The following is a 72,089-nucleotide window of genomic DNA, read 5'->3' as shown; positions in this document are numbered from 1 at the left end:
TTTTTGTAAAGAAAAAGATACGTACACAAGATTAAAGACATGTTAAGTTTATAAGACGGGCCTTTTATGCCGTATGTAAAAAATATCTTAGGACATGTAAAGTAAGGGAATAAACTAAAGTTACGTAATAGTATGAAAATAGAAACATAAATTATATTTTATGGCTATTTACGTTGCTCAACCAGCAAACTCTACCTCGGACTTTTAAGAAACATCAAGTAATGCCTCCTCATTATAATGCCTCTCACTATCTAGCACTCGTATGAAACTTGATTCCATGGTGTTTCACTCAAATATGATTCCAGCTTTTAATATATTTAAAAGGTGTATTGATACAGTGGTACTGCTAACGAGACTATGAGTATTGAGACTATGTCTATTGTATTATGAAAGTAAAACATCATCAACTTTGTTTACAATAAAAGTTTTGCTTTAGAAATTTGATTATTTAAAATAATTTATAAATGAAAGATGCATGTTCTCGTATACCACCTTATTATTTGTTAAAATTTGGTTATTAACAACATAGGGTTTGAAAGGATAATTAGATATCGAAGATATCCTATCAGTACATATTACAAACTGTATAACACGACATTTTTAATATTGAAATCCATCATCTTCAAATCAGGTAGGAAGAGGATTATTTAATACGTAAAGTATAGAACGTGAAATACTGGACTGTCATTAAAAATAGAAATAAGACACATGGGAATATACGCGAATCAGATTGGAGTACAGATATGTGAAAATGAACAAAGACGTTTTAAATTCACATCATGTAAGTAATGAGCACGAGAACTCTAGAGTACGAACATTCGCCACACCAGCGGGACATTTGTGACACTCAAACAGGAAGGCGGTGGTCTTTTTGGGGAAGTTTAGGGGCAGTCACCTTCGGCCATATGTGTGTTTTTTATTTTTTTAATTAAAGGAGAGGCAATCCCCTTTTAAGGCTTATTCTGTCCGCCCTCATAGGCCATTGGCCTGTGCGAGGATCTTATCAAACAGAATAAAGGGGAGAGTCGATGCAGTACAAGGTCAATGGTACTGATAAAAAGTGCAATGGTCACTGACAGGATTTGAACTTGCGTTATCTCTAACTCAGACCCAAAGTCCAACAACTTAGACCGCTCGGCCATCAGCACTCCCAGTGTTGGTACTAACAGGAATTTCAGTAACGTCTAACGAAATATTATACGTAGCTGTGGAAAGCAAAAACTTTGAAATGTTTTTAAGCACAGAAATATTAGTTTCTACAATACGATTTATAACAATATCATTTGAAAAGAATTTACTGAAAAAGTCAAGAAGCTATTACAATTACATAAATTACATTAAAAGTTTATTTAAATCCCATATACTTATTTCAAATAATTATAATTGAAGACAATCGAGACATTTGCATATTATAAAATGGTAACTATTAAATATGATCAAAGTATTAATTACAAAGGTTTTAGCGTTTCTTATTATTCTTCTCGGGCCAGAGGTTGAAGGGTGGAACACTTTATGTCGACAGCGATTGCAGTGTACAATATATAACATACTCTCACCCACTATGTTATGATTACCTTTGTTGGTAAAAAATTAATTTTATACTGTTGCATAAACGTTTTGTGTTAAATAAACAAGAATAAAGTAACAGGATTCACGGTTATAAACGATAATTTATACCTTAAGATATGTTAAACTTTTACAAATGTCTTCGATCCATAATAAAATGCCTCAGTTTTACTGATAGATTTAAATAACGCAATAATGGATTTTAATGCTTCAAGTAATACCAAAAGCTACCCTCTACTCTTAGGATATTAAGAGCAAACCGGCGTTGAGGTGTTTCAGTACTCGGTAGCACTTAAATATTGCTATGTACTTTACAGGATTAGAAATGTGTCACTTTAAAATTTGACTTAGATATACATATATTTATTTACTTTAATTATAATAAAACTATATTTAATATTATTATATTTCTTATAATTTTACAATACTAAAAGTTGTCCATTTGACTGAGGGAATTAAAAAAGTTTATTTTTAATGCAAATTTTAGATACCATAATTTATTAAGTCACATCTTAAGAAGTTGTTGCTCACATTCAACTTGTAACATTTACATGATCTGCATGAATGCATCACAAAAAGCTGTAACCAATGCGAATCATAACGTTATTATTAAAAGATATTTATTCGGAAAATATATTTATATAGCATTTTACAAATATTTCAGAAGATTTGTATTTAAATAAAAAAAACGTTTTAAATTTAATACTTGGTTAAAAGATTATTTTGTGGTTCGGAAAATAAATGTTACAATTTTACTCTCTTGATTAGTCATTTCCATTCAACTATTAAGTCGTAAATATATGAAAAAACTAATCCGGTTTATTATTAAAATTGATGTTATTTTGATATTCCGTGTGCTTATTAGAGCAACCATTGGTAATAAAAACTATTTGTGGATAATAATATTATACTGATACAGGTAAGATTGATTTTTTACGTAAAGCAGTGCTGTTTCCATAACCGCGTATGCTTCCGACAGACGTTTTTCAAATATGTTAATATTAAATTGGCAACGTATAATTGTGTGTGATCTTCTCATATTGAAATAAATAAATTATATAGCATTCTATATGTTTGATTTGTACACATAATCATATTTTTTACTATTTAAGTTACGTATTGGGTAATTGTACTTATATCCGCTATGCATATCTTTTTTGAAGTTCAAATTAAGTAAATTAAGTACTTCTGTACTAACTTTATTTGTAGCCAATTTCTGCCTATGTACAAAACCCATTATGCACCATTGATCTGAAGCGTGGCCACGTATACCTTGTACTATCTAAAACTTGTACCAAATGTAAGCCCCGTTTCCTAAAGCATGGACATGTATGTTAAGCTGCAATATGCGTGCCATAATCATGAATCTGTTGAGATAAAGCATGAACATAAGTGTAAAGCACTGTCAGTAGCATATGCACGAAGCTCCGTTAGCCTGTAGCATAGATAAAAAATATAGCTTTGTGGTTAAAAATTTTGCAAACATTTCTTAGTAATAATTTAATAAAGAAATTAAATCGGTAATTGAAAAAACTGATCATGTGCTCACCAGGTTGTAAACGGAAAGTAAAACAAAATTGCATTATTAGGACGAGAATGTTTGTAAATACTTTTATCTAAATATATTTTTTATTACTCAAAACATTACAAATGTAAATTACTATGTATTCAACTATTTTATAACCTTAAACTCTATCATTGTCAGACAAGATGTGGAGGTATTATTTTTAGTAGGCCTACCATTTACGAAGATCAATTTAATATAAAAAATTCTACAGGTTTTATACACGATAGTAGAATATCGCCAGAGACACAACAAGACATTGAACAATTCCGGGAATTTAATTTAAAGCTTACAGGATGTGAAGTGTGGCGAGAAGAGCTACCTGGGCTGGTGCGAGATATCTGCAATGTTGAGGTAATTGAGTGGTCTCTTATTCTTCATTAAAACTTTCCTGATATTATGCGATACACATTATTACATTACATTCTTAGAGCTATTTAACCTTAGGTTAATAAGTTTGAAAAATGTTTATATGAACCGATTATGGCAAGTTATTTATTAATATTTCTCTTAATGCAATCACGATTTAAACTGTGAGAACTGTGAGTAATTGAATTTGTTTGTAGATTTATATTCTACCTTTATTTACAAAATAAAAGTTTAGTAAACATTTAAAACGTGTTAATAATCGTCATCCTGTTAATTAACGTAACACTGAAGTATAATGAACTGTAAATGCCAAATATAATTAAACAAAAGTAATTGAATATTAACGAAAATCTTATTATAATTTAAACCATTAGATTGAGAAGAGGTCTTGACTTCTGATAGAATATATATTTATATATAAATTTTATAGTACATACAATAATATTTGAGGGTCATAGTTTATTGTAAGGGATATCTTGTTGCTCTGAGATCTTGTTGCTATTCATACGATCAAACTTTGTGTGATCGTATGAATAGGAAAGTATTTAAAACACAAATTTTAAAATCAGATATCAATAACATTATGGTTATAATTAGTATAAAAATAGTATTTCAAAGTATTTTGTAAATGAAATTATCAAGTATAATAAAGAAGGAAAACTTTCCCATCAAACGTTTTGTGTGTGTGTGTGTGTGTGTGTGTGTGTGTGTGTTTTAACATATATATTATACTCTCTCTCTCTCTCTCTCTCTCTCTCTCTATATATATATATATATATATATATATATATATATATATATATATATATATAGTATAATTTAGTGTATATATATATATATATATAGTATAATTTTAGTGTGTATATATATATATATATATATATATATATATATATATACACTAAATTACATATGAAAATATGTCATATGTAGTTTTTTTCAAGCCACACAGACTTATGGTCTAAAAAACTAAGTAAGATAACTTTTGCACTTTCCAAAATATACGCAAATTAAATCCTGGAAAATGCCGAATGTCAGGTTCTATTCGGCTTTTATTTCAGCGACTAGGTGTAGTGAAACGGGTAAAATTGTAAGAGTCAATACTAAAATTAGTTTGCTTTACGCTGTGGAAGCTGCTACTAACTTGTTTCCCTGCCAGCAGAGCCTCTGAAGAGGGAATAGGGCCAACTGATGTCACATTATTCTACGATATTTCTGCACGTATTTCTTCAATTATTAATTCTTGTTAAGGAAAAATGTTATGTTCCTTGATAGGTGAACAATACGTGAACATTAATGGAGGTTTATTTGTTACTAGATGCCTATTGATTACATATTCTTTTTAAACCAATGATGTATTTCAAATTATAGTAAAAAATAATATAGAATTAAGGTAAACATTTTTAAAAATGGTTTGGATCATAAGGGATAGGTAATCGTCAAGATCATTCAATGGAAGTTTCCACTGTGATCTTCATTATCATATTATTCATGGAATTTTACAAAAGAAATCTAATTAGGAACACCTTCAAATTATTCTTGGGTATTCAACCATACTGAGTGGGTTTAATAAACCAAAAGGGTTTAAGCCAAAAGGCTTTAATAAATATCACGTCATCATTGCTAATTAGAATTATGAGTTGCTAAATACAATGAATAGTGGCTTATAATATCCAAACTAAATGCTATTATTGTTTGAGTATATGTTCGGCATGTGCTTTAAAACTGTGAAAATCTAAGAGTTTCAATAATCAAGCAAGCGGGGAATGAGGGAAAAGGAGGTTGATGGTTAAGTTTCATATTAATATGCTACTGGTTACTATAATAAACCAGAAGATTCTATGAATAAACATTTGTAAGGAATGGGAGTTTTCAATTTACTGAAATGTTACTAGGGGTATTAATACCTGGAAAGTATAAAAGATAAAGGTCTGGTAACTCTATTTTAACTGAAGCTTGTACCCAGAAAGACACAGTATCTCCATACTTAACGGAGAAAATTGAACTCCATAATTCTCTGTTTCAACATTTCTTATAGTTATTGTAAGCTTCTATTTTACGTAACGTATTCGTACTTCAATAAATTTACCCGCTAAAATGTAAATACTGACCAAGAGTGTTTATGGTTTTATATTATATTCCATTATCATTTATTAATACGGTACCAAACATATTAAATTATAATTAATTGTTAAAGTTATATTTCTAATAATAAGTAGTAAATAATTGATGTATTAAGTGTAAATAATATTAATTAAGAATTTTTAAAATAGTTTTTACAAAGCATGGAAATTGCCCTGACATCTTCTTGTAATATCCAGAGCTAGATTTAACGTCATTATAAAACAATACTAAGCGGTTTCTTAGCAACAGTTAAAATATCAGTGTCATTTTTTATTTGTTCCTCGAATAGATAACATACAAAATGTGTGAATTTATTAAAAATATTACCTTACCTAAAATCATTGGTGGTTTAGTGGCAACGGGACTACTAGTTGGAGGTGGATTATATCTCTACAAAAAGTATGAAATAATTACTATATACTTCAAGAACTAATTAGTATATTTAGGTGCTTTTGAAGCACGAATTTAAATTGGTTAGTTTTATAGAATATTCAAATATTTTTAGTTTTGCACTGTTGATAAAACAATCATAACTTTTTGCGATACATTTAAAATATTAACATTTTGATGTATGATTGTCAGATATAGACGACGACCCGGTCCTGATCCAAGAACTGTCACGGTTACAGACTCTTTCGAAATTTTGTGGACCAATGCAAACTGGAATAGTGAACAATCAAAATCGGATACAAGTGTTGAACCATTGATTGAAAACCAAAATCACATGTTGTGTTTAGAACGGGACTTTGAAACAGCTTCTACAGTAGCAGTAGCTGGAAGCTTGGAGCGGCTGAACAATTGAGTACAGGTATGATTTAATCATTTATCCCATTCAAAGTTAGGAAAATCTCATACTTTACATTTACTCTTACTAGATTAAATAAATTTAATCCCAGGCTAAATACATTGAATTTAATATTCGTGGCAACTTTCCTTAAATTTTAGGATTTGATTTAAATAAGAGACAGAGGATTGTTGGGTTTGTTACTTATTGTATCGTTTTCCAAAACATTTATGTTTAGAAATAATGTTTATCTTTTGAACTGATAACTTAAATTAACATATAAGAGACTAATACTTATTTTTTATTTTCAGAAAAACATACCGGACTGACTTTAATAACCCTCAATACGACAAATCAAACCTAAAATGACTTAACACAACGGATTGTGACGAAAAACTCCTGGAATTGAGATTTTGTTAACCGATAAAGACCTCACCACCTGATATGAACTGATAAAATAATAAACGAAACATATAAAAGATGAAATTCGTATTTACTAACATACTTTCATTTTACCCAGGCATAACTTAAAATAATGATCAAAATTACTTTTCAGTTTCCATGTTAAAGTTCCCTCACTGAGAATTGTGTTATTATACTCTGCAAGAAGGGAAAGTCTACTGTTTGAATAATATATTCGTAATTACTACACACTTCTACTATCTGCCTACGGTGAGTCATAACAGGTACCATACTAGAAACAAATATTAATTTTTATTTTTGAATGTATTAAAATATTAATGGAAATATGTTCTCATGAAAATATTCGATCGGTAAGTGCATGATATTTAAGAAACGTTAAATCATTTAAATAAGATTCTATTGTTGCCCTTTATTTTATTTTAATTTGAGCATCACTATGTTAAAGTATATTATAGAAGATATTTTTTAATTTTTAGGAAGCTAAAATATGGGCAGTGGGCGTGCGAGAGGAAATAATATGTTGTTACATGATATCAGGTGCAGCGTAGATGGTCCCAGGCTAGACGCAACCTTTGTAGTAGCCACTGTTTAAGCTTACATTTTATTGTAGAACAAATTGGGATTCTAAAGCCTTAAAAATCAGATACGAGTATACTCCCCTTGACTTAAAAAACAAATTAAATTTTGGCCTTAACGCCCAATTTCAATGCAGCATCAGCAGTGGCCATGGCAAGCAGTGTGGAGCACCTTAACCAATAAAGACAAGTTTAATGTGATTTTTACCCTATTGAAAGTTACACCTAGGAAAATCTCCTACTTTTACAATTCATTTATTTTATAATATATAATTCACTCCTTGTCTGAATAGCGAATTTCCTAGTCAAGGCTGCTTTCCTGAACCTTTAGGATATGGTTAATAAGAAACAGCGATTTGTTTGTTTGTTGGGTTTTCTTATTTATTTTATCATTCTCTAATAGGTACTTATTCATTTATAACTTTAAAACTGACAACTTAAATTCACATATAATTGAGACTAATACTTATTTTTTATCTTTAGAAACACTTACTGGACTGATGTTTATTACCTTAGACAAGACAATATATACTTTAAATTACAAAAAAACCAGATTGAAAACAAATAACTCACGAGTTTGCCATATAAAAACTGATAAGGAAAGCTCACACTAGATTATGAGATGATAGTGTTTTTATCTTTTATTATCTCATGAAAAACTTCATGGAGTAAGTGCATGATATTTGAGACATGTTACAGTATTCGAATAAGATTATATTATAGCCCTGTACTTTATTAGTGTTTGAGTATTAAAAAATTCAAGTATATCATGTAAGATACATTTTATTTTTTTAAGAAGCCAGCGTATGTGGTAAAAGTTACTGCGTGTAATTAAAGGTTTTTAAACTTATTTACTCACATTGGGAACACTTTCAATGGCTGAAAGGACAGTGTGTGTTTGTTTGATACAAAGGTCAGCAATCCTTCAAGGGCCTTATCCGGAGAGAGTACAGGAATTAACGATTAGTAAAAATTACATTGGACTAAAATTTATAAAACCACTAGTTATTGTGTCCAGAAACCAATTACGGTTTCATACAAGACAATGTATTGTAATATAGAGCGTGAAGTGGATCTTCCATCGGGAAATTTTCTACAGAGATACATCTACATGAAACGTGTTAAAAACCTAACATGTAAAAGACTTTGTATGTTCTATCATACTAATCTTTAATTTACAACATATTTATGGAAATTCAATTATAAACATTAAAATCAATAATATTTGAGGAGATTGATTATCATGTTACACAATGCTATACAAAGTTGCTCCTTGTATTTATGTTAAGTTATACTACATTTAATAGGGGTTAAAGTTTCATAGCTAATACATTGAGAGTGATAGTAGGCTGATGAATCCGTAATGCATGGAATGCGTTAGATATTTACCAGATCAGATTGGATTCCTTGAACTGTTCGGTCAGGAATATTCTAAACACTAAACTAACTGAAGGTAATTTTTATTTTATCCGTTCATGATAATTTGTTTACCTCAACCGAATTTTAACAGTAATGTATTGATAAAAGTGAAAGTATCGAAGATTAAAGGCAATTCTGAAAGGAAATGTTTCTTTAACACAAAGAAACTGATTTTATACAGTTCTACAAACATTTACGTGGCTCTTAAATGACGAGTTATAGGCACGGTATTTATGAAGATTGATGCAAAGCTTTGCTTCCTCAGAAGAAAGAGATCTCCAAAAAACGCCCTCGTTTCAATCTTCATTAATTTAAAGGGGACGTCTTTTTAAACAAGTACTTTTGTGGGCCAGCATTGGATCCTTCTTACACAGACTCTTTAAATTTTCATAAATGCAAACGCTTTCCTTATACTTAAAATTAATATGGATATGTTTTTCTTTAGCCACATTTTAAAATTAACAATTTAAATTGCACAGAATTTTATTCATATATATTATGGAATTTCTAATCAAATAATCAATCAATCAACAAGCAATCAAATAAGCAATATTGATGTATAAATAAAATTTATTAAGGAACTACCGCCACACAACATAACTAAAAAAAGAAATTTTCTACTAACACGTTTGGTTTTCTTATTACAAAATCCTATAATCTTTTCCTCTCCACCAAGTACAAGAGAGTTATGTACTTCTTGAATATTTCAGTAACCTGAAACCATTCCAATATACACTTGCCGTAGTTGTGGCAATCCTAATTCCCAACCAGGTAATTTAATTACAATATAAATGAAAAATATACATTTCATCCCATTTTTTTTCATTACAAAATAAGGTGCCGTTGTTTATATCGAATCAAAATTAATGGTAACTTTTTATTATTATGTATAGTAAAAGGTAATTAAATTGTTTAATAATTGATGATATTTTACTTTTATGTCCCGCAGCACATCATAGAGATAAAACAGATGTTATTAAATTCAAGAATAAATCTATACATAAACATAAAGGTTAATAACCAAACATACTGTATAAGCCTAAAACTATTAATTCATATTTGTATTTCAATATTGATAAGTATTTAAATACAAAAGAAACACTTTTTAAACAAACAAAACTTTTTTGATAATACTTTTTATTTATTGCTAAAAATGGCTTCAAATTCAAATTCCAAATTACTTATTAAAATATTTTAGTTAATCTGGATAGAATACGTTGCAAGAAAGTTTGGCTCGAGGTCAATATATTGAAGTAAATTACAGTTGTAGTTATAAAACGAATATTGTATATATATATATATATATATATATATATATATATATATATACAAAATTGTATAATGTACCAAGTCAGAGATAACGATACGTCCTTTTACATGCATCACCTGATGTGACCTGAGACTTTGACATGCAAAGTGTGACAGTCTCCTCTAACTAGACTCACCTTTGCAGATGACTGTTCATTAGCTGAAGAAATATATTAAGAATATTGAAATTAAATTCCTAGTAAAGTTATCATAAAAACTGAAAATCATTTTATATAAAGTATAATTTTTGATTAATACTTATAATGATCAACAGTAGTTTCATTATTAAAAACAATACTCTAAAATGATTTAAAACTAATTAATATCTATTAATCATAATAAAATATATAGAACTAGTTATTACATTAAATTATGTGTTACTGCAAAGAATACATTTCTTATGTAATAAGAAAAGTATACGGAACTTACTATTCTCGAAGTTATCCTGCTAGGTTTTTTTATTCTTTGCAGTAAATAAATTTTTTTAGTACTCTAAGGATTCAGAATAAAATATATTGCAAGAATGTATTAGCCGTAGGAAAATACACGTAAATAAAATCCGTTTTCAATCATTAATCAGTAATCTTAAAAAAATAAAAAAGGGGGTCAGTGTATCTAAAAATTTAAAGTTTTTTCCAAAATTGGTTTATCTTCCAAATTTAAAGTTTTGAATCTCCTGTTTCCAACTATATATAACAATTGAACCTAATTTAACTGTAAAGATACAAAAAGTTCAATTTTATGAGAGTATGTCAGCTGTTTCCAGCTTTAGCTCGAGCAAAACCGTCCTCAAATGCCACGGATGTTGTGCTGCTTATTATATAATGATATAGTGCTATGTCTTTGTGGGTGTACTATTCCTCTTTGTCGTGTTGGCTAACCTGACCAATCCTGGTCTGCTTCTACCAGCTGTTGTCTATTAATTGGTTAGCAGTAAAAACAAAAAAAACTTCCGAACGAAAAGATTTGTAGGAGGTAAAGGGCGATTGACAGATGCTGCGGTGCTCAAGATCCAAAATTATTATGGACTAGCCATCTGGAGGAACTGCTTAAAAAACAGTTGATGATATGTATAATGCTGTGTGTGGGGAGAATATTACCATATAAAATCTTCAAATGAAGATCCACAGCATGGTCTGTGTCCTGATGATGATGAGACGTAGTAACGCAAGGCAGAGAAAATGAAGGAAAATGATGGTTTATTAAACCAATATTTGAAGACTTGTCAGACAAGAGTTTACTGGCTAGATGATTAAGGGGAAAAGACTCAATATACAAATGAGTCCTTCAACAATATTATTTGGCGCTACATCCCAAAAAGAGTTTTTGTGCGGCTAAGGACACTAAAACTAGGAGTAAACTTGGCAGTGTGCAGTTTTAATGATGGAGGAGTTGGGAACTGCAAAATATTGACGGGCTGTGGCCTAAAACCAGGGAATCATCTGATTCAGACCATGGAAACACTGGACAGACAGCGCATCCGGAAGGCTGAGAAGGCGGAGGATGACCTGGAAAAGAAAATAAGGCAAGGCAAAAATTTACTCAAAAAAAGTTACAAGACAAATTTGAAGAGGAAGAGAGGGATGAACCATTATATGCACCAGGAAAATACTAATGTAAATATTTACCTTTCAATGTAATAAAATGTGTATTTTATTTCATATTTTGTGATTTTCCGAAAGCTATATTTTTTAACACTAGGCTAATATTCCTTTTTCTCAATAACCAATGATGGTACGACCTTGAATTTTTTTTGTTTCTAGATATAACTTAGATATGTCACTGGAATTAAAAATTGATCATAATTAATTGAAAAAAAATGTTGTTTTAATTAGTTTAATTTTTATAAAAAAATTTAAATGCTTTATTTTATTAAATTATAAAAAAATCAGGACATGCCCGAATTTTATTTAAAAACATTCCATATATGTTAGAAGGTCTGATCCTTCAAGTTTAAAAATAAAAAACAGAAGTCAACTACTGTATCTTTAGTATGTTTCTAGAAAAAGGAACATAAGTTAAAAAGTACCGGGATATGATGCACTGACCCCCGGGGGGTCTCCTAATCTCCTGAGCCTAAACCAAATTAGACAAGAAAGAATCTAAAATGTGCAAGAGCCCACATTATTTCTGAACAATCAAACCTTTGAAAATCCACGGTTAAGCATAAATATTTGGATTACAAATTATTTCTAAAACTTCTGCTTTTAGTTCTTTTTATATATTCACGAATACTCGCATCATATATTAATATTTTATTTCTGGGAATACCGGCTAGAAACGAAGATATCTTATTTAAATGGTATATTTATACAATTTGCACTGCTATTTCGAGGTTTGAATAGAAATAAATTGAATAGAAAAACGCCAGTCAGGTGCCGGCTCCACATCAAATGATCCTATTTTATAAAGGTATAAAATTTAAACTGAGGATAAACTTAGATTTTAGTGTCCCAATACTAATGAAATGTTAAATAGACATACATCACAATTATTGCTTTTATAAATTTGAATTAATATACAGTGTTTTCTTTGAAAATAAGAACTATCCTGTGTTATTACTATGTGAAAATCAGGTTTACCGTGGCAACGAGAGATTTAGATCTGTTTTAATTCAGTTTCATATATTAGTTTTGATAATACAATTCTACAAACCGTCACTATAAAGTGATGTCTGCTATTGGATCGTTAATTTTTGTTAATATGTGACAGTTTTTAATCTCATAACGTATGTTGTGTTTGTTAACAAATTACATATAATGTTGTTTGCTCGTTGCGATAATGATTACCTTTAGTATTAATGTTAAAACATTCGCTTATGCTGAGCCAAATTCCATACATTAATACTCACCATGAACGAACTCAGTGTTTGTCATAAATATGATAAAATATTTATGAACAATATACAGTCGATAGGTCAGTTCGTTTTTGAGATGTCATGCAAACAGATAGCAAACAGATAGCTAACAGGCAGGTAAACCAACCAACATACAAACAGATAGCTAACACGCAGGTAAACCAACCAACATACAAACAGAAATCATATTTTTACATTTCCAAAAGTAATGGGCTTTGCTAAAGCTCAGCCAGTTCCATTTATTAATACTGATGATAAAGTAAATAAGAGATAAAAAGCAGTTAGTATACTTATAGAACTCTTTGTTAACATGTATTTGTTCATTAAATTATTTATAAGTCTGGTAAAATGTTGAAATAGTTTTACGTAGTACAGTTTTTTGCATCTTTTATAATTTTATAAAACACAGGCATCAAGTTAAACACAAAACCGGTGAGTGTATCTTGAAACGGTCTTGGGTTACTAAAATATTTACGAAACACGTAACTCACACGTAGTTGCGGAGAGCGATGGATGATACGTTCTTAGCCACGAAATTGTGCACATGTGTGTCACTGTTGGTATTGCATGGTTTTGTTTTGATAGAATTTGTATTTTGTTTATCTTTATTATTTGAACTTTTTACGTACAAATATGGCAGTATAAACCAGTAAAAACACTGCAATATAGACACGATTATTAACTTTACCATACCATATATATGTTCGTAACATATGTATTAAGTATTATTATTCATTTTACGTTTTAGGCATCCATAATTAAAGCCCTAATCGATCATAAATCAGTTAGATGCTCATTATTAATATAGAGAAACATTGTAGAACATAATTTACATAAGTTTTAAAATAATATTTTTGTGATCATACTTCACCTATATCTAGTGTAATATTATGATTCTAAATAGTGCGTGGAGTATATTTAAATAAATAATTTCAACATGTGGATATATTTATTGTAAAGTAAATGAGACCTGTTTAGAAAATGAGGCAGTGTTTTTTACATATTTAAGGGTACAATAAAAACTAAATATATAAATATTGAAATTTACCAAGTGCCAAGTCAATATGAACGGTTACAGAGAGAGAGACGTCCTTTTATATGCATCACTTGATGTGACCCGTGACTCTAACATGTTAAGTGTGACAGTCACTTGTAACTTGAGTACCGCTTTCTGCAGACTGTTCTAGAGTGCTAGAGAAATATTGATAGGATGTATCAATATTTTATATATTTATATATATATATATAATAGTAAAATATATTGAAACAGTTATTATATGTAATTATGTTTTACTTAACAAAGTACACTTCTTATGTAATAATGTAGGGTTTATACAGTATCTTAACGTATTACTCTCAAAGCTATACTGATAATTGTATTAATTCGTGCAATAAATAAATGCTTTTTTTTTAATTTAGGGATTCAGGAAAGAATATTTTGCAAGAATGTTTCAATACATTGATTTAAATTCCATTATTTCACCAATTAAGACCTGAAAGAATTTAAAATTTACAGGAGCCCACAATCTGATCAACGAAACCTTTGAAAATTGTAATTATAAAAACTCTTGACTTGTAGATTCTAAAACTTTATATCGAACTTTAGAGTAGGTACAGTAATTTTTAAGTACATCAGGGAAACAGAATATCTTCTAGCGGCAATCCCTTATTTACAGGAGAGCCTACTGAGCCGTCAAAAAGGACATCGATATGACGTGCATATTGTTTAATAGGAAAGCAATTGTGATGCCGCGATTGACTGCTAGTTTCTTATTCTTTTTATTATCAATATTTGTATATGTGTCCCTTTTCGTTCAAGGAAGAAGATTGTGTGCCATTCTTAATGCCAAAGGCCATTCAGTCCATTGTGTCTTTTAGTCTTTATGTTTTTCTATGTGATAACCCCTAATATAATGGTCCTAGTGACATGAAACATGATATTGGTTCCTTTATACTGTGGTAAGTATTCAGGCAAATGATACTATGTTGAAAAATCAGTGCATTTTTAAGGCTCTAAGTTTTTGTTACGTTATTCGACAGCCCGATGTATTCGTTTATTTCAGTTAGGACTCCTTAGAAATACGTCAATTTCAAAAATCTTCTCTTCTTACTTTTTATGTAAGTATGTATTTACTTATATATATTATATATATATATATAAAAACATTTTGGACACATAAAGCCCTAAAATAGCCCGTCTTCTGAATTTATTGTATTTATACCAAATAAATTTATCCTATTGTTTATAAAATTTCTATCATAATAATAATTTCTTCCCGTAAGTGTTTTGGTAAAAGTAATAAAAACAATTCATCACGGTACTAGTTTTGAATAAATCATAAATATTATTTATTTTATCAGAGCGCAATAGCTATGTACTTCCAATACTGTAATCTAGGAGGGCGTGCATACAAACAATAGCCTTCAGGTCATACGTGGGTTTGACAATGTAAACCTTTGATAATATCTTTGGCTTTGAGGCATGCCACTGAATATACTACTTCTTTACCACAATTTAATATAGTTGCAAAGCTATAATTTTAATAGAATTGAAACAATATTTAGAACAATATTATGATTGTGGTAGGTTTTATTTTTAGTAATTCTTTTTAAGCAACACATCAGTTCCAATGCTTTTCTGAATATCATAAAATTAGAATCATAAAATAATAATAATAATCAGTGGCTTTATCTGAATAAATAATCATTTATACCCCATAAATGAATTTATGCTTAATTAATCATAAATGAATAACTTCTTAAACTTCTGCGGCATTCCTTGATGGTATAAGAGAGCATTTTCCTCGTAATATTAACGCAAAATATATTTCTTTAATAATCTTGTCATTTTTAAGACAATTCTTTAATAAACGCCTATAGTTCATGACTAATTCGTAGATATTATATATCATATAGATAATTATATAATATCTTAAAAATTACATAAATCTTGAAAATTGAGCTTTTATTTCAAAGTGAAAAGTAATGTTCAATATCATATTGAAAGCACATTTGTCATACAAACTCTACATTTATGCTTAAAATACTACTATGATGGTTTTACAATAAATACATAGGGTATACAAAAAATTCACTAACCTCCAAGCCAAACGTGTCACAAACAGACACGTCCATTTATATGCATCACCTGGTGTGACCCACGACTGTTTGACATGTTAAATTTGACAGTCACTTGTAACTTGACTCAGCCATCCTGTTGACTGTTCAAGTGTTGGCAAAGTTTTAAAGGATATTTTAGAGAATTTCGTTCCATAATTATAATACAAAACTTTTAACATGATATAATTTATACAAAAAGCAGCATGATGTTTAGTAAAGTAATTTTTAATGATCCATATTTGACCATAGTCAGTGCAATAATTAAAATACATAAGTAATATTTGAATGGTGTAGTACATCTTTTGATACCAAGATGGGATTTTTGTGACTTGTGACTTTTTATATCATTTTAGGTAGTTTTAGGGCGTTGTCTATTTCGAAATTTGAATTAACCTGTATGTTAATAAGGGACCTTAGTGTTCTCCATATAAATCTTAATAAAAACGACCATTAGTTTTATTCGGGATTTCGTCACACACACCCGAACATATGTACGGTCACTATTCCATTTGCATATACTATTAGAGAATATTATAAATCTTAAAACTAATATAAATTCTTTATTCTGTGTAGTAAAGTAGTTTTTTTTTAATTCTAAGTATATTAGAAACAAAATTTAGAAAATGTTCTCAGGTTAAATAATTAAAAACACTTGTTGTACATTTATTAAAACATTTGAGTCTGAACCACTTAAGACCTAATGACTCTGAAGTGTTTAAGTGGATTTAATACTTCTGAATCAATAAAACATCTATTACCCGCGGTTGTTTATGTTATGATCACTATTTATTGCAAAATGTTCACAATATACATTTTTAGCTATTAGTGATTCTGATCCATTAATCAATACTCACATAAGAAATATACTGGATTAGTATATTTGCGTGAACCATTCTAAGAATTTAAAGACCTCATTGAACTGTGTGTTTCATACTATTACAACTTAAGATGGACCATGATCAGCTACCGGCCGTGAATGTGAAGTTCGGATATTAGTATGGGAATAAAGATTTAACCTGCTTAATAATGTATAAGTACAGATTAACCATTTAGAAAATGTTTATTAAGAATCTAATGGAATTGAACGATTTATTATACCATAAAACCTAAGTTAAAAAAAACCTTCATACATTTTTGAGTCAAGTTCACATTTATAAGGTTTTTTAAACGTTAGTTCATGTTAGAGCAGAGCTTCAGATGCGTGGATAGTAATTAACAAGCTTTCTTCTTAGAGAGCTTGAGAGCTCATAATTTCAAGACGTCTAGTGCTGAGAAAGATTTCTGTCTCTTGAAGCTGTCACCCCTTCCGTTTGTAGCTCAGAGCACTCTAACCTTCTAGTAGTTTCAGCCCGGTGATAGCTCCCCATCTCTAGACGTTACCCGCTTCTTTTAATTCGTTTCACAGTCAAAAGAATTTTTAGACAATCATGGCTTATTTAACCTCCTAACCATATATGGATTCTACATTATAATTTTAAGTGCGATCAAACATCTAAAATATTAAAGACATATATTATTACACATGAATTATTTATTAAATACATCTCCTTAATATATTGTATTGTAGTAATATAGGTATTAAAGAATTTCAAATTCAATTAGGAACTATTTTTGTCTTAAGAAAACTAAAAATTAGATGTGACTTTCTTACAACAGTAAATTGATGTTTGATTACTTACAACAGTAAGTATTATTGGTATCAAGTCAGAACAAAGAAAGTTCATAATAATTATGAGAGTTTAGCCAAACATTTTTTATTGTTCTCTGTCTTCGAAAGTTATGAAAACAGTTTGTCCTTATTTATTACCTTTATCAAGATAGATTTTATAAACCAAAAGTTTCCGACGCTGTGATAAAAGCAATATCATGTTACGCCATTTCCAATAAGGCAGATGATTTTCCACTTGTGAAGGCAGAACTGATAGAAGATTTACTTAAAATTTGAAACATTTTTAGGGAAACTTAATAGTGTCAAATATTTTATGGATATTTTGTATATATATGTTAAACCAATAATAATTTTAATCACCAAGAACTTGTGATGGGCATGCAAAAAATCAAACTTATTAAAACATTTATCTTTTCAGGACGTCGATTAAATTTGTTTGCTAACTTAGTACACGATTTACTTTCATTATAGCGAATGTTTTAACCTTTAAATATTCTTAAGTCTGTTATTGGTTAAAAGAAAAAATATAAATTTTTCAGGAATGCCTAAGCTTTTTTATATAAAACAATTTTTGTGTCTCAAAAGGCTTACACATACTGAGTAAATTTAATCTTCCAACTGAACCGAAAGTTATATTTTAATTATTAATAATTTTACCTTCAAAATTAAGCAAGTATGTCCATTTGATAGGTTAATGTACACAGTAGTTTACAGATCAAACAGACAAATTTTCTGTTACAGACTATCAGATATTGTAGATAGGTAGCTTAAGCCACTTGCATTCAGCACACTTAGACCGAAAGTTGATTGTGATCGGCACCATCACTTCCAAATATATATCTACAACATATTAAGATGAATTGTGATTACTATTAGATATACTACGTTGTATAATTTCGGAATCTTTGATGTGATGTATATTTTAGGATTTGTAGTAATATATTTCAACTCCGATGTAGTTTTGTGTGTTGGATGGTTCGATGATTAAGTTTTTATTATTATTATGATTATAATTATTAATAAAACAAAATATTATCCTAATACTAATTAAAAAGTAAACAAAACTTGCAAACCGGTAACCAATCGTTATAAATCAATGTGATCGTCATAATACTGTAATGAGATGAGTGAAATTCATAATAAGATCAATATAATAATACACAATACTGTATCTGCTATTGTAAATAATTTTATAAATACAGGAAATAAGTTTACTACAACAACAGTGTATGTTGAAATGCTCCTGGGTTGCTCAAATGTGTACGAAGTACGTAATTAATTTGTGGCCGGAAGACACGGAAACTTTTAGTTTTCTTTTTAACCCTAGAATGGTAACGCGTAGTCTCTCAGACGACGCAAGCTACAAAAACCGTTCCAGGTGGCATGTGCATGACGTGACCAACCCCCCATCACCAATACCTTCCCCCTGCCAGCCAAGGTTAATGCTGGATAGGGTTCCATTTTGTTTCATTCACTCAGTTCATTTCAGTGAGCCCATAGTCGTCTGGTAGACTACGCGTTACCGTTTATGTTACTTTTTTGTTCCTGAGTAAATATATGAAAAGTTATTTTGTGCGAATGTAGTGTTAGTTTTTCTGATAATTTTTACCGTGGATGGTCAAGTAACCATGGCTGATCCACTGAACACTAGTTTTGAAATAAGAGAAATACTATCTGAACTTGAACGAAGTGATTGTGATGAACAAGAAAGTGATCATGATGAAACGGGTTTTTGATCAACTCATTTGTTATTTATGTCCATCCGGCATTGTCAACAAAAATTAAACCTATGACAAGAAGGGCATTTGCTTAAGAAATATGTGTTGAACTAACAACTCCGCACATTCAGGGAAGACAAAAAACTGCCAAATTTATCAAGGAATCTCAAACGAAACATTGAAGATGTCGTTGGCACATCAACATCTGAGGCTCAAAATGTTATTGAAGAAGCAGGAACAAGGAAGATTTGTGCAGTTTGCCCAGCGATAAAAAGGAGAATGACTCGATTCCAGTGCACAAAATGTCATAAGCATATTTGCTTGGAGCACCGAGGAATGCTGTGTGTAAAGTGTTCTAATAAAGACTGAAATCAATAAAAATCAGGAAACATGACCTCTAAGATGTAAATAACGTCATTTGTAAATAAATTTAATTTAATTTATATTTTTATAAATTTTTATTCATTTTTCCCTAAAGTAGTCTGAGAGACTACGCGTTACCATTTATGTGTGGCAAATAGGCGTTACCATTCTAGGGTTAAAATGTATTTTATGTATTAGATAAAAACGATTTTATTGCGTTGTTGTGGCAAGACCGCTTGTATTAAAAATCTTTACATTATGCTAATTAAAACCTATGAACAACTTGTATATGAAACTGTAACAACTAATAAGAGATCTGTAAAAGTTAAAACAAAAAAAAAAACTGTTTGTTTTCAGCATAGTGATTAAAGTACACAGCCAATAGTTAACTGTATCGTATTAATTTGTCGGTCTTTTTATTTCACACAACTTTTTACATTTAATATTAACTGTGGAAGCTGTCGGGGATTTGTGCCCCCACCAGTACGGCTTCAGGAACGGGCGGTCAAACCATTGACGCAATTGAAGAGGTCCGGAGAGCAGTTTTAGATGGCTGAGAGTCACAGTCGGTACTCTCGTCGAGTTGTGCTTCTTGTTACGCTTGATGTCAAGAATGCTTTCAATTCGGCGAGATGGGCTGATATGTTAGATGCATTGTGGAACACCTTTCGCATCCCAGCGTTACCTGCTCAGGCTCATCGAAGACTACCTTCGGGCCCGACTCCTTATATACGACACTAAAGAAGGGAGGCGGACAATGAATGTGACCTCCGGCGCCGCGTAGGGCTCAATCTTGGGTCCGGATCTCTGGAATGTCTCCTATGACAGCCTTCTGAGGTCCGAGATGCCGGATGAGGCAGTTTTAGTTGGGTACGCCGATGACAAGCAGCTCTCAGAGTCGCATCAGCATATCGTACAGTTTCTGAGCCTGCCATCCTCGTGATTGCTGGAGTCATCCCGGTCAAACTTCTTGGATAGGCTGAGGATAGGAAAGCAATATACCAGGGAAAAGGCGAGATCGGCAAGGAACGTGCCACATTAGAAGAGCGCACCCGCACCTACCGGCAATGGCAGGAGTTGTGGGATCAAGAGACCCGAGGACGTTGGACAGCACGGCTGATACCGATGGTCCAGCTTTGGGTGAAACGGCGACATAGTGAGGTGGACTATTACCTCACCCCGTTTCTTACCGGTCATGGATATTTTCAGTCCTACCTTTTCTTGATGTGAAAGACCGGTTCACCGGACTGTACTTATTGCCCGGCTGTTCCCGATGATGCGGAGTACACATTCTTCCGCTGCCCACATTGGGAAAGGCCCCGCCTTGAGGCAACACGCACTCTGGGTGTTTTTTCGGTGGACTCTGTCTGCCAAGTGATGCTGGAGGGTGAGGACAACTGGAACTGTGTGTCTCATTTTGTCCAGGGTATTCTCCGCGCTAAAAAGATTGATCTAGACCTAAATGTGGTTTAGACCTTTGACTTTTTGATGGCTGGATAGGCGCGAGCTCTGAGGGCTTAGGTTAAATTCAGACCTAACCTTAAGTAATGTGACAAACAGTTTCCGGGTTGGGATCCTGAAGTATAGAGGAGGTTTTTAGTGGGTAGTTTACCACCTTGTGAGAGTCCCCACACTACAGGCTGGCCACCTGTGTGCATAAATGCATTTTCCTTCCTCTCCCTAAAAAAAAAAATATTTGCTGTGTAAGTTATAGTTTCCATGATCCCTTCGGTGTGAAGTCACTGAATATCAAATCAGTATTACAATGTTTTAGTGCAAGTTTAAAAATCTATTAAATCTAAATAGAAATGTGATAGTATTCTCAAAGATTTTTAAGTCCAATGTTGTATTAATATTCAAACAATAGACAATGCTGCAGTGATAAGTAAAATGTTTGGAACATTATTAACCAATCAATATTTACGATTCAAGTTAATAATATGTTTAAGGATTTAATTTAAGTTCAATATGGTCTGACACACCGCATCTTACAAAAATGTAAGTTATATAAACAATAACAGCAACAATATTATAAACATCATTATCGCATCAAAATTCCCGTTGCAAGACATATATCCTGTAAAGTTCCTTATACAAATATAAATTTTCATGTATAATTTTTAAGTCCACCAATTTGTTTTAGAGATACCCTACGGGCAATCAGGATCCTCTAACTCTCAGCTACATTCAATGGTTGGACAAATTTTGGACTTTTTATGATTTTAGAAACCTAAAGTCCTTGTAATATTTGAAGTATTTCACTCAATTAGGTCTTAATATATTCAAACAGAACACAGACAGACATGCAGAAGCAAATTTAGCAGAGACTTCTGAGTGAACTCGTTGTTGCCTTATTAAAACTTAACGACATGTGGAGAGACACAAATTTAAAATTTACTTGGCAAACACGTTTTTACTAATCTTCAGTTATATCAATTATAAAATAAAGGTGTGTTAGACGTTGGTTTGTTTTATTTAAGTCAAAAGATGGTACAATATATGTACTTTTAATTAAATGGAACATGTAATAGTTACAATAAAAAACATTAAAGACTATGTAGCTAATGAAAATTACCAACAAAGCTTACCACTAACATTAAAGTATCGCGGTGCGGTAACACTTGAAAAACACTGACAAAGAATGATGTACCAGTGATACTTAAACATCAAAGGTTACATCTTTCGGTTGATAATTCATTATGAGTAAAACAAGAGCTACAAGTATTATAGGATACATGAACAAGCCATATATTTTTTTCCGTCTACATCAAAGTTAATAATTTTCATACAGAATTCCTTGAAATAATACCCTTTAATATCTTACAAATAAAGTATCCCCAATTTTTATGTTAGTTATTAGTTACGTTTTACTGGAAAATTATGTAGGTAAAGTTTATATACGCGTTACTAAAAGAATTGTTTTGTAAAATTTGTTATTTAGGTATTCCAGAGTATTTTACAGGGGGTACCTGCTTTTGGTAATTAACGAATTTGCCCTTATATTATTGTACAGTTTATAAATATATATATTTTATAATTCTGTATGTGAAATTAATAAATTACCAACAATTGTTAGAACAATGTTTCAGTTCTATATGAAAAAACTGAGAAAAGAAACTAAACTAAATAAGAAAGTAAAACTCATTTAATTTTAAATGAGATTGCAAAACTCATTCATGTCAGATGTACGGTCTGCTAACAGGAGGAAGTAGACATCTGGGTTACAAGTGTAATTTTACATCTGCCCGAGACGAGGAAAAACGTATAGCCGCAATTATCATATATCACGGAATCTAAATTTAGTTATACTTTTCTGTCACATTTAACACTACACTATATATATATATATATATATATATATATATATATATATATATATGTGTGTGTGTGTGTGTGTGTGTGTGTGCGCACGTGTGTGTGTGTGTGTGTATTCCAGATATTTTTATTGAGATATTCTCCTCTAACTTTTACTGAGAAACATAACTTCATAATTTTACTGAACATAAATGTTTTGTGTTATAAGTAGTTTGTTTATATCTGAAGCCATATAATTTTTACTAGCCTATCTATATTTAACCACTCGTAAAATTATATTAATAATATTTTACGTTTATTAATTGACTTTAAACTTTTTCATATTTTTATTAGTATTACAAACTAACCAATGGATTGTTCCAGAAGATAAATTCTTGAATCTGTGTTCTTTTCCTCCCGGCTGTGCGATAAAATTTTCAAAAAAGTCTCATTGTAACTAAATACGTCTGTTACATCTAGACCGTGGAAGACCTCTTTTGGTTTTCGGGGTCAAAAAGACAAAGGCCACTCTGTCTGTAAGTTTTCTGGTCTGACTGTCCGTCTGTGAGATGAATATTGTTATAAAGATGTTAGGATTAGATATTGGTAAATCTGTTCTATTTGATCCAAAGAAAACCCCAATTGATTATAATTTGCGGATATACGCCGTTCGTTGTGTAGTACGTACTGTGGAGTCAATTAAACATGGAACGTAACTATGAAACGTAAACTACAATAACAGTAACAAACCAATAACAGATATTTAACAAGATAAGCAAATGAACTAGTAGTAACGCTAAGATATGAATTAATTAAAAATAGAACGATTATTTTATATGTAAGGAATAAAATAATCATCATGAAATGATTGTCTGTTTAGGTTTTTAGTATAATTTAGTTGTGCGATACTCTTGATACAAGGCTGCACCAGTCTTGTAACTTGGTACATTGGTTCCTCTCAGTCCAATCAAGAACCAAAGGCCAACCAGGCAAAGGGCCAAAGATCACTAATCTGTCAATTAGACATACTGCTTTTTCGTCTTACATTAATCTTGATGCAAACGTTGCAGGGGACTTACAATTTACAGTTAGGTTCCTCTTGGTTAGAACTCTATCGATTTAAGAGTCCAAAGTAGAAACTCAGTTCGTCCATTTGTCTCTCCGAATAGGCGCTAAATCTGTTGTTACGATTAGTAATAATCCTTTGTATCGTTTTATTTTTGTATAGAATTTATACTCACACTGTTAGTATGTGCGAATAATGTCTTGCGTCTAGACAAACTCAAGACCACCGTCTCATGGAACATTGATATATGTATGAAATCACTTTATTCCATAGCTGTACCTTCTCTTGGTTCGTTAGATTTTTAATTCAGTATCCATTATGATAGGCTTGTGTCATAAAAATTATTAGCATTCAGCTTTCTAATTAAAAGAGCAATTCATTATATATAAGCAAACTAAATAAATAGGTCACGTATGCAAATAATTGCCTTCAGCAAAAGACGTGGGTTTGAGAGTTTTAACTGTGAAACGTTCCTCTAAATTATATTGACCTTAATAGAACTGCACTAAACCTCACCAAAAGTTAACGTAGTTAAATTAATTTAATTGTATTATAATATATTATTATTTACAACAGTTTATGCTGTCATTATTATTACATGTATAAAGAAATACTTTCCTAAATACAATAGCTTTAAACATCTTTATAACATCTGTTACTGAGAAACGGAAATACCCATCTTTGAATTTCTTTTTTTTAAACGTATTATTATAATATGAATCCTCCAAACAGATGTCATATGTGAAACCAAAACGTACGTATATGCTTATGAAAAATGAGAGCTATTCTTGATAATAGCTAAATCAATTCGGCTAATTCTTGTTGTATAATATTTAATAAAGTCCGAGGTAGGTTCATATGAAAGAAAATATTTTAAATGTGACCGGGAATTGAGAAAAAATAGTATTTCTGTTTCGTAATCTTAATTTAACCCATCCTTTCAACTAAACTTGACAAATTGGCTGAAATATTTGTTTTATTTAATTTCTATCAAATATTAAGTATACAGTTCATCATCGGTAGTGTAATGCAGATATCAAAGAAAATTTTAATACCTAAATTGTATTCCAGATTATGCGAGCGAGAAATACAAAACATCGAATACTTTTTGAATACTTTCTAAACACTGTCACAAAACCAACCTTGAACAAAACTGGTAATGTTTTTAAATAATTTACTCTAAACTACGGGTACCGTTATTATTTTTAAATGTTATATTATCAATGCCTTAAGGAAACACAGATAAATGATCTCTAACATGCTGCAATAATCCAAACAAAATAAGTGAATTAAACGGCTGAAATTAAGTTTCTCTGTCTTATAATTATATGCACAAATATGTTTTCTCCATCGGGAAAACAAAGTAAATACCACTGAGGTACTGATAATGTATTTCACCGGCCATATATAACATAAGCCTACAAATAGAAATTTTTGACAGAAATAGGTTTCCGAGACCTACGTAATTATATATTCTTGTTCAAGTTTCTTATTTATTATCAAGCGTGACTCACAATACCGTGATCGAGCCGAACACGTAACGATAAGTTAGATTGTCAAGCTGTTATTAAATAATATAGGATCTATACCAGGATTCCCAGAATCAGTTGAAATACAAATGGTGTAATTAAAAACTCTACTAAGTTTGAGTTCAGATAGCCTTATTAGTTAAAAAATAATTAATTAATTAATAAAAAAATCATATACCGAATTGAGGTTATTAATTGTATTTTATTGTTAGAAATATCATAATTTACACCACGGTATATCTCATTATTTGTATAAATTTATGAGTTTACAAAATACACTACACAGGTCTAAAATAATTTCGCTATTTCAATTAATCACTTAGTTGAATTTAAAACCATACCTTAATTTATTTTAGTGCGTTTGATAGAAAGTATAGTCTAGTGAATAAATTAATGTTACTATAGTTTGGGTTATTAAACTAAGTAAAATTATGTAATGTTTTATAATAATTATTTATTTCAACTAGTTTAAGGTTATAACACGGATATTGGGCTGATTTGTATTCAGCTCTGATAATGCCTATATATTTGGATAGCAATGTTGATTTAAACCGAACACAGTGTTTTTATTTCCAGATCAAATGTCACTCTACGCTGATTAATAACCAAGGTATATGAGTATAAACAGTCTTGCATGACGTGTGTAAACTGTACTGTAGTCTTTGTTTAATGTCTACTATTGACTATGGATGATTTGGTACGATAACAAAACTTTGACATCTGCCATTGTTGTAAGCTACAGCAATATGACACTGCAACACGAGGATTGATATTAAAAGTTGTAAATCCATATTGATTTAAAAGAAATGTTTTAAAACTATTTACATTACAACAAAGGTATATGAGTATAAACAGTGTTGCATGACATGTGTAAACTGTACTGTAGTCTTTGTTTAAGGTCTACTATTGACTATGGATGATTTGGTAGGATAACAAAACTTTGACATCTGCCATTGTTGTAAGCTACAGCGATATGACACTGCAACTAGAGGATTGATATTAAAAGTTGTAAATCCATATTGATTTAAAAGAAATGTTTTAAACTATTTACATTACAACAAAGGTATATAAGTATAAACAGTCTTTGCATGACATGTGTAAACTGTACTGTAGTCTTTGTTTAATGTCTACTATTGACTATGGATGATTTGGTAGGATAACAAAACTTTGACATCTGCCATTGTTGAAAGCTACAGCAATATGACACTGCAACTCGAGGATTGATATTAAAAGTTGTAAATCCATATTGATTTAAAAGAAATGTTTTAAACTATTTACACTACAACAAAGGTATATGAGTATAAACAGTCTTGCATGACGTGTGTAAACTGTACTGTAGTCTTTGTTTAATGTCTACTATTGACTATTGATGATTTGGTACGATAACAAAAATTTTGACATCTGCCATTGTTGTAAGCTACAGCAATATGACACTGCAACTCGAGGATTGATATTAAAAGTTGTAAATCCATATTGATTTGAAAGAAATGTTTTAAACTATTTACATTACAACAAAGGTATATGAGTATAAACAGTATGGGTATATGAGTATGGTTGGATTTCTTCCAGGGCTCTTGGTTGTCCTTTAAGTGGAGGTGCTCCAGGGTGTTGACATGAGTGCATCAGTGCACGTGCTTGTTATTATTCTTATGTTGTTTTTCCTTAATTTATAGTTTGTTTTACGTCGTAATGTATAATTGTATATTATTTCCCTACATATTATAGTTCTGTTTTATATATATATATATATATATATATATATATATATATATATATATATTGTAAATAGTTTAAAACATTTCTTTTAAATCAATATGGATTTACAACTTTGAATATCAATCCTCGAGTTGCAGTGTCATATTGCTGTAGCTTACAACAATGGCAGATGTCAAAGTTTTGTTATCCTACCAAATCATCCATAGTCAATAGTAGACATTAAACAAAGACTACAGTACAGTTTACACATGTCATGCAAGACTGTTTATACTTATATACCTTTGTTGTAATGTAAATAGTTTAAAACATTTCTTTTAAATCAATATGGATTTACAACTTTTAATATCAATCCTCGAGTTGCAGTGTCATATCGCTGTAGCTTACAACAATGGCAGATGTCAAAGTTTTGTTATCGTACCAAATCATCCATAGTCAATAGTAGACCTTAAACAAAGACTACAGTACAGTTTACACATGTCATGCAAGACTGTTGTTTGTTTATTATTTATTATTTACTTCCAAAGGTACAACGCTATTTAACATATTTACAAAAATTACAGACTTCTAAGATGACTATATTAAATTAAAGCTAGAAAAATAGAACATCACATTGTATACACAACAACAACACAGCAATCAGCATAACAGATAATCATAAGGCAAAGCAGTAACATCAATAGTTTGACGCCAAAAATTATTCAACATTCATAGCAGGAATCAACATAAGTAACAAGTATCAATAATAAATAGGTCAAGAATAACAAAGATAACAATCAAATATAAGGTAACCATTGCAATAAAACTGTCAGACAAAACGAACCAATTGAAAATCAACATGATAATAGAATATAAAATAATAACATAATTATAATATGTAGAGGATAATATATATATATATAAAACAGAACTATAATATGTAGGGAAATAATATACAATTATACATTACGACGTAAAACAAACTATAAATTAAGGAAAAACAAACATAAGAATAATAACAAGCACGTGCACTGATGCACTCATGTCAACACCCTGGAGCACCTCCACTTAAAGGACAACCAAGAGCCCTGGAAGAAATCCAACCATACTCATATACCCATACTGTTTATACTCATATACCTTTGTTGTAATGTAAATAGTTTAAAACATTTCTTTTAAATCAATATGGATTTACAACTTTTAATATCAATCCTCGAGTTGCAGTGTCATATTGCTGTAGCTTACAACAATGGCAGATGTCAAAGTTTTGTTATCGTACCAAATCATCAATAGTCAATAGTAGACATTAAACAAAGACTACAGTACAGTTTACACACGTCATGCAAGACTGTTTATACTCATATACCTTTGTTGTAGTGTAAATAGTTTAAAAACATTTCTTTTAAATCAATATGGATTTACAACTTTTAATATCAATCCTCGAGTTGCAGTGTCATATCGCTGTAGCTTACAACAATGGCAGATGTCAAAGTTTTGTTATCCTACCAAATCATCCATAGTCAATAGTAGACTTTAAACAAAGACTACAGTACAGTTTACACACGTCATGCAAGACTGTTTATACTCATATACCTTTGTTGTAATGTAAATAGTTTAAAACATTTCTTTTAAATCAATATGGATTTACAACTTTTAATATCAATCCTCGAGTTACAGTGTCATATTGCTGTAGCTTACAACAATGGCAGATGTCAAAGTTTTGTTATCGTACCAAATCATCCATAGTCAATAGTAGACCTTAAACAAAGACTACAGTACAGTTTACACATGTCATGCAAGACTGTTGTTTGTTTATTATTTATTATTACTTCCAACGGTACAACGCTATTTAACATATTTACAAAAATTACAGACTTCTAAGATGACTATATTAAATTAAAGCTAGAAAAATAGAACATCACATTGTATACACAACAACAACACAGCAATCAGCATAACAGATAATCATAAGGCAAAGCAGTAACATCAATAGTTTGACGCCAAAAATTATTCAACATTCATAGCAGGAATCAACATAAGTAACAAGTATCAATAATAAATAGGTCAAGAATAACAAAGATAACAATCAAATATAAGGTAACCATTGCAATAAACTGTCAGACAAAAACGAACCAATTGAAAATCAACATGATAATAGAATATAAAATAATAACAGAATTATAATATGTAGAGGATAATATATATATATATAAAACAGAACTATAATATGTAGGGAAATAATATACAATTATACATTACGACGTAAAACAAACTATTAATTAAGGAAAAACAACATAAGAATAATAACAAGCACGTGCACTGATGCACTCATGTCAACACCCTGGAGCACCTCCACTTAAAGGACAACCAAGAGCCCTGGAAGAAATCCAACCATACTCATATACCCATACTGTTTATACTCATATACCTTTGTTGTAATGTAAATAGTTTAAAAACATTTCTTTCAAATCAATATGGATTTACAACTTTTAATATCAATCCTCGAGTTGCAGTGTCATATTGCTGTAGCTTACAACAATGGCAGATGTCAAAGTTTTGTTATCGTACCAAATCATCAATAGTCAATAGTAAGACATTAAACAAAGACTACAGTACAGTTTACACACGTCATGCAAGACTGTTTATACTCATATACCTTTGTTGTAGTGTAAATAGTTTAAAACATTTCTTTTAAATCAATATGGATTTACAACTTTTAATATCAATCCTCGAGTTGCAGTGTCATATTGCTGTAGCTTACAACAATGGCAGATGTCAAAGTTTTTTTATCCTACCAAATCATCCATAGTCAATAGTAGACATTAAACAAAGACTACAGTACAGTTTACACATGTCATGCAAGACTGTTTATACTTATATACCTTTGTTGTAATGTAAATAGTTTAAAACATTTCTTTTAAATCAATATGGATTTACAACTTTTAATATCAATCCTCGAGTTGCAGTGTCATATTGCTGTAGCTTACAACAATGGCAGATGTCAAAGTTTTGTTATCGTACCAAATCATCAATAGTCAATAGTAGACATTAAACAAAGACTACAGTACAGTTTACACACGTCATGCAAGACTGTTTATACTCATATACCTTTGTTGTAGTGTAAATAGTTTAAAACATTTCTTTTAAATCAATATGGATTTACAACTTTTAATATCAATCCTCGAGTTGCAGTGTCATATTGCTGTAGCTTACAAACAATGGCAGATGTCAAAGTTTTGTTATCCTACCAAATCATACATAGTCAATAGTAGACATTAAACAAAGACTACAGTACAGTTTACACACGTCATGCAAGACTGTTTATACTCATATACCTTTGTTGTAGTGTAAATAGTTTAAAACATTTCTTTTAAATCAATATGGATTTACAACTTTTAATATCAATCCTCGAGTTGCAGTGTCATATTGCTGTAGCTTACAACAATGGCAGATGTCAAAGTTTTGTTATCCTACCAAATCATCCATAGTCAATAGTAGACATTAAAACAAAGACTACAGTACAGTTTACACATGTCATGCAACACTGTTTATACTTATATACCTTTGTTGTAATGTAAATAGTTTAAAACATTTCTTTTAAATCAATATGGATTTACAACTTTTAATATCAATCCTCGAGTTTCAGTGTCATATTGCTGTAGCTTACAACAATGGCAGATGTCAAAGTTTTGTTATCCTACCAAATCATCCATAGTCAATAGTAGACATTAAACAAAGACTACAGTACAGTTTACACATGTCATGCAAGACTGTTTATACTTATATACCTTTGTTGTAATGTAAATAGTTTAAAACATTTCTTTTAAATCAATATGGATTTACAACTTTTAATATCAATCCTCGAGTTGCAGTGTCATATCGCTGTAGCTTACAACAATGGCAGATGTCAAAGTTTTGTTATCCTACCAAATCATCCATAGTCAATAGTAGACTTTAAACAAAGACTACAGTACAGTTTACACACGTCATGCAAGACTGTTTATACTCATATACCTTTGTTGTAATGTAAATAGTTTAAAACATTTCTTTTAAATCAATATGGATTTACAACTTTTAATATCAATCCTCGAGTTACAGTGTCATATTGCTGTAGCTTACAACAATGGCAGATGTCAAAGTTTTGTTATCGTACCAAATCATCCATAGTCAATAGTAGACCTTAAACAAAGACTACAGTACAGTTTACACATGTCATGCAAGACTGTTGTTTGTTTATTATTTATTATTACTTCCAACGGTACAACGCTATTTAACATATTTACAAAAATTACAGACTTCTAAGATGACTATATTAAATTAAAGCTAGAAAAATAGAACATCACATTGTATACACAACAACAACACAGCAATCAGCATAACAGATAATCATAAGGCAAAGCAGTAACATCAATAGTTTGACGCCAAAAATTATTCAACATTCATAGCAGGAATCAACATAAGTAACAAGTATCAATAATAAATAGGTCAAGAATAACAAAGATAACAATCAAATATAAGGTAACCATTGCAATAAACTGTCAGACAAAACGAACCAATTGAAAATCAACATGATAATAGAATATAAAATAATAACAGAATTATAATATGTAGAGGATAATATATATATATATAAAACAGAACTATAATATGTAGGGAAATAATATACAATTATACATTACGACGTAAAACAAACTATTAATTAAGGAAAAACAACATAAGAATAATATATAATAATAATATATATATTATCCTCTACATATTATAATTATGTTATTATTTTATATTTTATTATCATGTTGATTTTCAAATGGTTCGTTTTGTCTGACAGTTTATTGCAATGGTTACCTTATATTTGATTGTTATCTTTGTTATTCTTGACCTATTTATTATTGATACTTGTTACTTATGTTGATTCCTGCTATGAATGTTGAATAATTTTTGGCGTCAAACTATTGATGTTACTGCTTTGCCTAATGATTATCTGTTATGCTGATTGCTGTGTTGTTGTTGTGTATACAATGCGATGTTCTATTTTTCTAGCTTTAATTTAATATAGTCTTCTTAGAAGTCTGTAATTTTTGTAAATATGTTAAATGGCGTTTGTACCGTTGGAAGTAATAATAAATAATAAACAAACAACAGTCTTGCATGACATGTGTAAACTGTACTGTAGTCTTTGTTTAAGGTCTACTATTGACTATGGATGATTTGGTACGATAACAAAACTTTGACATCTGCCATTGTTGTAAGCTACAGCAATATGACACTGTAACTCGAGGATTGATATTAAAAGTTGTAAATCCATATTAATTTAAAAGAAATGTTTTAAACTATTTACATTACAACAAAGGTATATGAGTATAAACAGTCTTGCATGACGTGTGTAAACTGTAATGTAGTCTTTGTTTAAGGTCTACTATTGACTATGGATGATTTGGTAGGATAACAAAACTTTGACATCTGCCATTGTTGTAAGCTACAGCGATATGACACTGCAACTCGAGGATTGATATTAAAAGTTGTAAATCCATATTGATTTAAAAGAAATGTTTTAAACTATTTACATTACAACAAAGGTATATAAGTATAAACAGTGTTGCATGACATGTGTAAACTGTACTGTAGACTTTGTTTAATGTCTACTATTGACTATGGATGATTTGGTAGGATAACAAAACTTTGACATCTGCCATTGTTGTAAGCTACAGCAATATGACACTGCAACTCGAGGATTGATATTAAAAGTTGTAAATCCATATTTGATTTAAAAGAAATGTATTTTAAACTATTTACACTACAAACAAAGGTATATGAGTATAAAACCAGTCTTGCATGACGTGTGTGTAAACTGTACTGTAGTCTTTGTTTAATGTCTACTATTGACTATGGATGATTTGGTTAGGATAACAAAACTTTGACATCTGCCATTGTTGAAGCTACAGGCAATATGACACTGCAACTCGAGGATTGATATTAAAAGTTGTAAATCCATATTGATTTAAAAGAAATGTTTTAAACTATTTACCACTACAACAAAGGTATATGAGTATAAACAGTCTTGCATGACGTGTGTAAACTGTACTGTAGTCTTTGTTTAATGTCTACTATTGACTATGGATGATTTGGTAGGATAACAAAACTTTGACATCTGCCATTGTTGTAAGCTACAGCAATATGACACTGCAACTCGAGGATTGATATTAAAAGTTGTAAATCCATATTGATTTAAAAGAAATGTTTTAAACTATTTACACTACAACAAAGGTATATGAGTATAAACAGTCTTGCATGACGTGTGTAAACTGTACTGTAGTCTTTGTTTAATGTCTACTATTGACTATGGATGATTTGGTACGATAACAAAACTTTGACATCTGCCATTGTTGTAAGCTACAGCATTATGACACTGCAACTCGAGGATTGATATTAAAAGTTGTAAATCCATATTGATTTAAAAGAAATGTTTTAAACTATTTACATTACAACAAAGGTATATGAGTATAAACAGTATGGGTATATGAGTATGGTTGGATTTCCTTCCAGGGCTCTTGGTTGTCCTTTAAGTGGAGGTGCTCCAGGGTGTTGACATGAGTGCATCAGTGCACGTGCTTGTTATTATTCTTATGTTGTTTTTCCTTAATTAATAGTTTGTTTTACGTCGTAATGTATAATTGTATATTATTTCCCTACATATTATAGTTCTGTTTTATATATATGTATATTATTATCCTCTACATATTATAATTATGTTATTATTTTATATTCTATTATCATGTTGATTTTCAATTGGTTCGTTTTGTCTGACAGTTTATTGCAATGGTTACCTTATATTTGATTGTTATCTTTGTTATTCTTGACCTATTTATTATTGATACTTGTTACTTATGTTGATTCCTGCTATGAATGTTGAATAATTTTTTGGCGTCAAACTATTGATGTTACTGCTTTGCCTTATGATTATCTGTTATGCTGATTGCTGTGTTGTTGTTGTGTATACAATGTGATGTTCTATTTTTCTAGCTTTAATTTAATATAGTCATCTTAGAAGTCTGTAATTTTTGTAAATATGTTAAATAGCGTTGTACCGTTGGAAGTAATAATAAATAATAAACAAACAACAGTCTTGCATGACATGTGTAAACTGTACTGTAGTCTTTGTTTAAGGTCTACTATTGACTATGGATGATTTGGTACGATAACAAAACTTTGACATCTGCCATTGTTGTAAGCTACAGCAATATGACACTGTAACTCGAGGATTGATATTAAAAGTTGTAAATCCATATTGATTTAAAAAGAAATGTTTTAAACTATTTACATTACAACAAAGGTATATGAGTATAAACAGTCTTGCATGACGTGTGTAAACTGTACTGTAGTCTTTGTTTAAAGTCTACTATTGACTATGGATGATTTGGTAGGATAACAAAACTTTGACATCTGCCATTGTTGTAAGCTACAGCGATATGACACTGCAACTCGAGGATTGATATTAAAAGTTGTAAATCCATATTGATTTAAAAGAAATGTTTTAAACTATTTACATTACAACAAAGGTATATAAGTATAAACAGTCTTGCATGACATGTGTAAACTGTACTGTAGTCTTTGTTTAATGTCTACTATTGACTATGGATGATTTGGTAGGATAACAAAACTTTGACATCTGCCATTGTTGTAAGCTACAGCAATATGACACTGCAACTCGAGGATTGATATTAAAAGTTGTAAATCCATATTGATTTAAAAGAAATGTTTTAAACTATTTACATTACAACAAAGGTATATGAGTATAAACAGTATGGGTATATGAGTATGGTTGGATTTCCTTCCAGGGCTCTTGGTTGTCCTTTAAGTGGAGGTGCTCCAGGGTGTTGACATGAGTTCATCAGTGCACGTGCTTGTTATTATTCTTATGTTGTTTTTCCTTAATTAATAGTTTGTTTTACGTCGTAATGTATAATTGTATATTATTTCCCTACATATTATAGTATCTATATATATATATATATATATATATCCTCTACATATTATAATTCTGTTATTATTTTATATTCTATTATCATGTTGATTTTCAATTGGTTCGTTTTGTCTGACAGTTTATTGCAATGGTTACCTTATATTTGATTGTTATCTTTGCTATTCTTGACCTATTTATTATTGATACTTGTTACTTATGTTGATTCCTGCTATGAATGTTGAATAATTTTTGGCGTCAAACTATTGTTGTTACTGCTTTGCCTTATGATTATCTGTTATGCTGATTGCTGTGTTGTTGTTGTGTATACAATGTGATGTTCTATTTTTCTAGCTTTAATTTAATATAGTCATCTTAGAAGTCTGTAATTTTTGTAAATATGTTAAATAGCGTTGTACCGTTGGAAGTAATAATAAATAATAAATAAATAACAGTCTTGCATGACATGTGGAAACTGTACTGTAGTCTTTGTTTAAGGTCTACTATTGACTATGGATGATTTGGTAGGATAACAAAACTTTGACATCTGCCATTGTTGTAAGCTACAGCGATATGACACTGCAACTCGAGGATTGATATTAAAAGTTGTAAATCCATATTGATTTAAAAGAAATGTTTTAAACTATTTACATTACAACAAAGGTATATGAGTATAAAACAGTCTTGCATGACATGTGTAAACTGTACTGTAGTCTTTGTTTAATGTCTACTATTGACTATGGATGATTTGGTAGGATAACAAAACTTTGACATCTGCCATTGTTGTAAGCTACAGCAATATGACACTGCAACTCGAGGATTGATATTAAAAGTTGTAAATCCATATTGATTTAAAAGAAATGTTTTAAACTATTTACACTACAACAAAGGTATATGAGTATAAACAGTCTTGCATGACGTGTGTAAACTGTACTGTAGTCTTTGTTTAATGTCTACTATTGACTATGGATGATTTGGTACGATAACAAAACTTTGACATCTGCCATTGTTGTAAGCTACAGCAATATGACACTGCAACTCGAGGATTGATATTAAAAGTTGTAAATCCATATTGATTTAAAAGAAATGTTTTAAACTATTTACATTACAACAAAGGTATATGAGTATAAACAGTATGGGTATATGAGTATGGTTGGATTTCTTCCAGGGCTCTTGGTTGTCCTTTAAGTGGAGGTGCTCCAGGGTGTTGACATGAGTTCATCATTGCACGTGCTTGTTATTATTCTTATGTTGTTTTTCCTTAATTTATAGTTTGTTTTACGTCGTAATGTATAATTGTTTATTATTTCCCTACATATTATAGTTCTGTTTTATATATATATATATATATATATACATATATATTTATATATATATTATCCTCTACATATTTTAATTATGTTATTATTTTATATTCTATTATCATGTTGATTTTCGAGTGGTTCGTTTTGTCTGACAGTTTATTGCAATGGTTACCTTATATTTGATTGTTATCTTTGTTATTCTTGACCTATTTATTATTGATACTTGTTACTTATGTTGATTCCTGCTATGAATGTTGAATAATTTTTGGCGTCAAACTATTGTTGTTACTGCTTTGCCTTATGATTATCTGTTAAGCTGATTGCTGTGTTGTTGTTGTGTATACAATGTGATGTTCTATTTTTCTAGCTTTAATTTAATATAGTCATCTTAGAAGTCTGTAATTTTTGTAAATATGTTAAATGGCGTTGTACCGTTGGAAGTAATAATAAATAATAAATAAATAACAGTCTTGCATGACATGTGTAAACTGTACTGTAGTCTTTGTTTAAGGTCTACTATTGACTATGGATGATTTGGTAGGATAACAAAACTTTGACATCTGCCATTGTTGTAAGCTACAGCAATATGACACTGCAACTCGAGGATTGATATTAAAAGTTGTAAATCCATATTGATTTAAAAGAAATGTTTTAAAACTATTTACACTACAACAAAGGTATATGAGTATGAACAGTCTTGCATGACATGTGTAAACTGTACTGTAGTCTTTGTTTAATGTCTACTATTGACTATGGATGATTTGGTAGGATAACAAAACTTTGACATCTGCCATTGTTGTAAGCTACAGCAATATGACACTGCAACTCGAGGATTGATATTAAAAGTTGTAAATCCATATTGATTTAAAAGAAATGTTTTTTTAAACTATTTACATTACAGCAAAGGTATATGAGTATAAACAGTATGGGTACATGAGTATGGTTGGATTCCTTCCAGGGCTCTTGGTTGTCCTTTAAGTGGAGGTGCTCCAGGGTGTTGACATGAGTGCATCAGTGCACGTGCTTGTTATTATTCTTATGTTGTTTTTCCTTAATTTATAGTTTGTTTTACGTCGTAATGTATAATTGTTTATTATTTCCCTACATATTATAGTTCTGTTTTATATATATATATATATTATCCTCTACATATTATAATTCTGTTATTATTTTATATTCTATTATCATGTTGATTTTCAAGTGGTTCGTTTTGTCTGACAGTTTATTGCAATGGTTACGTTATATTTGATTGTTATCTTGTTTATTCTTGACCTATTTATTATTGATACTTGTTACTTATGTTGATTCCTGCTATGAATGTTGAATAATTTTTGGCGTCAAACTATTGTTGTTACTGCTTTGCCTTATGATTATCTGTTAAGCTGATTGCTGTGTTGTTGTTGTGTATACAATGTGATGTTCTATTTTTCTAGCTTTAATTTAATATAGTCATCTTAGAAGTCTGTAATTTTTGTAAATATGTTAAATGGCGTTGTACCGTTGGAAGTAATAATAAATAATAAATAAATAACAGTCTTGCATGACATGTGTAAACTGTACTGTAGTCTTTGTTTAAGGTCTACTATTGACTATGGATGATTTGGTACGATAACAAAACTTTGACATCTGCCATTGTTGTAAGCTACAGCGATATGACACTGCAACTCGAGGATTGATATTAAAAGTTGTAAATCCATATTGATTTAAAAGAAATGTTTTAAACTATTTACACTACAACAAAGGTATATGAGTATAAACAGTCTTGCATGACATGTGTAAACTGTACTGTAGTCTTTGTTTAATGTCTACTATTGACTATGGATGATTTGGTAGGATAACAAAACTTTGACATCTGCCATTGTTGTAAGCTACAGCAATATGACACTGCAACTCGAGGATTGATATTAAAAGTTGTAAATCCATATTGATTTAAAAGAAATGTTTTAAACTATTTACATTACAACAAAGGTATATGAGTATAAACAGTATGGGTACATGAGTATGGTTGGATTCCTTCCAGGGCTCTTGGTTGTCCTTTAAGTGGAGGTGCTCCAGGGTGTTGACATGAGTTCATCAGTGCACGTGCTTGTTATTATTCTTCTGTTGTTTTTCCATAATTTATAGTTTGTTTTACGTCGTAATGTATAATTTTTTATTATTTCCCTACATATTATAGTTCTGTTTTATATATATATATATATATATATATTATCCTCTATATATTATAATTCTGTTATTATTTTATATTCTATTATCATGTTGATTTTCAAGTGGTTCGTTTTGTCTGACAGTTTATTGCAATGGTTACCTTATATTTGATTGTTATCTTTGGTTATTATTGACCTATTTATTATTGATACTTGTTACTTATGTTGATTCCTGCTATGAATGTTGAATAATTTTTGGCGTCAAACTATTGTTGTTACTGCTTTGCCTTATGATTATCTGTTATGCTGATTGCTGTGTTGTTGTTGTGTATACAATGTGATGTTCTATTTTTCTAGCTTTAATTTAATATAGTCATCTTAGAATTCTGTAATTTTTGAAATATGTTAAATGGCGTTGTTACCGTTGGAAAGTAATAATAAATAATAAATAAATAACAGTCTTGCATGACATGTGTAAACTGTACTGTAGTCTTTGTTTAAGGTCTACTATTGACTATGGATGATTTGGTAGGATAACAAAACTTTGACATCTGCCATTGTTGTAAGCTACAGCGATATGACACTGCAACTCGAGGATTGATATTAAAAGTTGTAAATCCATATTGATTTAAAATAAATGTTTTAAACTATTTACATTACAACAAAGGTATATGAGTATAAACAGTCTTGCATGACATGTGTAAACTGTACTGTAGTCTTTGTTTAATGTCTACTATTGACTATGGATGATTTGGTAGGATAACAAAACTTTGACATCTGCCATTGTTGTAAGCTACAGCAATATGACACTGCAACTCGAGGATTGATATTAAAAGTTGTAAATCCATATTGATTTAAAAGAAATGTTTTAAACTATTTACACTACAACAAAGGTATATGAGTATAAACAGTCTTGCATGACGTGTGTAAACTGTACTGTAGTCTTTGTTTAATGTCTACTATTGACTATGGATGATTTGGTACGATAACAAAACTTTGACATCTGCCATTGTTGTAAGCTACAGCAATATGACACTGCAACTCGAGGATTGATATTAAAAGTTGTAAATCCATATTGATTTAAAAGAAATGTTTTAAACTATTTACATTACAACAAAGGTATATGAGTATAAACAGTATGGGTATATGAGTATGGTTGGATTTCTTCCAGGGCTCTTGGTTGTCCTTTAAGTGGAGGTGCTCCAGGGTGTTGACATGAGTTCATCATTGCACGTGCTTGTTATTATTCTTATGTTGTTTTTTCCTTAATTTATAGTTTGTTTTACGTCGTAATGTATAATTGTTTATTATTTCCCTACATATTATAGTTCTGTTTTATATATATATATATATATATATATATATATATATATATATATATATACATATATATTTATATATATATTATCCTCTACATATTTTAATTCTGTTATTATTTTATATTCTATTATCATGTTGATTTTCAAGTGGTTCGTTTTGTCTGACAGTTTATTGCAATGGTTACCTTATATTTGATTGTTATCTTGTTATTTGTTTGTTATTCTTGACCTATTTATTATTGATACTTGTTACTTATGTGGAATCCTGCTATGAATGTTGAATAATTTTTTGGCGTCAAACTATTGTTGTTACTACTGCTTTGCCTTATGATTATCTGTTTAAGCTGATTGCTGTGTTGTTGTTGTGTATACAATGTGATGTTCTATTTTTCTAGCTTTAATTTAATATAGTCATCTTAGAAGTCTGTAATTTTTGTAAATATGTTAAATGGTGTTGTACCGTTGGAAGTAATAATAAATAATAAATAAAATAACAGTCTTGCATGACATGTGTAAACTGTACTGTAGTCTTTGTTTAAGGTCTACTATTGACTATGGATGATTTGGTAGGATAACAAAACTTTGACATCTGCCATTGTTGTAAGCTACAGCAATATGACACTGCAACTCGAGGATTGATATTAAAAGTTGTAAATCCATATTGATTTAAAAGAAATGTTTTAAACTATTTACACTACAACAAAGGTATATGAGTATGAACAGTCTTGCATGACATGTGTAAACTGTACTGTAGTCTTTGTTTAAATGTCTACTATTGACTATGGATGATTTGGTAGGATAACAAAACTTTGACATCTGCCATTGTTGTAAGTGTAAGCCCTCCGATATTAGCCAGAGAGGCTCATGGTTAATAAAAGGGATAGCGTTTTGCTGCCACCACCCTAGCTCGTAGGGAAATTTAGAATAGTGGTTGAGAAGGGTCTTGAAATAATTACTCACGTTTCTCCTTTGTTTGAGTCCAATCTATATTCAAAATGCACTAAAAACACTCGTAGGCGCACCCAAACTACTATATGTGTACCGGGTGTGTTCGCATCTCACTCCACCAAAATAGACTTACTTCACACACTCTACATTGCCAATCCCTCCGCCTACCTCCGAGCCCTCAACTCGACTGCCGACCCGTGCTGACGAGTGCTGACCCTTGCATTTCCTCAGCACGGCCAGTCACCTCACATCACGCGGTTAAAGGGACTTGGGTTAGTCCAGTTAATTTACACACTGTGTAATTACTAAAATACCATCTAAAAATTACTATATTAAAATAGTAGTGTGCGTGCGCGCTACATCACTCTCCCCTTTCAGGAAAGATGGATCATACAGAATTTTCATGGTGATACATCTTAGATTCTCAGAATATAACAAACATTTACAATACTTCAAAAAAAAAATGTATAGGATAACATTTTACATTACATCATTTTTTCACAACTTAAAAGGACAAAATAGTATTTTAGGCTGCGTAAGTTCTTATAATCTACAATTTAATTCTACTTGACATTGACAATCACTTAAGATATATGTCCTCCTAACTACATTACATTTCTTGAGCTTGGCAAGTCCCCACATATTTATAACAAATATAGTCTTTGCAACACTGACCTGACTGGTTCAGCACTACAATGAATTTCACAATACCGTACTTCAAGGCGGGCTTGGTGTATTGAATTGAAACAAAGGAAGACTCCTGAATAATTTCTGCGAGCGGAGTTCCATGTTCTACTCGAATGGTTGGGGCTTGCCGCTCAGCAACTGAGGACATCCTCGCACAGGTTGGCATTTTCCTGTGACAAAACAAAACTACGCAAAGTACACTATTCAAAATGAACAAAATAAACATTGAAACTATGATAATGTAGAAATAGTTCAGTGGGGTTTCTATACTTTCTTTGATACTAGGGTACAAAACATGTGTATCATTTAAAAGCTTGTTAAGGTCTAGTTCTATGTGATTATCTTTAAGATTGTCCTTGACTTTTTGCATTGTTTCAAATAACAAGCTACTGTTTTTAAAGATTAGATTTTCTTCGTGAGATAGCAACAGATTAATCTTTGGGATGTGCAAATGGTTAATGTCAAATTTATATTTTATATTTCCTTGAGTCCTCGAGAATAACTTATTATATTTACCAAAGATAGCGCAACTTGAAACCTGTTTTAATATTCCAGACTTGTTTAAAGTTAATTCTAAATAACCTAGATGTGGTGGAGAGATAACTGAGTTTTCTCCATCAGAACTCCTCATACAATTAGGTATGACTTTATATGGTTCCTTTAGGCTATAGATCCAATCATTGCCGTTTTGGATCCATACAGGTGAAGTTACATTTATGGTTAAGGTTCGTGAACATTTTTTCTGTGACTAGGTTAGATCCCATGAATAGAGCGAATATACAATCATTAACGCTATGATGCAATACATTTATAGAGTTAGGACACAAATAAAAATGACTTAGTCTACACTGACTTAGAGTGTTAAAATCGATAGGTGCATAATACTGTCTCTCTTTGGAGATCAACAAATAATCAAACTTGTACATTCCATTTTAACCAATGTTGAAGGTTTTGTTTGGTACAATGGAATAACTTCTACTTTATAAAGTTCAAGACGTCTGTCTTTGCGAACTTAAAGGTACAGTTACGATCAATCTAATTCCTGTCTTGGTGGCTAAAGCATGAGCAGTGCAAAAGGTGTAATACATAAATACGTCCTCTTCATTAACTGGTATAATTAGTTTCAAATGACGAGGTATGACTTTTCCTATGTCAAGCAATATGTTTACAAACTCATGGGGTGGTAGTAATTTGCTGCTTATTCTACCTGTGTTTACTAATTCTAAAGCTTGCCTAAACTCAACAATTCTTAACTTTGCTTCATCTATGGTTTGACCTAAATGACGTGCTAGACTGACAGATTTTAAATGTTTTGTTAATGAACGATGTAGCATAATGTTTTCTTGTTCGAATCCTTGGAGTGAAGTGATTAACATGCTATTTGAATGAGTAAGTTTAGTCATTATCTCTGATATGGCTTTAGTATTTGTTACCATCTTTTCATTCATGTCTTTCATTAAGGTGATTTGGTTTTCTCTAGAACTCAACAGTGATCCCGCTAATCTTTTTTATCTCTTCAACTTTACTATTAACTTGTTCCATATCTTCGCTAGTGGGCACACCAAACAACCATTTCAATGCATATCCTCCTGCATCAACTAGTCCTCGCTTGGAGCGTTTCTGTAGGTAGAAGTCTAAATAAGTCACTTACATCGGATTCATACTGGTCTATCCCGGTCTTAATTCTACTATATTCGAAAGCAAAGTCCTCATCCCACACATTTACACTAGTGTTCGTATAATAAACTAAGTCTGTGCACAATGTCTTAAGTGACTCAAGTTCGTCTCTTATTTCTATCATATTAAAATCTAATACAATCTTCCATTCATCCTCGGAAATAATTGTTGTCATGAAGTTTCTTGAAAACGATTCCCTGTGTCATTTCATTCTCTGCCATTCCTGTCTCGACAAAGAGTACAAGTATTCCTGAAATCATCATTTAGATCCTAATAATTGTTTACTTCATGAATATCCTGACTTATTCGAATTTATTTTATTACGTACCAGCTTGATCTTATGCTTCTTATCTTAACCTGCGTAGATATAACTTCTTTCCTTATAGTGTACTCAATCACACATTTGAATTGTTTGGATCCTTTAATTTGGGCTTTTATTCACACACCCTGCATACCCATTCATCAACATTCGTTTCACAGTCATACAACATTCATACTCACGCATACAACCCATTCAATTCGGAGTAAACTATTGCATTCTACTTTGTACGTGGTACTCTAAAACATCTTTTACTTACACATCAGACAAGAAGCATAACATACTAACGAGGAATATTTTAGTGTATCATATAACATCCTCAAATAACAAACAATACATAATTATTCAATACATTGCGTTTACTTTTAACTACTAAATAAACGATGCCAATACGCGTTCACTGTCATTATAACAATATGTATATACATTCCTATTATTTAATAAACTTCATAGTCTTTGAATCTACACGGTTTTCTTCTATCTCTTATGGATCTAAAAGGGCCCTGGTCGCTCTTTCTGCGGTTCCTGGGCTTGGTTCTCTCCTGTCTTGTTCTTCATTTTGTCCGGCTACTCTATTGAATGCCTCTTCATGGTCTTCGAATCTCTTCAATGATTTCTTCCTGTTCTTCTTCTTCTGCTACCTGAGCAGCTTTTGGATCATTTTGGCTACTTCCTTGTTCTTGCAACTTAAACTCGGTGACAGGTTTTACTCGATTCACATGTACAGTTACATTCTTCCTTTTAATTCGGAGTACGACATTCAAATCTGATATAACCTTGACAATTGTGTATGGACCTTTCCATGGTCTAGACAACTTCTTCACTCTTCCTTTTTTCACTTGGGGCACGTGAAGGTATACTCGTTTGGCCCTCTTCAAATTTATTTAGCTTAGAATTCTTGTCGTATTGTCTCTTTTGCTGGGTTCTTGCATGGTCTTGGCATTGTTGAGACAAATTCCTTACGGCATTCAACTTCATCTTAAGATCTTCGACATAATCAGGGTAACCATCATCTTCTTCTGTGATCAATAGATCATCTTCTAAGGGAGTCTTCATCTCTCTTCCAAAGACTAGCTCAAAAGGAGAAAATCCTGTTGAATCATGCACTTGAGAGTTATAAGCCATATTTACCATTGGTAGGAGCTCGTCCCAGTCTGTTTGATTTCGGTTGACATAATGACTTAGCATCTTGGGTATGGATCTATGAACTCTTTCTGTTCTACCATTGCTCATGGGATGATATGCGGTGGTTTGAAGTTTCTTTATTCTTAGTAGAGCACACATGCTTTTCATTATTTCGGATGTGAAATTTGAGCCTTGATCAGTAATTAATTCACAGGGTACTCCCATCTTCGTAATGACTCTCTGCACAAGTGCTCGGGCTATTGTTTCTGCAGTTTGGTCTGGCAATGCAATAAACTCTCCGTACCTTGTAAAATGATCTATAACTGTCAGTATGTATTTGTTTTTGGAGCTTGTTAGGGGTAATGGGCCAACAATGTCACACGAAATCCGGTATCCAAATTCTGTACTTTCTTGAAATTTACCTAAAGGTGCTTTAGTTTTTCCGTAATCCATTCTTTTATTGCATGGATCACATGCTCTGATAAAGGAGACAACATCTAATTTCATTTTCGGCCAATAAAACTTTTCTTGGATTCTTAACATCGTCTTCTTGATACCTCCATGACCTGCTGTCGGGATATCATGGTGTAAAACGAATAACCTTCTCTCTTAACCGTCTTGGAACGACTATCAGTTGTCTGTCCTGCCTCTTTATATAGATGACTCCTTGTGGACTTGTTTTGAACTGAGGGTATTTTTTCAATCTCTGGCACTCTTCATCCTTACATTGATTTTCTTTAATGCTGTCCACATCCAATATAGGTAGACTTTCCACAGTATTCTTGCACACAATTCTGCTCAGACAATCAGCGTTTTGATTTTTTATCCCTGGTTTATGGAATACCTTGTAGTCATATTCAGCCAATTTCAGTGCCCATCTAGTGAGTCTACTCGAAGGATCTTTTAGCGACAGCAGCCATCTGATTGCGCTGTGATCAGTATACAAGGAGAATGATCGTCCGTACAGGTAGCATCGGAAATACTTTACTGCCCATACAACTGCTAAAAGTTCTTTTTCTGTTACTGTATAATTCTGCTCAGCAGAGTTTAACTGTCTTGACGCATAGGCGATAGGGTGTTCTATTCCATTAATCACTTGTCCTAATACTGCGCCAAGTGCAACATTACTTGCATCAGTGCTTAAGACGAATTCCTTGGAGAAATTTGGATACACTAATAAAGGTTCAGTTACAAGGATGGTCTTCAATTTTTCAAATGATGTTTCCGCTTCTTCGTTCCACTCAAACTTTTGGTCTTTTTTGGTTAATTTTGTCAGAGGTTTAGCGATGTCGGCAAATTTCGGTACATGCCTCCTATAGTAACTACATAGTCCTATAAATCCACGAAGTTCCTTTTCATTCTTGGGTCTTGGAAAATTTTTGACAGCTTCAATCTTATTCTGACATGGTTTGATTCCATCTCTCGATACAACATGGCCTAGGAAGTTAATTTCAGACTTTGCTATTTGGCATTTCTTCAACTGGATACTCAAATTTACCTCTTGAAATCTCTCTAGAACTTCACTAAGATCTTTAGCGTGCTGATCAATACTCGAACTGAAGATTAGGATATCATCCATGTAGGGCAAACATGCTTTTCCTTTCAGACCTGTGAGAGTAGTATCAACCAATCGTTGAAATACAGAAGGAGAATTGATCAATCCCATTGGCATGCGTGTATATTCATAATGACCATCAGGAGTACTGAAGGCCGTCTTCTCTTGACTTTCAGGGTGCATTTTTACCTGATAGAAACCTGAATTCAGATCCAGTGCCGAGAAGTACTGACTGCCTCCTAACATGTCTAAAGTTTCATGTATATCTGGAAGGGGATATATTTCCGGAACTGTAATTTTATTGAGTTCCCGATAGTCTACACATAGACGATAACTGATGGTACCATCAGAGCCTGCTTTCTTGGGGACAATGATTACCGGTGCTGACCATGGGGAAGTACTGGGTACAATTACACCTTTATCTAATTGTTCTTGTATCAAATTTTGTAGAGTACCTCTCTGTGATTGTGGCACTCTGTAAGGTTTCTTATTGATCGGAGGATGTTGGCTCGTGTTGATTTTGTGAGTAACTAAAGAAGTACACCCCAAATTCTCTATTCCTCCTAAGCTAAATAGACGCTTGTAGCGTTGGAGAACATTTTTTAATTTATTTTGGTCTTCAGTTGGGAGGTGCTTTAATTTTTCTTTCAAGTTTTCCATTGAATTCCTCTGTCCTATTTTGTGTTAGATTTACTCGTTTCCATGCTCCTTTATTTGCTTCACTGTGTGGCTCTTCTATTTTGCAGAGCAGCGTATTCTTGTATATCACTAAATTTTCAGAGGTGATATTTATGATTTTGGTCCAACACATTCCTTTATTCACTTTTGAAAGGCTTCTAGCGACATTGATGCCATGAACTTTTACTAACGCTGGTTCTGTAATTACTGTTTTTCCTTCCATTTGTTCCATTTGATCCTTTTTGTTTTTGCTTAATTTTACTTGAATAAGCATTTCTGAACGGGCAGGCACGTTGATGTTTGTGCGACTATACGCTAAAATGTCAGGTATTTCTTCCTTCAGGATTTGTTTTGGTGGATTAAGGTTTGTTGAACTTGTTTCGTGGGAACATTGAAACAATGCCAATGCCACTTCTCCTGCTTCGAGTTACAGGGGATTCTCTTTCATGGAAACTGCATGCTATCTTGTTTCCAATACTCAGAGACTTATTCTCAAGGTCAATCACAGCCTTTTTTCGTTTCAAAACATCGTATCCTAGGATAGCAATATAATCTTCAGGGAGATCTGTTGCTACGAAGTCACATTTTAAATCAAGTAACTCCAGTTGCAAGGTCTCTGTTACAGTGCCGTAAACGTTCATAACAGCACCAGTGATACCTCGTATTTGGATTTCAGTTGGAGTTAGCTTGTTCTGAGCCATTGTCCTATCGATCAGTGATACTTGTGCTCCTGTATCGATTACAATGAGACCGTTTCACTCCTCCTATGCACCCTTGTACAATTAATTCACTCACATTTTCTTGTGTGTCAAAGTGGCAACAGCTTTGAAATTCAACTTCGCCTGTCTGAGTCCCGTGTGGTTCAGATTTAATGATTTCTGAGGTTTCCCAGCGGCGTGCCTGGGTCCCTCGTTGTGGTTTAACGTGTTCGAAGCTGATCCACGTCCTCCATGCTGATACCCTCTGCTCCTGAAGGTTCCTCCTCTAGCTGCGCCTCTTCCTAATGCTGTATTTCTCATACCCCAACAATTGTTTGCTGTGTGTCCAGGTTTTCGGCAATTTTCACAATAATAGGTAGTTGTTTCACTTTTACTTCTACAATCCCTCTCTTTGTGACCTTTCTTCTTACATGTATAACATACAATATCTACTCGCCTGGATTGGCATTCTCTGGCTTTATGGCCTGGTTTCCCACAAGTGTAACACGTAGTATCGGTGATCGTTCCAAAAACTCGCCTTGTCTTCTCCTCAAATTCGGATTGGTCTTTTCTCTAAGTTGTTTAGAGCTATCGCCGTGGTTACAGCTTCTCTGAATGTTTTAGGGAACTTGATCCTGGTTCTGCCGTCCTATTTCACCATTTAATCCTCTTACAAAGGCATCCATGGCTCTTCTATCGGCCTCTTCTCTCAGAATTTGGTTTGCTTCAGCGTTGTTTGTAACTCTTAGAGTTTTATCACTGACCCTTTTTACTCGGTCAGAGAACTGCTCAATAGTTTCTCCTCTGTTTTGTCGTATGCTAGCCAATTGCTCGAAGTAGTAATGATCTGGTAGGCTATCGCCGAATCTTTCCATAAAAGCAGCTTTTATTTCTTCTAAAGTTGTTGAGTTTTTACATTTTTCGTCTGACTTTGCAAACTGTAGAGCACTGCCTGTTAGTTTAAGTTTTAAAACTTGAAGTTTTTGAGCTTCACTCCAATTGCTGAGCTCTCCAATTCCTTCGATGTTGTCAAAGAAGGGGGCGACTAGATCTGCTTTCTCTCCATCGTAATGGGCTATACTTGAGACAAGCTCAAATGACGGCTTGCTGTCTGCAAGGGTCATGTCCATCGGGTACGGAGATGTTTCAGTTTTGTTCACCGCGGAGGTAGAAGCGTTGGCTAACGTTTCATCTAGTGTTTACTTGAAGCGACCTCACTTTATTCGATATGGCATCAAAGGCGTCTTGGACCTCAACGGTCTTCCCTTCTAGGTGTACAGTGCCCATCGTTAATAATTTAAAAAAAAATTTGGTTTTCCTCTTTGGAATACAGTAGCTATACAATTCTCTAGGTTATCAGTGATATTCAATAGTTAAACTTAAACGCTCTAAATGAAATCCCTAAAAGACATTGACAGCAACAATGTGAATAACTAGTTTCCCTATTTTTCAGTAAAATAACTTTTTCCCCTTTTTTTTCAATTTTTCGATAATGGATCAATCAAACAATAAAGTTTTTCGATTTCCAAATGATACCAATCACTAATCGGTAGTATTGAGTTATCAATGGATCAATAGTCTAACAATGCCTCGATATACAAGTATATCAATACTGTAATGTGACTCAATACAGCTGCAATAATATTAAATAATCGTATTTGTTATATGATATACTATGTGCTATTACTTATATACTCTAATAGTTAATCACATTAACTGATATCACTTTGTTTTCAGTATAATTCGAAATTTACCCTTTTTATAAGTCAGCAACAAGTTACTTCCAACAATTATTGCTATTATACTCTTTTACACTTATATTAAAATTTCTACGGGTTTCTTTTTGTATACAGATATTAATGAATTATCAAATCAAATTGAACAGTAAGCTAATTATAGAATCATTGGCATATCCCTATTTCCAAGCAAATGATTTTAATCAACACGTTATTCTGCTTATATTTACGCTGAAAACATGATGGACTGAATGCCCTGGAGGTGACGACCTGACATGGAGGCTTTGGCAAAATAAAATACTAGGATGTTATCCTTTTAATTTCTCTTATTTAAATAATTCTGAATCTGTTTGTCAATAAAGAAGTTTAATGCTTAAAGCCTGGCCTCAATGCTGCATTCACCATTTATTTCCAAAGCATTTTGAACCATATTATTTAACCAACTATTTACTAATAATACGTAGTCTAATCTTAGGTTTCGCCAATGATTTAATTTAATTTAATTTAACAAAGTTCCCACTGCTCACCAAATAGTGACAGGGCTGCCATCTCGAAGGCTGTGGATGATCGTGACTGCGTTGACGGAGATGACAACATCTGCGTAGACAGTGGTCGGCAGTTGGTAGTTTCCGGTCTGGATCACTGGATGTCCGGTGACGTATGCCCTCCTTGTTCCTTTCTATGTTCTATGATGACGTATGATGATGGCGTCCAACTTCCGCTTCATAGTGTAATGGCGTTGCACATGGTGTAATAAGCACACAGAACTAATCCAAGTCCATCTTCGTTCATATAAGTTGAATTTACTCGAAATTTAGAAATATAACATTGCAATTAATTTGTAAATGAATTTAGAATAGTAGTTATTTGGATAATGGAGTGTAAACTGAAATGTTCTAATAATTTTCTCAACCACGTGGTACACTTCTTTATTTCTTTTAGGGTTCTTTTAAAGTTTTGAAATCATTTTGAAATAATTTGCTGGTTTAATTATCGTATCCCACCGCTGGTCACCACTGTAAGCCCTCCGATATTAGCCAGAGAGGCTCATGGTTAATAAAAGGGATAGCGTTTTGCTGCCACCACCCTAGCTCGTAGGGAAATTTAGAATAGTGGTTGAGAAGGGTCTTGAAATAAATTACTCACGTTTCTCCTTTGTTTGAGTCCAATCTATATTCAAAATGCACTAAAACACTCGTAGGCGCACCCAAACTACTATATGTGTACCGGTGTGTTCGCATCTCACTCCACCAAAATAGACTTACTTCACACACTCTACATTGCCAATCCCTCCGCCTACCTCCGAGCCCTCAACTCGACTGCCGACCCGTGCTGACGAGTGCTGACCCTTGCATTTCCTCAGCACGGCCAGTCACCTCACATCACGCGGTTAAAGGGACTTGGGTTAGTCCAGTTAATTTACACACTGTGTAATTACTAAAATACCATCTAAAAATTACTATATTAAAATAGTAGTGTGCGTGCGCGCTACATAAGCTACAGCAATATGACACTGCAACTCGAGGATTGATATTAAAAGTTGTAAATCCATATTGATTTAAAAGAAATGTTTTAAACTATTTACATTACAACAAAGGTATATGAGTATAAACAGTATGGGTATATGAGTATGGTTGGATTTCTTTTAGGGCTCTTGGTTGTCCTTTAAGTGGAGGTGCTCCAGGGTGTTGACATGAGTGCATCAGTGCACGTGCTTGTTATTATTCTTATGTTGTTTTTCCTTAATTTATAGTTTGCTTTACGTCGTAATGTATAATTGTATATTATTTCCCTACATATTATAGTTCTGTTTTATATATATATATATATTATCCTCTATATATTATAATTCTGTTATTATTTTATATTCTATTATCATGTTGATTTTCAAGTGGTTCGTTTTGTCTGACAGTTTATTGCAATGGTTACCTTATATTTGATTGTTATCTTTGCTATTATTGACCTATTTATTATTGATACTTGTTACTTATGTTGATTCCTGCTATGAATGTTGAATAATTTTTGGCGTCAAACTATTGTTGTTACTGCTTTGCCTTATGATTATCTGTTATGCTGATTGCTGTGTTGTTGTTGTGTATACAATGTGATGTTCTATTTTTCTAGCTTTAATTTAATATAGTCATCTTAGAATTCTGTAATTTTTGAAATATGTTAAATGGCGTTGTACCGTTGGAAGTAATAATAAATAATAAATAAATAACAGTCTTGCATGACATGTGGAAACTGTACTGTAGTCTTTGTTTAAGGTCTACTATTGACTATGGATGATTTGGTAGGATAACAAAACTTTGACATCTGCCATTGTTGTAAGCTACAGCGATATGACACTGCAACTCGAGGATTGATATTAAAAGTTGTAAATCCATATTGATTTAAAATAAATGTTTTAAACTATTTACATTACAACAAAGGTATATGAGTATAAACAGTCTTGCATGACATGTGTAAACTGTACTGTAGTCTTTGTTTAATGTCTACTATTGACTATGGATGATTTGGTAGGATAACAAAACTTTGACATCTGCCATTGTTGTAAGCTACAGCAATATGACACTGCAACTCGAGGATTGATATTAAAAGTTGTAAATCCATATTGATTTAAAAGAAATGTTTTAAACTATTTACACTACAACAAAGGTATATGAGTATAAAACAGTCTTGCATGACGTGTGTAAACTGTACTGTAGTCTTTGTTTAATGTCTACTATTGACTATGGATGATTTGGTACGATAACAAAACTTTGACATATGCCATTGTTGTAAGCTACAGCAATATGACACTGCAACTCGAGGATTGATATTAAAAGTTGTATATCCATATTGATTTAAAAGAAATGTTTTAAACTATTTACATTACAACAAAGGTATATGAGTATAAACAGTATGAGTATATGAGTATGGTTGGATTTCTTCCAGGGCTCTTGGTTGTCCTTTAAGTGGAGGTGCTCCAGGGTGTTGACATGAGTTCATCATTGCACGTGCTTGTTATTATTCTTATGTAGTTTTTTCTTAATTTATAGTTTGTTTTACGTCGTAATGTATAATTGTTTATTATTTCCCTACATATTATAGTTCTGTTTTTTATATATATATATATATATTATCCTCTACATATTATAATTCTGTTATTATTTTATATTCTATTATCATGTTGATTTTCAAGTGGTTCGTTTTGTCTGACAGTTTATTGCAATGGTTACCTTATATTTGATTGTTATCTTTGTTATTCTTGACCTATTTATTATTGATACTTGTTACTTATGTGGAATCCTGCTATGAATGTTGAATAATTTTTGGCGTCAAACTATTGTTGTTACTGCTTTGCCTTATGATTATCTGTTATGCTGATTGCTGTGTTGTTGTTGTGTATACAATATGATGTTCTATTTTTCTAGCTTTAATTTAATATAGTCATCTTAGAAGTCTGTAATTTTTGTAAATATGTTAAATGGCGTTGTACCGTTGGAAGTAATAATAAATAATAAATAAATAACAGTCTTGTATGACATGTGTAAACTGTACTGTAGTCTTTGTTTAAGGTCTACTATTGACTATGGATGATTTGGTACGATAAAAAAACTTTGACATCTGCCATTGTTGTAAGCTACAGCAATATGACACTGTAACTCGAGGATTGATATTAAAAGTTGTAAATCCATATTGATTTAAAAGAAATGTTTTAAACTATTTACATTACAACAAAGGTATATGAGTATAAACAGTCTTGCATGACATGTGTAAACTGTACTGTAGTCTTTGTTTAAGGTCTACTATTGACTATGGATGATTTGGTAGGATAACAAAACTTTGACATCTGCCATTGTTGTAAGCTACAGCAATATGACACTGCAACTCGAGGATTGATATTAAAAGTTGTAAATCCATATTGATTTAAAAGAAATGTTTTAAACTATTTACATTACAACACAAATTATTTAAAATTTATGATCGGTGGATCTCAGTCGTGGTATGTTTTAGATAGGACTTAATCGATTTTGTGTAAAGTTTCTATGTAAATTAATAATGACAAGATTGTTTCCCATTTAAGAAAGGATATCTGGTTTTTACAATTGAACATTTTTAACGCCAAAATGTTTGCGCTCAATGTTTTATGTTGTAAGGTTTAAATTTTATACACCGTTTTTTGTTCTTAAATTAGAAAATGTTTATTTGGCAGGTAGATATGTCGATTTATTTTCGTCATACAAATAAACACGATATATGCCGCAGTTCAATATTTTTGAAGCGATATTGTTTTCGTATGGTTTGAATGAGTTAGATAGATTTAGTATTCAATTAAAATATTCGAAAAGGTAGTTGTCTGCTTTTGTGAAGAACTTTAACTTAATAGTTTCTACTATAGACCCAAAAAATATCCCAAATGTAATTAGAATATAATAAAATTATATATTACACATTATTATAACATATGGTTTTTCAAGGTAAAATCTTTTTACGAACGAGAATGACATCGTATCCCTAAATATAAATATTTATAATATTTTGTCATACAAATTATTTTTTATGTCATAATTTTGATATCGTGTTAATTTAGTATTATGGCTCTAGATATTGGTTCCTAACCTAATTACAACTTGATAACAGTTGTAGTGAATACGACTGTAAACATAAAACTATGAGTGGATATTTTATAAAATGGCAATTGCTTTACATTTACTTGAAAAGTAACATTCATTGAGTAAATCAAAAGTTTGAAACTTTGCGTTTATTGTTAAAAATATTGATGAACTGAAACACATTCTGTATTGATATGGGCTTGTAACAGCTTCACACACATCCTCTTACTGAGGTCGAGTTCTGGTGACAAACTGCCGCTATTACCCTAACGTATGGCACTGTCCTAACTAGAGCCAGCCTAGAGGACACCATTTCTCACTAACACATTTACATATTATGCTTTTATTTCATTGATATCTATTTCATTTGACATACGTTTATTGCACACTATTAAATCTAATTTCTAACTATGAATTTTTATTATTTCCGATGACTTTTAACTTTCTTTTTATTTCCTACTCTAGGCAGAATAGGTGCTCAGATAAAATAATTGCTAAAAGAAATTTAATTGTTTTTAAGTTATGTTTTACGTTGGTTGCATAAAAACTGTTTCTTTAATCAGATGAAGTTGGTTTAGCTTCATAAAGATGTTATAGCTCCGAAAGATATTTTTTCATCCTTTATTGCTTTTAAAATGAAAAAGAAAAACATATATAGATATATATGTAGTGAAGGTCATAAAATATTAAAATTAAAAAGTCTATAAAAATAGAGAGTATCGGAAATTGGAACACTTTAAATTTATAGTGTTTTAAATTTTCAGTATTTAAAGTACAATATCATTTTGTTATAGATTACTCATAAAAGGTAATTATAATTAGCCTTTTTGGAAATATACGACAGTATGCCTCGCGCAGTATATAAATGGCTCCTTCACTATAATATTTGGTGGCTTAAAAACGTAGAAAAATTACACCTGAAATTTCAGTTAATGTATTTGATTTTTAAACTGGTTTAAACCAGTGTGTGTATGACAATTGTGAAACATAAATGTAGACGAAAATTATACAGTGAGATGTATATTAAATTCGTTACTCATTGCTAAAATATGTACTAGATTTTTCGATCTACTTTGTTCTTTTCTGGTAGGCATAGTCCTCAGATTTAAGAGGTTGTACTACGACTACTCTAGTTTTTAACTTTATTTGAAGAAGCTCATAAACGGTAAGTGGATCCAGCAACAGTTTCAGAATTTATTGAAATGCCTTTCCTACTAAATACTCTGAATATTTCAGCTTCTTTCTCTATGCCACATAAAAACGAAAGAGAAGGCGTATACGCAAACAAGGGGTTAGTCATCTGAATAGGACAACACACTCGACTAGAAGAAGTTTATTTGTATTCCAGTTGACACCGACATCCCTGTAAGTAAAGCTATATAGAATGTAATTAATATAATTGGAAATTGTAGCAAAATTACGTCTACAAGCAGACATCTAAGTAATTACTTGACATGGAGATACCATTATCACGGTGTCAGTGTTAATATGAAAGATATATAATTACGTTGAAAAAGCCTTTGTTCTTTATTCCGCCTATTGCGTGATTTACAAAGTGCACACTTAGTAATAAGCAGTTTGGTGTTTGAATTTAATAAATGTCACTAAATAGAGAACTATTTAATAACTAACCCTCCAAAAAACGTCATTATTATAATTACATTTTTTGGGTAATGTTCAAAAAGTTTAACTCACATTTATAAAGGTATATATTTTATTACTGTGAAAATACTTGATATATTAAGGCTTAAAGAATGTAAAAACTGACTTATTTTACAGGTTTTGAAATGGAAGCTATTGAACTAATAATACTGTACGTTATATGATGCCATCAAGAGTGCTGAATTTCACGTAAGCAATGTTAATTTTCATTGCAATAAATAAATGCGGTGTCTTTATTATCTCTGAAACACTTATTAAAAGTGTTATTATTATATTTCTGTAAATATAAATTGCTGTGTAAATACAAAATATTAAATGAACGAACTTTAAATTAAACCTTGATATTGTAAATTTGTTCCATACTCAATATTTTGAGTACAAACAAAAGTTTTTAGTCAAAACTGCAAATGGGTAAAAATTAAATAACAATCAGTGTAATTTAACCATATTATACTAATATTCCAATAATGTATAAAACTTTAAAGTTGATATTTTGATTCCATACTTGGAAAACTACGCTAATATAAAAAAATCAGCTATGGTCTAAAAGGATAGTTAATATAGCAACAAAATTATTGAATCGGCATCAATTCAAACGAGTTCTAAAGTTTCAAGAAAGGAAATGAAACATGTTATGTGATAGAAGTATAAAAGGTTAGAACCAAAAGAATTACTTTCATATGTTCTTTTTGTATCAAAACGTTGAATGTTGCTTTAGGTTTAAATATGTGAAATACAGTACATCACACTTGGTGTTGAGTAACAGGCTTCGATGAGGTTTAAACTCTACAGCTAATTCCATTATTGACAGACGGAACGACGGAGAAAATCTAACTTGCTTCAGCCTACTGAAGAACATTCTTCAAACTCGCTTAGTCAAATTTCATAGTTGGATATGCATCCTCATCTAATTCAATCTTGGATGTGTAGAAAAGTGTTATGTGACATTAGAAATCTAGAGATGAAATGTTTTACAAGATATTTTCCCACATTATATATACAGATATGTTTCATTCAACAGGATTTAATATCAGTGTTTAAAAATAAAAGTCTAACACGTCTGCGTATATGGGAATAGTATGTTAATATATCTCGTGTTAAATACTCATTATAATGTATTGAGTTATTTAAAAAAAAATATTTACTATGTTACATTTTAGTTGCCATCATGGTTTCCCAGAGAACACAGTAAAAATATCCACTGATGCTCAGACATATACCGTTAAATAACATGCATCATAAATCGATTCAGATTTCCTTACATAGAAATAAAACTTCAAGCACATTTTTAAGGATATAGGTCAGTGTATTTTCGAAACATCGTGCGCAAAAATGGACAGATTAACAAAAAATAGAAATATAATTGTCTGATCTACGCCAGTGAAAGGCTAAGCATACAACAAACAATTGCACTAAAAATATGAAGCTTATATATTTTTTGTATATTATAAGCATTTATAATAAAAAATCAAATCGCCATAAAGTTTCTTGATAGTATAAAGAAAAATGTTTTTAATATTATCTACATCAAACGTTTGGCATCACTCACCGTTAATCTCAAGTTTCAAGAGTAATCTTAGTCAAACTACTACGTAAAATGACCTTCACACCTAAAAAGGTTATCTAAATTTCATACATATCTCACCACTAATACTAAAGTTACTATAAACTTAGTACAACCAACCTTGTCATAAATAATATTGTTAAGTTCGTTTATTCTATGTTATTGTTGGGATATCTGCGTAGCAAGAAAGGAGAAGAGGGGGTGATTAAAAGTAAAGTAGGAAAGGGAACAAAAGAGGTCTATTCTACCTCACTCTGATATTAAAAAGGGATAATAGAGATACGAACATCTACGAAGCTGTAAAGAGAAGAAAGGATGATTAAAATTTAAGTAAAACAGGGAACAATAGAATCGTGTCTACAGGATGTCAGGCATTTTCTACCTTACACTGACATTATGAAGGGATAGCAGAAATAAGGATATCTCCGGAAGTGTAAAGTGAATAAAGGATGGTTATACGTAAAGTATGGAAGGGAAATAGTGTATCTACAGATTATTAGGCGTATTCTACACTGCACTAACATTAAAAAGGTATTGGTACGGACATCTGCGTAGCTGTAAAGATATCGAATACTATGACTCCAAATTCTCATTAGGGAGTTTGTAAAACTATAATTTTGAATATTTATAATAAAGTAGTTGATACTATTTCAGCAGGTCACTTGCTAATAGCTTAAACCGTTCATCGTTATAAGGAAATATATTATTTAGAAGCACACATTTTCAATTAATTGTAATTAAATGAAGTGTTCAAACTATAGGTATTACAACGACCTTTTTACGATTGTAATATATTTTTTAATACGTTTACAAGAATATGGAGTACTTGTAAGTTTAAACAACTCGCCAACTTCGAATATGATGTCATTATATAACAAAACGCTTTCCTTTGGTAGAGGACTATGAGAAGAATAATTTAATCTAATTTGAGTTATGCATTTGCAATTGCTTCTGTTGTAAAAAATAAACTCCAAAACTCACTTATTCAGAAAGGTTGTATAACGGAAAGAGTTAACTATGTGTTGCATTTAGTTTTTATTACTCCTTGGTTTATGAAATAATATTAAAAGTATTGTGTTGTGGACAGTTTTCGTTACATCTTATATACTTTAAACACACTATGTAATATCAATAATATAATGAAATATTAAGTTCTTTTATGTGTAATTATTCAATACTACGCGCCGAACAGATTTTTAAAATCAAATACAACTCAAAAATTTCTCTTAAAGAAATTGTTTAGGTTTGGAAGAGACAAATGTGTGGTACGCTCTAACAATATACTGGTAATATATACGCTGTGTTCTTTCGTGAGTCTGAACACATATGAATAATTTATAGTGTATCCCACTCAAAGAAATAGCTAAAGTTAAGGAAAGAAACGTTTGTGTAGAGCTTACTTTGTAAATAAAGTTCCTATGGAAACACAAACTGCAGGTCGCCTTCCTCCGGTAAATTACGTAACAAGAGTTTTTGAAGTTCTAGAATGTCAGAACTGAACTTTCAAGATCACTCACTTGTATTGTGTTCAACATGCTACGTAATTCCCTTTAATTTGGGTTTGGCCATACAGAATAACACTTATAAATCTAAACGGGTTTTAATATGACTTTACACGTACTCGTAATTGAAACGACTGAACTTTAGCGTTGACAATCACTTGTCCGAGAGATTTGAAGATTTAAATTTTGTCTGTTTAACTGTTTATACGATACATCAACACACTGAACTAAATATTTTTCCTGAAGCTACATAAGGGAAACAATTATTTTGTTGAATTAAATGTAATTTTCTGAGCAAAAGTGATGATATAACTCAGGATATAACTCAAGATTGTATCCTGAGAATTAATTATAGATTAATTCTCAGTATACATGGATTGCACTTAAAATTGTATAAAATTAAGGGATCTAACATAATTATTCTTCTGTCTAAAAGTTTTATGTTTTTTTCCAGGATATTTATGAAAAAACTGAGTTAATGATTTCACATTTAACTTCATTAGGCATTGTTTTGTTTCATTATGAGCACGTCTCTCGTTGTAATTGGTTTATGACTTTATGTAGCATAATTATCCACAGAATATCTGTAAAAATATTTCATTATTTATGCATACAACTTTATCCCTGCAAACAAGAATGAGTTTTATGAAGGCACATATCAGACCATGGAACTGGATTGAGCGTTAACGAAAATTATTACTTAGTAGGGTGGAAGATTTTATCCTACAGTAATTTGGGGCTGTAAAATGTATTTTATCTTGATAGTCTGCCTATCCGCAATTAAACTCGACAATCAAGTAGCTATGGGTTTCAAATTTTGCATGCAACTTCAGCAAAGCCTTTTAGATGACGCATGATTTGCCATGAAATTTTATACTTTATTTAATTTGTATTTGAATATTTATGTTTTAAATTTGAACAACTAAATGTAACAAAGAAAATGAAATAATAGTTTAACAAATGATATTCATTTATACAAAATGACTAATCATTAAACATTTAGGAACAGTGTAGAGTTGGGCTTAACAATGGATACGTTTATGATCTGCACTTCTGCACTTTTTCTGTGTGCGTGTGTGCGTGTGTGCGTGTGTGCGTGCGTGTGTGTGTGTGTGTGTGTGTGTGTGTGTGTGTGTGTGTGTGTGTGTGTGTGTGTGTGTGTGTGTGTGTGTGCACGCGCTATTGTTAGAAAACGCGTAATTGATGTAGGCTTTAAAATTTTTCCGTTTGTTAGATTTTATGACCGTAGCTCATAATTTTCGGGCCCTTTTAGGTAACTATCTTGTGTTGATGACAGTGCGCGCCGCGTTTCTAAAGTGTTTTCCGCGAGGGATTCTGAGGTAAGCACCATATTTATTGCACGTTATATTGAAATAGACTTCCAGATATGATATTAAATTATTTCATTGTCTTTTTTTATTGGAAAAATTAAATTTATAGAAACTTCAGAGAAATCTGCTTAACTGATTCTTGATGAACAATAAAGCACAATAGAATCCAACAAGTTACATTTGGTTCAAAACTTGCAAGAAAATTGAACTTTGTTAATAACTTTGATTGAATTTTGGAGATTTAGTCATTTATTTAATATTTAATTTGAACTGTTTTATTGTGAATTTTTCATTGTAAATTAATCGAACTTTAATAATTGTTTGAGAGAGTTGTATCTGAATTGAAAAGACTTGAAAGTTAAGGTACAACTAGAGGAAAGAGAACATTGATTTATATTTTTGAATTTTGATTGAACTTAGAAGTGAAATTTTTATTTTAGTTATTTCCAAGTGGTATTTGATTTTTATTTGAAAACTTTATTATTTAATTTCAGAAGAGAGCTCTGATTTTTAGTTAGATATATTTGACTGAAATTTGTATTTATTGCCAAAGGACCTTTTTAATATTACTAAACGGTTTGTTCATTCTCTTGTGGAAAATAGAGAGTGATACAATTCTGAGGCATGGAACTATTTAATGTGCCATTTTAAATAAATCCATTATTTTTTTAGAACTGTTATTTTTATTTTAGAGAAACCAGATAATATATAATAGTTAAAAATGTAGTTATAGATTTTACTGATTATTCATTCTGAGCTTAGTGATACAAAAATATTGTATATCTTCTTGGATGTCTGATTGATAATTTTATTCATAATATTCTGGAATTATAATTTAATAATTTATAGGTATTAACGTTGGATACGTATAATCCAAGTCGTTATAGTAGCTATAAGTTAGATTTATCTGCTTCAATTAAATTTGATTCAAATTGGTTTTGGGTTATTTGATATGCACCCGACGAACGTTTGTAATGCGTTTTGTAACAACATTCTAATATCGCAGATGTGGGTTAAAATGTAGTGGTAGAAGCTTATTTAACAAATTAACCACCACTAGTTCGGTTTTTATCTCCGTAAAAGGTTAAAACAACCGATGCCACTAATTACGGTTTCGGAAATAGTTATTTATTAATTAACTAAGGCATAGCATTTAATTAAACTAATAAGTTCAGTTACTTAGAATAAATTGTAAAACGTATTTCACAATCTTGAAAATAGATACTCCGTTCACATTTACCAATTAGAGCTGAAAATCTTGTGTTCAGTATTACCTCATATGCCATATTCAGAGTCTCACGTGAAATATACTTTTATTCAACTAATCCTGTATTCCAGCATCAGCCTTAACTATACGAGACATTGAAGTCAAGAACAAGCATTAGTATGTAATATATGTATAATAGGTACTCATCAACAATATTGTAGAGGTATATCTAGGATAACATTACCCTTGGCCAAACGTCACAAACACTCAAGCTTTTATCTCTGCTCACATTCTAACATTCTAAGTGAATGTACGTTACAGACAATAATTTGTCTGTTATTATTATATAAAGAATTATTTTACCCCTATATATACAGGGTGCTGAAGTCTTAAAACCATTTATTATCTTCTGTACTCGTAAAATTACATAAATAAACCTTTGTACAGTGAAATATACAGTGAAATGGTGCATTAAGTTGAAATTTTTAATGCAATCAGTAGTCAGTAGCTCTTCGCCACCTCAGGAGGATGGCCCATGATAGGTCGGTAAAACTTTAAAGCACAGGTCATCTTATATGCAAGCTCAAGAATGGCCTAATTTTCATAATTACATGAAAGGTGGTGCCTGTAATAAAAATAATGCTTTAAAATGGTGTACAGAAATCCAAATATTACGGCACGAAGCTGAAGGCGCATTAGTATTGGAGTTAAAACCTGTTTAAGGGAAGTGCCACAACGATACGGGATGCGATAGCTGTCAATAGAGAGCACCGTAGATGCTATTGTGTGGTCGATGTAGTTGGCTACAGTTAATATCTTCTTGCAGAGTTAATATCTAGGAAACATGTTCAGAGTAACTATACATACAATGCACGAGTACACCACCCCTTTTTACCCATAAGATGCTTCACTGAGGCGATGAGATTTAAAGTTAATGATTATTTCTTTGCTTGTAAGACATTTATTCTTACAAGATATATATCTTTAAATATATATCTATTATTTAATGTAACAAGCAATTCGAGGATTAGAGATTGTTTATGCTCTAGAAGTAACACTAACTGGAAAGATATAATTGAGCACAACCCATTACCCTTGTAATGAGATTTCGAAACCAATTCACGTAAAATATACGGTTTGTGCCGACAAGTGCTAACGTACATCTGGGTTATAAGTGTAATTGTACAACTGCCCGAGGCGAGGAAAAACGTTTAACCGCAATTATCATTTATCTCGCTGGCCAAGTTTGGCAATGTATTTCTCGAACATTTACCACTATCTTCGATAATAGGCATAAACGATTTATAAAATGTAACGTGGCAATTACGTACTTTTTAAGTTAATGTAAAAGTAAATTTGTGTTATGTTGACTAAATAATATTGTTTTACAGTAGAAAAAGTTTATGTTTTGTTCTTTTTTATTTTCTTATTATTAATTAACCACTTCCAACATATGTAATCCTTATATGAACTCTACCTTAATGATTAATCATGAACATTCTACCGCTTTGTTTATTGTCTTTATAAGCTAAACAATGAATCCTTTAAGAATACACATTATAAAAATCGCGCCGTTACACGACGGACTGTATTATCTTCATTGTAAAATTAAAAGCTCTTACACTCTCATCGAACATTTTTTTTCTGTCCTACATCCAAGAATTTTAAATTGGACTCACGTATACCTTATGACTTTAATAGATTAAATAAAAATGTTCATAAATAAATACTATCAAGGTTGCAACCCATGGAAAAGTTAGATTTTGTTTGTTACCTTCTTCATTTCCCTGACAGATTGAATTTAACAGAAACGTGACTTACAGTCTAACATTGCTATTACTAATAAGGGTTTAAATGGGGCTTTATACCCTATATGCAAGAGCTATATTTTCTTTTATACAACATCTAAATAATCTAGAAAGAACGAAATTGGAGACAGCAATTAAACTCGAATACAGAACAAATATTGGTGTTACTACCCATAGACATTGAAACGGAAGGCAATCGTAAAATAAAACACAAATCCAAATTGTTGGAATTGCATTAAATGCGGCTTATTAATCTTAGAGACAAGCATTTATGATAGAGTAGTTATTATAGAACCCAATAATAATGTTTAATCAGAATTAGGGATAAGTAACGGATACATATTCTATTAGTATTTATTGTTAAGAGGTTATCTAGATAATACAAAATTAGACTGGCTATTACTTCAGGTATTGCTAGTGAAGAGTTTTTAGTTTAAATAAAAAATCGACTTCAGGTAATTTAAATATCATTCCGCTATATGGCACTTTCACTGCCGTTGTAGGGTTTTCATAGTTTACGTAATCAATAAATGATTATTCATGCAAAGTTATGAAAAGGTTTCTTTGGTTAAAAAGTCAGTATTTCGAGCCATAGGAATCACTTCTGAAACCAATTTATTTTAACTTCTCTCTCGTCTAGGGTATTTCTAGTTCCGGTTGTATTTGGAGGGCATGATACACATGCATATGAATTTCACTTTTATTTTTGGACAACGGCGAATTAGAAAAATGTAGTTCTTCTAGGAGCAAATCTTATTCTATGTTCCATTTTGTTTGAAATCTTTGAATGTGAAGATCATAAAATACCTGTTTAGAGCACCCATATTTCAAATGTTGTTGTTCTAGAGCATCGAGAGATTGAAAAAAATATAGTTTTCCCAGAGGATACCTCATTTCAGGATTAGTAGTAGTTGATTTATTAGGACAATACTTTAATTTTCCTTTGACGGTATACGGAAAATGTTTTCACACTTCATGTTTGTGTGAGAGCGTGAAGTTTAAAAAACAAAGTAAACAACAACACAATAACAACGGTTATTATAGGTGTTGCACCCCTTGTTTAAGCGCTATGCGTAGTAGATTTGGATGAAAAAGATGTTGAGAGCATGAGGCACGTTTGTAAAAATTTTATATATATATATATATATATATATATATATATATATATATATATATATATATGTAGAAAAAGGCCAAAATATTAATATTAATTGACTATATTTCGCATTACGCTTCTTCAGGTCAAAACAACATAACAAAACACATAAAATAATTAAAAACATACATGTAAACAGATAAATAAATTAATAAGCATAATATTCTTGAAATGATAAACATATGTTCAAACTGTGGGTGTAAAGATGTGATGAGTGTTATATATATATTATATAAGTGCTACTGAACTTTTAACTTTCATCTTAAAGAATATTCTATGGAAACTATGGTTATTGGTTATCATAGGTCTTTATAACAAAGCTAGTCTCAAATTTTAACACCACAAATAATGCTTTTTAACCTTAAATTCTACTTTTTTGAAGTGAATTTAGGTAACTTTATATTCATCAGAGATGATTAGATGTTTTCAGGAGGGTTTATCAAGCCATTTAACTAGGAAATTTTTATTGCATCACTATTATTTAATTATAAATGACGTGCATTTGCGGTATGAGATTGCTATTTTATGGATAAAATGCTCCTAAAGATTTTGAACTTGAATTATGGGTATTCCTTAGATTAAGGAAATGCTTAATGATTTAGAGGCTAAATGCTGAAGGTAATTCCATCTGAATGCCTTTCAGTCGACCCTGTTTGTCTATATCATATGACTCTTGATGTCTGGTCTTAGAGACTTAAAAACTTCGTCTCCATATGGTCCATTATAAGAAGAACAATATAAATTTTATTCAAAACGCAGTCTGTCTGACTGTGTGACTGCGTGTCTAACTAACAACTTGTGCGGCAATGCTTGATAGTAGAGTTTATACGTGTGGAAATTTCGTCTAAGTTAAAACTTAATTACTTTGAGTTAACAAGTTCAGACCATCTGACTGTCTGTCTGTCCATCCATTTCACGTACATGTAGTAGCAGTAGACTTTAGTGACTTAAAATTTTGTAAATGTGTTCCTTTTGTCCAAGGAAGAAACCTATCAATGTTGTGGTCAAAACATGGACTGAAAAATCCGTCTGAAATTTGTATGGCAGTCTACGTATGGTGTTATATTTCTAGATGGAAACACCTTAGAAGTACAGGGATACACCCATTTTCTATCTTTCCAGCCCATATTTATCTGTTACGTTGCATTTTTTTGGTTTAAAATGTTTAAAACGACACCGGCACCAAAAATCTAGTTATTAACACGTCATATACATTATTTTATTTATCAGAGTACAATAGCTATACACTCCAAAGACTGTGAGTATCTAATATGCCATGCATGCTAATTATTGCCTTCAGCAACATACGTGACTGTGATAGTGGCAACCCTTGATGATGTCTTTGACTTTGAGACGTTCCTCTGAATATATTACCCTAGCGACATTATACTACTTTCTCACCACAATGAAAGCTCCAAAGCTTAAATTATAACTCGTTTTACATATAAGGAACTGCCCTAGAGGACAATGAACTGTCTTTATAAACAAAAATATGTATAATGAATATTCTTTTTAACTACCTTTATAAGTCATTATTAGATATAATAATATAAATGTTGTGCTTAATTACAAACTAAATAATATGAGCACCAATATCACGGTATAAATCCTAAAAATAGCTGTTATGTTATATTACAAACTACAACGTGCAGTGTAATAAAAACCGATAAAAATACGAAACAGAGTATGAGTTCCAAATAAATAATAACATTTTAAATCAAACCTACTATAAATAGTGGTGGTATTATAAATACACTAAAACGTTTCTACATTGTAACTGAAGCTTTTCAAAATTGTAATTAAAACATCTATTTGGTAATACTAAAAAAAGATTTTTTTAACATATGAAATATACACTTAATTTAACTATATGTACTTAATAGTGTATATTTGGTATATTTTTAAGTTAGGTATTACAAATTTTAAATTTTCACATTCCATTTTAAAATTAATTATTTAATTAAATTGCAAAAGCTTTATATTTTTAACAAATTCTAATTAAAAATCAGACTAATTTTGACAAAATTGATATTTGAATGAATTTACTATTTAACTATCTTGAGGTATAGCTGACCTTGCATTTTTTTATTCAACAGACAGCATAGGAATATGCCATTCAGATTATTGTGAGGTTGTATGTGTAATTCCTAGTCTGTAACACGTTTAATTGTCAAGATACCCTGCAGAAAGGTAGACGGGCAGGTAATCGTACAGCAAACGAATTAACTCCAAAAATTATGTTCAGTGACATTTACAAGGTTAAAAATTTACAATCATAGAACTCAGTGTCGCTTGTGTAGAAGAGCGTCGTGCGAAATTTCAGATCTGTAGGTCATTTCGTTTTCGAGATATCTTGCGAACATACTTAAATGGAGGTAGCCAGACAAACATAAGTGATATCGTTGAGGATCAGTCAATATCTATCTCAGCGTATTAATACATACATACCGAAAACATACATACTCTAACAGTAGTATGCTGAGTACACATAAATAAATACTGAACACTGGAGTATGATGCGTGTGAACAGGAATTATATCTATTTTCTTTAACTTACTTGAATTGACATATTATTTCCGTTAGACAAGAGAAACTCAAGTTTAACAAAATAAAATATACAACGTCTACAAAATTTAAATAAAATTGGTGATTTTAAAAACATTTGTTAAAAAAAAACTATAATTAACAATCAGGCAAATAAATTTTATACATTAAACTACTCAGAAGCTTTTTTGATTTAAAATATTGCTGAAATAAATATTCAGTTTTACAGAGTTTAGATTTTCTGTGGATGATTTTACAACACTTCTAATGCTCAAAAAGTTATAAAAATGAAGCCGATTGAAATCGTAAACATTACACTAAATTAAATTAACCTTAGGTAATAGTTGGCAGAACTGAGAGATCACAGAAATTGCAATCCAAATTCCAAATGTCGTGTCACGAAAACTACGTTTCCCTTATAATACATTTTGTAAGTAATTCCAATATTTTTTTTCAACTGGTTTATAGACAAGAACGTTGGTTGGTATGGGTGAAATTAATAAATCTATGATAGCGTCCGACTATTTATAAAGCACTGATAAACCAAATTAATTACGATATATTAAAGTAAACATGGATATACATCTTAGAAACTGGACTAGTATTTATATAGTGCGTTTAGTACAAATTTAGTTTATAATGAGATGAATAAGAAGAACATTGAATGAATTAATTATTACTAATGTTTAGGTCATTATTTATGTAGAATTCTGTACTAATGGGTCATTTTTAACTGGAAAAAAAGGTATAATCCGAATAAAGTCAAAGTTGATTTTAAGCTTTGATAATGTAAGCGATATTTGACAGGTTTGTTGACTTGAAACCGAACATCAGTGTTTACAGCCAGATTAAAGGTCACTTTACATTGACTAATAAACGAGTTACGTTGTACAATCAGCATTGTGGTTCATACCGTGTAAACGGTTTGGCGTTTCGTGATATTTATGATTATTGACTAGTTTCTGACATTTGCCATCCTTTTAGGTTATAAACATTATACACTACAATTCTAGGTAAAAAACTACTTTATCCCACATTCTAAATCGTTAGAAAACGCACAATGATATTAAGAATTAATTAGTATATGCTTGAGATAGTCGCCAACAATCTGAACTTGAGAAAAGAGTAAAAAAATGTGTCAAAAAACTGGACTTTTCATTTATTAATTTTCTATTCATAAGGGGTCTATTTTTCCATCTTTCAGTCTCCTTTCAAGTATTTCATACACTTCTAAGTAAAAATTCCAAAACAATTTAATTATATAATATTCAAATTTGGAAGCCTATATTGTTTAAAGGTAAATGCGAAGATATATTCTTACTTAACGGAAAATATTTACAGCTTGTTTTAGTTAGTTTTCGTTTGTGGTAGTTCCAGTTATTATATATTAATAGTATTTTAAAGTTTTTATGTTTAATTATAAACAGAAGGCAAACATGGCGCATTAAAAAATTATATATAGCTTTTCTACTATCTACGTATTTTAAATCTGATATTTTTCCTTAATTTAATTTTTATATAGCTTACGGTTTTAAGAATCTAATATATAGTATAAAAAACTACTCAAATTACTTAAGTATACTTTGAAAAGTATACAGTTAAGAGAATTAACATTTAACATATTGCTATATATTTAAAGATAACATTTAGAATATAAATAAATTTTTATTATATTTCAGAAAAAAACTAACAACAATAACAAAGAAATAACAAGAAAAAATAACAAGAATGGAGTACTCCACATAGATATCGTGAATCTTGCTTCCCTGAAATTATATGCAAACTTTCAAATCCATAGATTTTATCAATCTCGAGATTGATAAATGCTATGAATTTATCAATCTCGACAAAAAAACAAGAAAAAATTCAATGTTTTATATTATCCTGACAAAAGAAAAAAATGTCAACTTTTTACATCGAACCAAAGCCTGTAAACGGATATGAACTGCCATTGAACTCATTCTTGTAATTTTACAAAAGACACTTTATTTTAAATACGTCTATAATTAAAATGTTTCCCGAGATATCTTGTAACATCAGGTATTATAGTTTATTATAATTAAGATTGCAAATTTTGATTAAAATTATATTTTCCTCGAGTAACAGGTTTCGCTAAAACTCATCCAATAAGATATACACAGAATTAGGCATAATATTCAGGATGAAACTTTAAAATTATAACTTTATATCTTTTAGGTTATTAATATACGAGTACATTATTTATTTTCTCAACACAATAAAGCGAATCATAGAGTAGGATTTTGTCATAAACCATGTTTTATATGTATTTTCTTTTCTTTATAAATTAGAAAGAATTTACTGCAAGTATTACGAAAATTAGTGAAATATATTAGTTTTATATTGCAATCTATCTCGATGAAGCGATATAAACGATGAAGTGGTGATGTATTCCAAGCACAATCCGGATTAGCTGGTAACGTGGTCAATTCGTACATTTATATCTATTTTGTTTATGCATTCAAATTCTTCTCATTTTTATAAATAAATAGCATATCATGGAACAAATTCGAGTAGCAACTGTTTCATATGATTATTCGATAAGCCAGCTGTCACTGTATCACACTTTTCAACGTTTCTGTCAATATCATGATGATACGGACTACAGTATCCTCTCCAGTGAACGGAAACGAGATTGAATGTGTTTTGATATTGAATAATATCAAACTTCTGGGGCTGAATTAGGTCATGAAAATTTATACCATTCATTCAAGTACAAAATCAAGATTCAATGCAAAACAGCGATGCAAATACTTTGATCAATGATATTTGAGTATAACTAGAAATGCAATAATATGTATATTTTAAAATTAACCACATGCTTAATTTAAACATGGACTTTGATAATAATGCTTGTGACTTCGTGGAATTTTTTTGAGATATGGATAGCATTTGTTTTAATATTTCTGTTTCCGTATTGAAGGAATATTGTTGATAGATACTCTCAATCTTTTGGCCGAAATATGATTTGAAAAATATAAATTAATGTAGAAACCGTCTGATTATCTTGCTATAAGAAATAGTAAGTGAAAGCGGTTGTTAAATTCCTATATTTGATAAAATTAAGCTGTTTCACGTAATTTGTTTTATTACTTTTACAAAACAACGGTTATTACATTATTTTTCACTACAAAATAATGTGTTTAATATTTAAAACTATAGTACTAGATAAACGCTTAAATATACGTATCCTAAGTACCATACACAAATGTTTTGCAATGGCGCTGTTGCGTCAGTTAAGCGGCCCACACACGCTGAGATCTGTTGCGATACATATATCGATACCCAGGCCCACTCACACTGATGCAGTGTCACTGAGACTGTGGTGTGGAACGCGCTGGCGAGAGCTGTGCAAAGATGGATATTCCGAAGAAGTTGTGATTGCTTGTGGTGTAGCTGTAGGCGTAGCTATCAAGAAGAGTAGACGTCCTAAAAGTAAGTGGTGCAAAAAATGGCAACTTGATAAGGAACGGTTTTTCTAATAAAGCTTTATTACGAGAACTCGCTTTAAATGAACCTGGTGATTTTAAAAACTATTTACGAATGGACGAGACCAATTTCCTAAATTTTCAACATTTTAAATTTTATTTGTTAAAATAAAAATGTTTAGTCTTTACAGTTAACTTTGTAAACATTTTTTAATGTAAATGCAAAATATTTGTAACAATAAAGAGAGTATTCCGAACTTACTTGATCATCGTTGTTCGTATCTTCACCCAAGCTGGACTTCCCTTGTCTTGGTGTTTCTGAATCTGAGATAAAACTCAGCAACTCGTAACACCACAAATTTAGGACATATAAATCATCTGCAGAACTACCGGTTTTCCTTTGAGAGTCTAATACCTTCTTAAGCTTACGTCGAAAACTGCATCGTAATCCATGAATTGTTTTAAGAGCAAAATCTTTGGTTGCAGTGGGGTACTTCTCTTTACAGAACTCCAACAGCTCTGTGTATGCATCATTCCGCATATGCTTGTTTGCGTAATCATTGCTCTTCGTATTCCACAAACATGGATGTAAATAGTGTATGTTAATAATCTGCTCCAAAAATCCTTTCTCTACGAACACTACGATATTCAGTACAGTACAGCTCTGCGTCGCAAATCTGACTGAAGAGAGGAAGCCGTTGCAATACCGCGCCATTCACGTTGAAACTTGTATCAGTTGCAGTATCAGTTGCGTGGTGTCGCCAAACTCCGCAGTCTGCGGGATACTGAAACATGGCATCGACACCGCCTGATACTGCAACCGCTTCATTGCAACCTCCCCACACACGATGATATCTGTTGCACGAAACTTTGTATCGATACATGTATCGCAACAGATCTCAGCGTGTGTTGGCCGCTTTATATATTGTAGAAGTATATAATAACTACATGTCACCTAATAACTGTCAGTTCCAGTTGTAGTAAACATTTAAGTCATACCTCTTTTTATTCCTGATATAACATACTGACATATATATGACTACATATAAATTTATATATATATATATATATATATATATATATATATATATATATATATATGTATGTATATATATATATACAGAGTGTTAACTAAAGGTGTTCCAATATTGTAGTATTTTGTTCTAGACATGAAAATGAGCAAAAGATCTTCATATGGAGGTATGTCCTAAATCCTTTAGTTTTCCGTCTATCTGTCTGTATGTGATTTTTACTAATCTTCTTATACCAGTGAAGATAAAGTTTTGCAACTTTAAAGTTGTGTTTACCTTTTGAATACCCATTTTAGAAATAAATATGAACAAATTATCTTTACCCGTTTCAAAATGGCAGCCAATCATATATTTTTATGTTAAATTCAGCAAAATCGATACCCTGTATAAAAATCTTACAAGAATAATAAAATTTTGTAAACTTTATTTTAAATCTAACAGTAGTAGTTTCATTAAAATCGAATAAAAAACAACAAACATCGATATTTAACCATAAATTACAATAGATTTTAAATAAAGCAATAAAACAGAAATATTTTCTAGTGACAATCCCATATTTACCTATTGTCTTGAATCTTAACATAGATTCCTTTTGGTTGTGATTGGTATGGAGGCTAATGATATATGATGTATAATCAGTCTATTTATAA

The 72,089-nt window shown here is 31.2% G+C and overlaps 1 protein-coding gene across 1 annotated transcript; it reads left to right on the top strand.

Annotated features, from left to right (window-relative positions):
- The first annotated feature begins 20,703 nt into the window (after positions 1-20,703).
- LOC124368247 lies at positions 20,704-21,332 on the top strand. The gene is made up of 3 exons (XM_046825521.1): positions 20,704-20,772; positions 20,838-20,999; positions 21,093-21,332. The coding sequence occupies exons 1-3, from the start codon at positions 20,704-20,706 to the stop codon at positions 21,330-21,332; spliced, it is 471 nt and encodes a 156-aa protein (XP_046681477.1).
- The last annotated feature ends 50,757 nt before the right edge of the window (positions 21,333-72,089 follow it).

Source organism: Homalodisca vitripennis, chromosome 8, assembly GCF_021130785.1.
Source record: "Homalodisca vitripennis isolate AUS2020 chromosome 8, UT_GWSS_2.1, whole genome shotgun sequence".
Lineage (NCBI taxonomy): Eukaryota > Metazoa > Arthropoda > Insecta > Hemiptera > Cicadellidae > Homalodisca > Homalodisca vitripennis.
This window is presented reverse-complemented; position numbering and strand designations above follow the sequence as displayed.

Coding starts and splice junctions, on each gene's coding strand:
- LOC124368247 (XM_046825521.1), top strand. CDS start 20,704: ATGCCGGATGAGGCAGTTTTAGTTGGGTACGCCGATGACAAGCAGCTC. Junction 20,773..20,837: donor CAGAGTCGCATCAGCATATC/GTACAGTTTCTG, acceptor CTTCTTGGATAG/GCTGAGGATAGGAAAGCAAT. Junction 21,000..21,092: donor TACCGATGGTCCAGCTTTGG/GTGAAACGGCGA, acceptor TTGATGTGAAAG/ACCGGTTCACCGGACTGTAC.